We start from the raw sequence: 60,948 nt of genomic DNA, 5'->3' as shown, positions 1-60,948 counted from the left end.
GTAGTAAATTTACTACTACTGAATATAAAAAAAAAACTAAAACATACACTGAAAAAAAAAGTATCATTTTCTTAATTGTATTTCTTTATCTGATCGACAGATATCGCGATTATTAAGATTAAAATCAACAAACCACAGCACATTAAAAACTAAAACAGAATAAAAAAAATTTTAAGATCTTTGCCGGTGGTCCCTACATATATCTAATTCCCTCCTCTATTTAGTATTCCAAATTTTTCCTCTTTTTTGTACCAAAGACAACAACACTTTTGTGCTTAAAATTTAATTTTTATCTTCTTGTGACTGTTTTTAAATTTGGAGGTCTTGAATTTGTCACACAATTATCATTGTACAAAAAAATTATAATTTTCTTCCTTATTTTTAATTTATTATTATTTTTAAAATCAAGATCATCCTATAGTATAGAATTCATAATATATAGTTTTCAACTTGGTATTCTATATTGTGCTATCAAATTAAAAATCTCTATGATTTAATCTAGAATTAATAAAATAAAATTATATACAATATAAAAGAGATCGCAAATTGTATAATTATGAATTATTCATTAAAATAAATGAGTGTACCATTATTATAGATGGTGCCTATGTATAATTACTGTACTTGCATGGAATTATAACTTGTGGATTCTTACAAATTGTTAACCAAAAAAAATAAAATCTATTATGGTCTTAATTTTTGGACAAAGAATCTTTTATTTAAATCCCATAACTCATGAATTCAAAAAAAAAAAGCACAAATAAATTCGAATAAATTTTTTTTTTAATTTTTTTGACTTTTAATTTGCTCTTTTATAGGATCTAAAGCTGAGAAAAATTTATTGCATGAATGATTAAATACATTAACAACAAATACAAATATGTGAAAGAGTTTGTGTAAATTAAAACAATTACTATATAAAATACTAGTACGTTTCTCTATACTAGTATTTTCTGAGTAACAACGTTTGTGGTCTTCTATATTCCATTGTAATAATTTAAGATTCCAAATTATTACATACGGAACATAAATAAAAAACAAATCTACAAATTATCATATTAATATCATAGCTAAGAAGAGTCGATATAGAAAATTAAAGAAAAGTGTCTGACTCAATAGCGGACCCTTATCTATGTAAATATCGAAAAATCGATTTTATGTACACGATAGGCTTCTGTATACAATTTTGATTTAATGATTTGATATAAATTTTTTTTTCTTCTCTCTTATTTTTTTAACATTAAGATTAATATTAACAGATTAACTATAATAAAATTAAGATAAGATAAAAAGAAAATATTAAGATTAAAGAGCAGTGTCGGTGTCAGAGATTTTCTGCGAAATTGAGAAAATTATTTTTTTTTTCCTACAGACGGGGTCATCTAATATAAGACTTTAATCGGCTTTTTATTTTGTGTTTTCTATACCATTCTAACTTAAAGACCATAACAAATTTTATTATTCCATCTGCTTGCAGGAGAGCCTTTCATAAGCGCTTTCAAGATGTTCAAGAATTACAGCCCAACACCCACACAGCAAAGGATCAAGTTATACGAATACAGATTTTTATTTTCAGCATACGCCTGCTTTCTTCAGATGAATGCAGAAAGAGTAAACGTTCTGTAGTGAGTAAAAAGTTTAGATGGCTAAGTAAAACCAGCTCCCGTTTGCATGCTTCAAAGTCCGTTTTTGTGTTCCAAAATTCAGGATAACTAAGTAGAGAGTGTATATATTTGTTGTTTTTCGAACTCTACAGCACGGTTCGGATCAACTATTTGTTGGAAACTAAAAGAGAAAAACGTTACTTACAAATTAATCATAATTTTATTACCTGTCTCAAGGCCTTGTTCCCGTGTTATAAATTACAGAAAAGGCTTGTATGATTTTCTGAAAGCGTTAAATAGTTATCTGAAATCAATTTAAAATTTATTTGCAATATATAACCCTGTTTAATTCTAGTTTTGTAAAATTACCTAAAGTTTTGAATTCGATCCTGAATACTTATACATTGGCAATTAGCATATTTCTCTAATCTAAATGAATATATTGGAGCCTAATAAATCACAAAATTAGTATATGAAATATTTTTGTTCTCCGTACTCTAGTGTTCGTTTATATTTAAACCATTTTGTTGTTAATAACCTTCTTGATTGTTTGGCATATCATTACCATATGTTCGATTGAATTGCTTTTTTTTTCGGGTCTTACCCATATGATTTTTCTGATGAGAAAAATTAGTTGTTTTCATTTTTCTGTTCTATTTCTATTTCTTTTATAAAGGTTCGTCTATTCTACGAAAAAAAAACTTAATATTTTTCTTACAGAATCGAAAAGTTAATTTGACATTAAAATATATACATATGTACCTGCATACATATGTAAATATGGATATATGTAAATTTATACAAACCTGTGACTTATATAATTAAGGTAAACAACAAATGAATATTCTCGTATAGGCCTCATATTCATATTTACATTTTTTAGCTTCTTGTGTTATTTGTAGTTGTTTTTTTCCTTCATTTTTGCTGTTAATAAATTCAAATTAGTTAATAATTTGTCTTTAAATTAGTTTGAATTTTGGGTTTTTTAAAGGTAGTAGCAGTCAGCAAGCCTTCAAAATTTAAGAAGAAAAAAATAAACTGAAAAATTATGTGCGTAAATGTTATTGCCACACACACATTTGAATTAACTCGTGTGAGCCTTAAATGTGTACGCATAGAGAGGTTATTTGAGTTTATTGATTTGTTTATATTATAATTTTTTTCTTTTTGGAAGGTACCTATTGATGTTGCGACAAATATTATTAATAAGTGCGCGTATATTGATCCCATAATCTATCTTTTTATTTTTTGGGTTGTATTTTTTTTTCAATATATTTAAGCACCTATATGTTTTGAGTCTATAATACATATTAAGTATATTATGTAAATAATTGTGAATTCTGATATAAGATGTTGATGATCCATATAAAGTGATCTAATTCAAAACAATACCCCTGTAATTTATTAAGAAACAAAAAAAACGAAATTTGATGGTTTTGCAACTATATTGGTAATTTTTGAATTTTTAATTTTCGGATAAAATTTACAAATTTCCCATACTGTTTGATGTTCACATGAATTAGTTAAGAATATCTAAAATTTAATAAGAAATTTTTTGTCGGAAAATAAATAGATTTAAGGAAGCCAAATGAAATGGTTGTTGAAATTTGACAGTAAAATGGTGAAATTTTATTGTCTTTTTTTCGGCAATTATGGTAAAAAGTGGGAAATAATTAATGTGAAAGTTGAAAAAACGAATGTAAGCATATATGTGTCGACAAATTTCGTAATACACAGAGAAAAAAGAAAGAAAATAAAATTTTCAATTTCTTTCTTTTGTTTTGTTTTTCTTTTGATTTTATTAAATTGGGATGGGCCAATAAATTTTTATTCTTCTGTACATTTTTTTTGTTTTGGCTTTTAAAGTTTTTCTAGGCTGTTTTATTTTTTGTATTTACGAGGATCTTTTGTAATAAAAAGTTCAAAAGTAAGCGACAGTATTCATTATTATGAAAAAGGCCAAAAAGCATGCAACTGTGAATATTTTTTGCTTTTTATGTTATATAAGATTTGGGTGGTGGTGCGACAGCGGCAACCCTTTAATGTTTACTAATTCGAAATAATGATTTGTTTTCTATTGGAACAAATATTTTCATAATTTATTATTTATAAATTTATTAATAATTTTTTTTTTTTGTATGCGTTTAAAATAATAATTATTTTTATATACGTAGGGTAACAATATGAATATTAAAAAATTTTGACATGAGTTTTATGATAATATACAGGGTTTCGTTTAATATTTAGTACAAAATGCAAAAAATATCTGTTAATTTTAATTGCTTTCTAATGCCTTTTAATTTTATTTTCAAGTTTTTGATAACTGACAACATAAAGGAGACATTTATGCTAGGCCCGTTGTAATAGCCCTAAACCCCGAAAGAATTATATGTATGTGCTTGAAAAAATAGGTTCAGTCTATGTTTGACAATCTGCAAAATTAAGTACATATAATGATGTACAGCTCAGTTTATCTGTTGTACTGCAACTATACATTATGCAAATTTAATCTAAAAACGCTAATTCATTTTGAATATTGAAATATTGAAAATCAGGTGGAAGTTTTTTTTGGTTAAGCAAAACGATACTCAGTTTTCTAATTAACTATTAGTAATCCATTTTTCCCCATTACCTATTTCTAAAGAGGGTCAATTTGGTTTCTATTTTCAATTTTTTCCATGATTATGATACTTAAAGAAATATAAAAGTGCTTAAAAAATTAATAAATAATAAAGGAATAATATATGTATATGTACTTACAAAAATATTTTGCCAATTATAAATTCAACTAGATATATAAAAGAAAAATCATATGATAAATTGGCGGAACAAAATTCCCATCTGCAGAGCATGTTGTCAAAATTTCGCAGAGCTACAAATTTATTGACCTTAGAGCTTTGCACTCGAACAATAATTGCTCCTTCATTTCGTTTTTGTTGTTAATCAATTTTATGTATAAACCACCCTGTGAAATCTGTTCTAAAATGTGCTAGTTTCTTTTAGGCATAGTAACTTTATTGTGGGAAATTTTTATTTGGCCAATATTAAAAATTTTCTTCAATGAGAATTTTTTTTTCGTTATAATCTGCGACCTGCGTGTGGTTTAGCTGTCTGCATTTAGAAGATGAAACGCAAAAACCTAAAAAAATAGAACAAAAAAAAATTGATTACCTTTTTTCTATAGTGTTAGTAATCCGCTATTTTATTTATAAAAATTTTCGCTTTAAATAGTTCAGTTTTTAATTAAAAATTTATTGAATTTTTATTTTTTCGTCATTTTGGTGAAAAGGGTTGGGTCTGTACATTATGAATTTTGAATAAATTTTTGTTACTAACTACATGTTAAAATAAAATAATTAATTATAATTGTATAGGCTCTTTATAATAATTTTAGAAAAATCTAGTTAAAATTCTGATGGGAATATTATAAAAGTTGACTAGCTATAAATGCGGAATCGATTTTGAATAAATTAGATCGAATTAATTTGAATGATTTAGAGTAATTTGTTGATTACTCATTTTTAACTAATTGATTATATGAAATTTAGTATACAAAAGAATTTTTTGATTAACAAAATTTTTTGACCGATAAACTGTGGTAGGTAGGATGAATGAAAATTACAGCTAAATTTAAATAATATTTTAATTTTTACCTACCTATTATAACACAAAAGTTACCTTTTTTTAAGTTTCATTTTAATTATTTTTTTCCATTAAGATGATTTAAGAATTTTCTAAATTAAATCTAACATTATAAAATATCAAAATGTTTGAATGTAACCTAAAAGTAGGCAATTTTCTTCATTTTTCAAATACACCACGTAGATATTCAAATTTTAGTAATTTTCATAGTAAAATCCTTTCTTTTAATCCATGCAATTTACTTAAACGAAATGACTCGCGCGTTAAATTAAATCTTAATTTTCTTTTCTAATTTAATTGCAATTATTCAAGTCAATTTGAAGCCACCGAATGCAGATCATTTTCAAATTAAAATAAGTTATATACAATATATAATTCTACGTCACAATGATATTATCTAAGAAGAAAAATTCTTATTTTAAACAATCTCTATAATATTTTAGATGTTATTTATTATATTTATATTTTTAAAATTAAATGAGATAAAATTTGTGTCTTGTCTGGCTGTGCGATATTTTACAATTTCAAATCAGATTTTAAGAAAAAAATTTATACATATTTTGTATACATGTAGTGAAAATTGTGTCATTTCTTTAACATCAATTATAAAGAGAAAAATTTAAAAATAAAGTAAAAATACAAAAAATTGAACCATCAATCAAGATCATTTCAAATTCAGAGTCGGTTATCATACATTGTAATCAAGATGAATCATAATAAAAAAAAAAAATAAAATGAATCGAAAAAACTTTCTATTGTGACACTTTAAAGAAAAAATACGAAATGCATTGTTTATGAATTATTAAAATGTAGATGGCCAACTCTAGGATTATATCAAAAAATGTTTTATTCTATTTTATAAGTAAACACCGAAAATTAGCAAAGTGTCTATACAAAATAAAATCTTTAAATGTAGTTCTTATTATAGATTGTCACGTTAACCTAAAATGAAAATAGTAAAATACGACCTCAATTTTAATAATTTTTTTAAGTTACTTACGGCAAATGTTTAATGGTCCAGATATGGTTCCAATAAGATTTTGAAGTATGTATGTAAACTGAAAAAATCTTCAATTCTCCTTCTAATTCATTTAAGCTAGTAATTTGCTTTAAGTTTTTGGAAAATCATTATACATTTTGAGTCCTTTGTACATTATCATGTACTGGCCATTACTAATAAAAAATTAAGACAAAAGTTGTCATTGTTCCCCAGAATAAATTATTTTTTCATATAAATACTGCGGATACATTGTGTTCTTGATTTTGAAAACAACAATGAGTAGATTTATTTTAATTTTTTGTGCGACCGCTAAGCATTATAGTTGTTTCTAGCAAGAAGTTAATTGACGTACATATATCTTTTTGCCTATAATATAATCCGCATTGCTTTGCTCCGCACTCATCAATTGTTTTGTGACCACAAAAGGAACAAATGAATAGTATACAAAAGGTGAAAATTTAGGAAATATTTTGGTTTCTTCTGTATTTTTAACAAATCTTTGATGTTTTCTAAAAAAAACACTCTCTTTAACAAGAAATCCATAAAACAAAATTAAGATAATAAAGATTATCGCAATTCAATTATGGATTTTAAACTTTGTTTGAAGCGTGATTAAGTTAATGAGTAATATAAAAAATCGCATTTAGAAATAAGAATTGACAAAACTGTCATAAATAATGTCAAAATCGAAACTTCAGAATTGCCATACTCTTTTCAAAATTAAAATAATTATTTCAATATAAATTACCGAAAATACAAAAAATAAAAAAAGCACTAAACGCCAGGTTGCTGGAGGAGGATTACCTTTTCTTCCTTAAGAAAAGTATTTTTCTGTTTTTTATATTTTTCTTTTATTTTTAACGCTGTTATAAAAATTTTCAAAAGAAAATCACAGAAATTCATTTTTTTTATTATTTATTGTAATTTGTATGTACATATATTTGTGTCTACAATATATGTATGTATGTACCTATGTTTCTCGAATTTATATTCCATAAAATATTCCAACAATAAAAAATGTAAAAAAAGCACAAAAGAAATGAAGTTGTCATTATGAAATGACAGAAATAAAATTTTTTTGTTTTATTTACATATATTTAAACGTCTTGTGTGATTGTGACAATTACATGTTGTATGCATTATATATGTGAATGTACAAGCGTATGTTTGTTTATGTAACACATTTTATAAATAATATGTAATACAATGTCATGTCTTGTCACTTTAATTGCTTTCTCAATATTTATGATTCAATGTGAATGCGTCTTAAATAAAAAAAAACTAAATTCGCCGCATTTATGAAATTTTAAGCATTTACGAAAATATTTTTTGTTCCATAATTAAAAAAAATAAAATTAAAATACAAAAAAAAAATATTTATTAATTTTATTTTTCTTTTTATTAATTAAATTATGAAATTTTTCAAAAAAGAAAAACCATGTAATTTTTATTAAAAGAAATTTAAAAAAATTTATAAAAAATATTTTGTGCTTTTTATTAGTAAATATAAATTATAAATGAATAATATAAATAGCGCAGTTAAATTATATCAATTGTTTCGAATTTACAGAAAAGTTAAATATATATTACATAGTCATCCTGTTATGTTTTTACAGTACGCCGTTTCGCAGTTATTGCTTTGCAGTATTGCGTTTATGAAAATCTCTTGTTTTTTTACAAAATAAGCACAAATGGGACATTTAATTTAAATACATAGTTATTTATTAATGATAACACTATATACCTATTTTTGGTAATGAGCCCTCTATATTGGAAGACTGCCACTATTATCAGTTTGATTTAAAGCAAAAACAACAGTTTTTTCGCCCTTAAAGTTTAAACGGCAATTAGAACATTTGAACCAATAATTTGTTTTCATTTTTTCGAATCCTTAAATTTTTTTATTATAACTTAAATGTGTTGTTTGTTTGGTCTTCTTCAAAATAGTTTTAGAAGTTTAGTTTTTATTATAATTAACTAATTTATAATTATTTTATTATAAATAACATGATGAATTTTTAAAATTCTAAAACTTTATATTAACTTTTTTACAGTGTCACACTGACATTTAAACAATTTAAAACGACCCCATAAAAGCATCTACCAAACTTCTCCATCTAACTTTATTGTGTGCCAGCAACTTTATTTTGAGCCATGGTCTGAACTACTCTATTTTTTTCTTTCGACTTACATTACAAGGATTCCATTCTATGAATATTCTTGAAATGTTATTCCACGACCTTCTGGGAGTATGACGATCCATTTCCATTTATTTTTTTATTAGCCAGATCTCACTTTCGTGTAAGAATACCGGTTTTACGCAGCTTTTGAAAATTCGTGTTTGTGAATACTCTACGCCAAGTGGTGTTGTCTTCAGATCAGCCAGAGTCTCCCACACGCTATTCTGTTGAGTTTTCCACGGTTCTCCATATCTTTTTGCAGCACTTCCATCCGTAGTAATTACACTTCCATCACATAAAACTATATATGTATATACCATAGTATATACTATAAATTATCACTAAATCATTAAAAACATTATAAAATTAAGAACAATTTGGAGGACGAGTAGCGTTTTATCGCCATCTATATTAGAAGATACATATTATGTATATTATGTTTTTAAATTTTCTATTGTACATTTTTGGAATTGCTTTATTGGAATTTTTTTTTTGCGGTTTTTATTGTTTCAACGTTACTTAATATAAAGGGCCTTAAATTATAGCGTGATTAATAATAATAATAATTTAAAATTAAAATTTTTTTGTTCTTCCCTAATTTTTTTTGCTATTGTTGCTGTTTTCTCTTCTTTATATAATGTTTTCGTTAGTTTCTTTGTTAATTAAAAGTTTTAAATGAAAAAAAATAAAAACGGAGTTGAAAAACTCTGAAATTAAAATTTTAACACATGTAGTCGCCGCAAGCCATTTAATGTTGAATTTTTTTTTTCAGCTTTTGCTTTTCTTTATTATTTTTGTAATTTATTTGTTCTTATTATATATTTGTTACTTTTGTTATATGTTTTAAAGGAGTGTGTGTTGAAAATCTTGAATCATAAAAATGTTTTTGTGTGGCTATATGGATGTTGGAATTCATCTTAGTTTCTGCTATTTTTTTCATTTTCTATATTTTCTCTTTTTTATATTATCATTGTAATAATTTTATAATGTAGAGTTCATCTTTTGAGAAATTATAAAATTAAAATTTTTTTTTTCTGGTGTAACATTTTATGACTGCAATTTATGCACATGAGTCTTAAATATATGGTGTCGAATTTTGTATATTGTGATGTTTTTGTGTTGAAACCAGAGAAAACAAGCGTCAAAACGTATTTGAAATGACCCAAAAATTTTTTGAAACTTTTGTTTTTCATATTTTAGGTAGAGAGAAGCTGGTACTTCAAAAAAATTAATTTTATGACACAATTTAATTCTAATTTTTTTTACTTTTTTTTAAATTATGTATTTAAAATGTGAAGTATGGTATTTCCCTTTAATGTGTTAAGTGCGTAAAATACCTGCATAAATAAAGAAATGTAAAATATTTGAATAAAACTGAAATTTATTGTTTGCTATATATAAATTATAAATAACATACAATTTTTTTTAAATTTTATAAATTAATTTTTTTAAATTTTTATGTAAGCATCATTTAATGAGTATAGATTAATTTTTAGATTTTCCTTTCATTCAACAGAATTTAGTAGATCCAGGCACATATTGCTTAATAATTAAAACTTGTATTTACTACATTTGTAGGTTAGTAAATACAAGTTTTAATCGATAATGTCAAATGTCGACGTGTTACAACGCTTTTGTTAACGGCGAATCGATTAAGACGGAAATGAATTGGAAGCGCATTTTACATTATGAATTACACCTACAATTTTATTTGGTTTTGGTATATTTTGATTGATTTTTCTTTGTATGAACTTTTTTCCTTTTAGGCTATTTAATTAAATTTTCAAAAATTCAATAAATGTTATTTAAACTCGAAGTCTTATATGTGCGCATTTCAAATTATTTTATATTATAGTTGGCTTAATTCAATTGTATTAAAAAATACATAGAATTTATTTAAATTTCAAAATGACATCAAAAAATGAAATATTTATTAAAAATCACCATTTTAAATTTATTAACAATAATTAAATTATCAAATGAATATCGTTTTGAAGTCGATATCAATGTCATAGATAAATGTCAAAATAATACTTGTGGCAATGAAAATCAATTCCCCCATACAATGTGTATTAAGGTAAAATTTCAAATTTTTGAAAATAAAAAAACTTTTGTATTAAAAACATCTAGAAATTATAGGAAACTTTATTGAATTGTACAAATTTCCAAATGATACAAATGAAGCGTCAAACTGTTCGATCTTTGTTAATGGGCCATAATGGCATAAGAAACAAATTTGCATTCGAATGGACACTTTCTGCTGTCAACCTGTTGGTAAATAATGTTTGTACTTGTACTTAGCTTGAACATCAAAATTTTTTATATTTTGTAGCATTGGAGCAAGGAGTTAAGTGAAATGGCACATCATTTCTTATTTAAATGCTCTTTAAACCAAGATCAATGTGACTATTTAGGTAAGTGCAGATATCAGACTCACTGACCTTTCACGAGAATCGAAATAAAAGTAATTAAACATTTCATTGTCCTTTTTTCTTCAAGTCTTCAGAAATATAACAGTAGGACAGAATATTGTGTTTTTAAAAGGTAATCCTGGTGGTAAATGGCCTGAAAAAGTCATTCGGAATTGGTATAGTGTAATTGGTTCGGATATGAAAACTTTTACACAATTTAAAAAATCTAATCCACAAAAAATTCGACATTTCACACAAATTATTTATCCCCAAACAGAATTTATTGGTTGTGCTGCTGCAGTGTAATTTATTTTGTTTATACTTTTTATTTTTTAAAAAACAAATTTACTATATTTTTAATGGAATTAGTATGTTTGACGGAATTTTAGCTGTTTGCTATTATCATCCGGCCTTACAACATAAAGATTGGACAGCATTTAAAAGAGGTCCGCCATGTTCCGATTGTACGGAAATAAGATCAACGTGCTCATTTCTGTTTGATTCACTTTGCGGAGTTGGTAAGATTGAATATCTCACTTAGTTTCTCATTTGATTTCTAATTAACATATATTTGCAGATATTCCTCTACCAGTGGGTTTATCAACTGGTTTAAATTTGAAGAATAATCTAAAATTAAATTTTAAGTTTTTAATAATTTTTTTCTTAGCAGTAAAATTAGTGTTTAGTTTTTAGAATTTAAAGAATTATAAATAAGTTTATATGTGTACCAAAAGGTGTTCACAATTTGTATGTAATTAAAAGTCAATTAAAAACATTTATTTAAAAAAATTAGAGCTAGGAGTCGCGAGTTTTAAATTAGAAGCACGAACGTTAATATTAAATTTTTTTTAATTAAAAGTTGTCCATTAAGATTCATTCTCTTTTGAGTAGACAAGCTCCAGTTTAATTTATTTTGCAATTACGAATCAAGATTTTATTAATTTTTAAGCTCTTTGTTTAGCAATCAAAACATTTTGAGCAGAATGCAGAATATCCTTTTAATATTTTAAATTACAAATCAGGAGGTACTGTTGTGCGTTAATTTATCAAATACTTTGGAAGCTGCTTTATGAATTATTCAACAATATTAATTTTTTTTTTGTATTTTAATTGAAATTATTTTGATTTTTTGAATGCTAAAATTGCTTTTGCTCTTATAAAATAAAAACTAAAAAATATTAAAAATTTTTCTTGATCTTACACCGACGAACTCTTAAAAAGATTAAGTGAAAAAAAATATTTTATAGCTCTGTAAAATCATTTAAAATTTTTTTTGTTATTTTGACGGAATTAATAAGAAGAGCAAAATTGAATGAAGAGAAAAGATAACGAAGGTGCGCGCGCAGCAGGATGAAAGTGAAATGCATCAAAATGTCAAAAAATGAAACGCCCCCGTTTTTAGTGAATTTTATGAGAAAAAATAAATAAAAAACAAAAACAACTGCACATGCAAAAAACATACATACATACATATGTATATATTTTTAATGTTAATTTTTTTTAAGAAATTTTAACGTACGTTTTTATGCAGATTTTTCACTTTTTCATTAAAACTTGCCAAAAAAAAACTATTTGAGCAAAACTCTTTACATTGATGGAATTTTGAAAATTGCGGGCTTGTTAAAGATTTGGAAAAGTAATATGGAACTGATAGTCTTATGAAGATCATTAACAAATGGTTATTTGCAATTCAAATGAATAAATGTGAAAGATATGAATAAATGTAGTTGATAGCAGTGAGCTTATTGATCAATTTCTATAGTTTCTCTTTGGTTAATAGAATTTTATTGCTTTTGAGTATTATTTAAATTTTATTTCTGTTCCAAACTCTTCATCCAAAATTATCGTAATCATCAAATTTTTGGTTTGGCAGTATTTTGCAAGTGAATCGTGTAAATACATAAATTTGTCTGCCTAGTAGTAATTTAGTTCATCAAATATCAACGCTGTTTACATTGTTTTATGTATAAGGACATACATACATATATACAGCCATATTTCGTAGTGTTTCGTTGTTTATACATATGTACATATATACATACATATTTACATAAAAACATTCGTTCGAATGATATGAGAAAATGAAAACGTAAATCTTTATAAAAGAATTCTTAACCGTTTTAATATTCAATTTTGATTTTCAAATTATTTTTTCCATTTCTTTTTTCTTTTTTTTTTTAAGTTTTAATTTTAACAAAAATATTTTTTGACATTCCATGTCAAAATTTCATCTTTTTCATATAACAAAAACAAAGTTATAGTAAACGAACATAGCAACCAATGTAAACCGACTGTATGAAATTCTACATGTACATATGTATATATATATATATATATATATATATAATATGTGTAGATGAACGTAGAATTTTATCACAATCAGACAACAAGACGTAACAACCAACAATAATTCGTAAGAAAAAAAATTGTTGCATGCGATGTCATTATTATTATTTTATTATTTATTGTTGTTACTGTGAGATGAAATTTATATATGTACATAGGAAAAAACAAAAGATCATTTAAAAAATTTTCGATTTGGACTTGGTGAATTTATAAAATTTCAAATTTTGATAATAATTTTATACGCATGTATGTATGAACGGATGTATACTATAAACTTATATACTAGTAGTTTAATTTTGATTAGTTGATATTAAAGACATTTAACATGTAATTTTCAAAATTTCATAAATAAATTTCTATGTATATATAAGAGCTAGAGAGGGAGAGATAAGTTATTTTTAATAAGTTGGAACACACACAAAATTATCTCATGTTTAACTTGTAACAAAATATCTATTGAAAAATAATGATAATATAACAACAACAATAAAATAAATAAAAAATGACAAAAAATTAAAAAAAAAATTTTCTATTTTTTTTTTAATTATCTTTATTACTTACTTTACTTTTTCTTTAATTTTTTCCACTTAAATTATATAAAATTTTTTGGAAAGAATGGGCCAATGACACAATATCATTTTAATACTAAAAATGCTTCAGGAATTCAAGATGAAAGGACAGAGAAATTAATTGTTTTTACCATTGTTATTCTAAAATTAATTTAACGTTTGTTATTTTCACAATTTTCATATTTTTGAAAATTTTCAAAAATGACATATTTTCTAACTCTATATTGTCATTATAGAGTCATTTTCATAAACGCAATACTGCAAAACAATAACTGTAAAAACAACGTTTTAAACATGTAATATACATATGTAAATTTAACTACATACATATTATCACATAAACTAAAAACTATTACCCTTGAATGTGGCCGAAAGCACCCTCTTACTTATACTCGCATGAAAAACCGACGAATACAAGTTAATTTCGCGCAACGTACGCGTCATTGGCTCATGCATCCCATAGCCGTACTATGGCGTGGAACATTGAAAAGCTTGACCAACCTTAAGCTACTGATATATTTCCAGAATATTTTGATTCAAATATTTTGACTCTATATATTTTTTCATTTCTCTGAAAATCACATGTTAATTCTGCTATTTTATTCAATTTAAACATTTTCTTGTATTAACTTTTCCTAGGAATTAGCTATTGCGCAATGAAATATGCAAATAATTTTTCTGTAACTATAATTTGTCTTTAATTTATTATCTTATAGTTTTTAAACACATTTTATTTGAATTATTAAAATATGACGTCACTGTGAGTACTAAAAGAAATAAAAAAAAATTTAAAACAAAAACAACGCAAACAAAAAAAAAGAAAGAAATAAAATTAAAAAAAAATAACGAAAAACATTCATCAATAATCGAAAAAACAAAAAAACAAAATTAAATTTGGAAAAACATATTTGACAAATGGTTCAAAAACAATTTTTGTGTAATAAATATTTCTATTATTTTATAATAAAATACTTGAACTTTCAAAATAAAGATAAATAGAAGTAACAAAAAAAAATCAGTGAAGTTTAAAGACGCGACAATAAATCGTGATTGGAAATAATTTTTTTTTATTTTTGATGAAATCGAAACGTTTTCGATAAAAAACAATTTTTGTTATTGTTTTTTTTTTTATATATATTATAATAATACATTATAAATGTATGTACGTCTACGTGTACGTAAGGTGGGATCTCAATAAATAATGTATATATTTTGTGCTGGCTCTGAAATTTTAAAAGAGAGAAATGTTCGATGAAGTAAAATTACGCTGGGAGATTTTCTATTTTGACATTTGCGGAAATTATATCACACAAACAGACACGCAAATATGGTTAAGCATTTTCGTTTTGTACGTCTGAGCGAATATTCAGAACTATAAAAAATAGATTTTGTTCGTTTTTTACCTCAGTGCGTTCAGAGCTAAAAATTCATATTCCCTCTTACGGCCCGAACATATTTAAAACGCACAGTACGTGTTTTGATACTTTAAATTTGAAAATCATTAAATCACATAATTACAAAATTTTTTCATCTAATTATCAAATCTAACATCTGAGCTAGTTACGCTAAATCGAAATTGGTTTAATACTCGTATCGTTTGCGGTATTAATACACAATTTACAGTTTTTTAAATGTGAACTACTAAATTGTGTCTGTATAATTACACAATTCAAAAAATGAGTGCTAACTACTGAATTTCGTACCAATGCAGTGTTACTGCAATTACAGAGATAGAATGGAAAAGCTAAGGATTTCATATAACCTGCGTAAATACGGAGTATAGAAAGACGCGTTTCAAATATTTTACGTCCAACAAAATAATTGCTATTCAGTTGTTTAATTTTATATTTAATTTTAAATAAAAGACAAACTTTTTGGATTACCCTTGAAATAAAAAGAAAAAATTAATATAAAATAATTTTAAATTGATAGCAATGCAAGAGAAATCTAAAAATTAAAAAAGAAATAAATAAAGTTAGATAAAACGTGATATTAATAGCCAACAATAAATGCTAAAAATTTAACTACAAATAAAAAAAACGAAAATATAAGAAAAATGGGAGAAGTCATTTAAAATTTAAAATCTACAACTTACTAGCATTAGAAATATTGGTATTTGTAATTAAAGAAAAATAATAACAAAAATACAATATTATTTAGAAATAGTAGTGAAATTTTGACATATTTATGTGATTATGACGTTTACTTATATACTAAATTTCATGCAAGCGAACGTGCTTTTTGGCTTATTTTGACATTGTGTTTAAGTTTTTGCTTTTTAGCACTTTTCCAAAAACATTATTTATAAAAAAGTGCTTATTTGTTTCACTCTGTTCGTCTGTACGTCCATCTGCCCCAGTAGCCGTGTGTCTGCTTAAAAAAAGTTTACATCCTTTGAAATAGAAACTCAAAATTTAATTATCTTTAATAAAAACTTATATAAAAGAAAATGTTCATATATCCCTCTTCCCTTTTGCCGTTTAAAAAATATAACCCATACCAAATTATTAAAAATGCCGTTTTTTGACTATTTATTGTAGCGAAACAAACTCTTTTTAAATTCCGCAGACGCAGAAAGATAGCGACACGACACAACACAATTAAACATTGAAAAAACAGGAATAAAATTTACCGTTAAAATTTATATGTTACCTAAACATATTTTTCATTCAAATTTTTGATATTGTTTGTCTTCTAGACGGTATTTTGTAGAAGTCTAAAATTTTTAGCAGCTTTTATACACTAATGTATAATTTATTTTGTTAGAATTGTTTTCCACCCTATAAACCCGAGGAGAATACGGTAAATGTCATGTCCTACAAAAGTAATTGTAACTACTTATCTTAACTCACTTACATAATCGTCAAATCCATTTTTAATTTTTTTTCTCATCCTAAAGTTATGCAATATATCGACATATTTTCGTATATTAAATAAAATATTTTAATGATGTTACTAAATAATTTTTAAAAGAATTATTTTCTTTTATTGTTCAAGCGAAAAGTGCTTCTTTACACACCATTGCTTTTATTCAACTTTATTTGTTATTCTAATTGTACGTAGCATACTCAAATTTTTGAATTTTCGAATTAAACTGTTATTCTAAATTTTATTCGTAATTATTTTTTTTTATTTTAAAATTTAATTACCAAGGTCGATTATCATCATTAAAGCAGTATAAATACGATGTTTGTCTAAAATTATTAAAATGAAAAATGGTTATGTAAAATAAATAAAAATTAATAAATAATAATTATGCTTGAATGTCAAATTTTGACTTTTAATCGCAATAATTAATTCTTATTAATCATAGTGAAATAGCAGTGATAGGAAATCAAAAGTATAAATAAAATTTTGAATTTTAAATTGCAATAGAAATTTAAATAAAGTTAATGAAAATAATTTTTAGGAAATTATGTATAAGTATTAATAGAATTTTGGTTATAAATTCAAAGAATTAATTTATATATGTACATATGAAAGGTAAATCTGTGCACGTCAATTTCACAAACAAAAGAATTGTTAAACCCAGCAAATCGAATTACAATTGAAATCGAATGATGCTAGGCTAGAGTATCAATCAAAAACACAGCAAAGTATACCTAGGAATGACATATTAAGCAAACAAAAACTTTCCAGAACAAGTTGCTCAATAATATGATGGATGCTCTGGTATGTACGAAATAGTGACATTCATAAGGACTCACTTGGACTTGGACGTAAATGAAGAAATATGGAACTGTGCCATGAAACATCCCATCAACTTATAGAGGAGAGTGTTAGGCGACAGAAAACTGAAGCGAACGAGATCTAATAAAAACACGATGGAGAAAATTATGAAGCTAATGATTAGTCAGTTTGACTAGATCGGGTGCGTTTTCGGTAAGTTTAAAGTGGACTATTGATAGGTCTAACGACAATTTGAGTCCCGCTATCTTTGTCTGTCAGTGATTTTTAACACCTTTAAAGAAAATTCTGGACTGTACATGTACATATATATTTAGTATCTAACGATTTAGTAGCCCGTTGAAAGTTATCATTGCGGTTTCGAATGGAAAACATTATTAAAAAATGTAATGTTATTCTAACTATGAATCGTATTTACTCGTAAAACGAATTTAGTCGCAATTCCATTGCTAACAAAATTATACAAAAAGTATTCTTTTATATAATGAATATTTAATCAAATTAAATATTGTTGTTTTCCATTAATAATCTCAGATATTATTACAATTTCCACAATATCTTAATATAAATTTTGATAAAAAAAATTAATTAAAATAACTAAAGTAGGTACATTATTGTATTATTCATTTTATATCTGAGATCCCATATTCGTATAACATATTATTGTTATTCAAAATCAAAACTGTATTTCATTAATAATATGTAGAACCAGAAGCGTATTGAATAACTGAAATAATATAATTCCAAAAATTACATATAATTATTTTAATTTTCATCATATACAAGTTCATATTATTGAACTTAATAATTACTTTCAATACTATGTGCCCACTGTTATATGTACAACAATCTGCACATAATTTTTTCACTTGAACAAAAGAATGAATTTAAGGGGATATTACGTTATATGGAACAAAAATAAAGCAAAAAAAAACAGAAAACAATTCATTTTAATGTACAATATGTGACCACAACACAAATTTCATTAAATCTAAATTGGATCTTTCTCCATCTTCAACACAAAGAAACTTGAATTTTGTATTGAAAAGGATATAAGAACGAAACATTTTAATTAAATATATTTTTTTGTTTTGTTGTAAGAGATGGAGATTTGAAAGAGTACAAGTAGTAAATAACGCTCAAAGGTATGTTTTGAATGAATAGAGGGAAATTGTGTTAGCAGGGATAATATCAAAAATTTTACCTATAATTTTTGATAAAAATAATGACTCAGAGCTTGTAATATAAAACTTGAACGCACAAAATATGCAATGAGTTGAGTAAAATTTATTTGCAAATTTGAAAATTATTAAAAAAAAAAATGTTGCCATTTATATATATAAGAGCAGTAGCCCTTAGTTCACATTTTCTTTTTAATATTTTTGACCTAATTCTTATATCTGTGTAGTCATTCTGTACTATTTCATGCACTTAATGTACAAGTATTGGTTTTTGTTTTCCGATAAGTAGTGTATATCGTTTAATTTTCAAAAGAAAAAAATTTAGGGTGTAATTTTGGTTATATTAACCGGCTGCTGTTCATTTGATTTATTATTAATATTGATGTGGAACTGAATTATGAAATTAAATTAGGTTTTTGTATAAAATCTATGTAGGCACATAAAATTATATATACACATTCAATATATGTATTAACAATATTAAACGCAATATTATTTTAGACTCAATTTTGTCCCTTAAGTTTTTATTAGAAGAAAGTATGTTAGAGTAATGTACCATTAAGGTAAGGTACAGCAGTGTATTTTGAGGAAATTTGTTAATTTCTTGAACTAAACTTTCCATTCTTTATTTGTAAAATAGTCTTCCTGACTTTGATTTAGATATAAATTGCTGATTTGAAATTGAACAGCATTTATGCAGCTAAAGTTTAGCTCATTAATAAAAAAATATTTGAATTTTTTAAATATGGAAAATATTTTCAAAAAAATTTGTTCTATTCTGATCTTTTCTGAATTTTATTACTTGATTTTTTATAATTTTTCCAAAAGTAATCTACATTATACCGTTTACAATGCAAGAAAGAGATTGTACTCTGAGAAAACAACTTCTTCTAATATTCGTTAAGTAAGAAAGAAACGAAATAATTACCATGAAAATGAATATTAATTAATTTTTATTAATTGCATATTTTGTATGTAATATGAACATGTGAAAACGAGAATAATAATTATATGTATATTGAAAAACATTTTCATTTCTCCATTATTGTTATTTTCTCATTATTCTCCTTTCTTTCTCATATTCTATTGCACACTATGTGTAAGTCGTACACAAAATACTTATAAACAAAAATATTATAATTTAAGATATTCTAGTATTAATAAATCAGGAATTCATGAATATTAATTTTTGAAAATAATAAAATTATCGGCATTTTTCTCTTCATATTGCTTGTTTTGTTTCATTCATGATGCTTTTATTGTTAACGTTCCTTTAAAAGGAATATATAAAACTGCTCCGATTTAGTTAAGGAGAGTAATTAGAAAAATTAATGCTGTTGCTTTTTGTATGAGATTTTGAAGTTTCTGAGTAAAAACTAGATTCCGGTAATAAAATTAGGTAAAATTTAAATAAGTAACAATTCCTCTTAAGCACTTTTTTGTATAAACTGGTGTGACTGGCAGTACTGCAGGTTAAGAGAGCGTAATAGGCTATTATAGATGGTACATTATAATTGGGAGTTGGATGTTTATTTTGCAAATAAAAAGGCGAGGCTACATAAGCCGAAATATATATAAGTAACTACTCCCTTTATATACTCGTATATCAAGTGTACTGAGAATTTCATATACTCCTAAATAGAACCCAAATATTATAATTCTCTTTTCTTATTTTCTCATATAAATACATAGTTATATAATAAACAGGTTAATAATTTTTTTTATCCTTTTCAATTATTTCATTTCGTATAACAATTTCTTATGAATATTAATAAATTAAAAGTTCATTTTTATTATTTTGAATTCTTAACACTCTTTGTATTATCCTCTTTTTCTTCATCTTTTACTCTACAGGATTTTTTCTTTCTTTTTGTGTTATTTTGAAAAAGTCAAGAAGAAATTTAATTACATATACCTATAAAAAAAAAAAAGAGTTTAACATTGGGTTTTTGTCATAAAAATTTCGTTGTCGAAAAAGGAGCGACATAATAAAAGCGATAATAAATAAAAAAATCAATTGTAATCTTATAATAATATTAAACTATATAGAGTCTACAACTTTATTAATAACAAAATTTTAAAGAAATTGGTATGAAAGAACTGTTATACTGTAGGACACATCTAATTTTTGATTTATCTAATAATTGAAATATTCATATGTCGTTAAACAATAGTTGTTAATTAAAAATGTATTTCTCTCATAATTGTATAATCCTTATAGTGTTTCATTTGGGTCATATAGCAATTTATACGTATAGCACTTTAGTTGTATAACACTCGTAACTATGAAACGTATGACGTTATTCATAAAGGCTTTATAAGAGGGCTTATAAAAAAGTATTTACATAAAAATAAAGTAGTTTCTGGTATTTAGGAAAAGTAAATACATATATTTATTCCGGTAGATGTCTCCATATTTCTTTAAGGTCAATTATTCAAATTTAATCCGCATAAAGCGCTGAATCATAATTTTATTTATATACATTAATACTAAAGTTCTACACCTCAGGCTGGGGCAGGAAAATGAAGACGCTAGCAGATTCAGTATAGAAGATGTGATGATTTCAACGACAAGGGGAATCTGAATACTGAAGAGTTTTGCTCTCACGCTGAAGGAGTTGCTTTTCGTGTCTCACAAGTCGTTCGAGTTCATCATCGGCGGATAACGAACGGATGCTGTAGGAGCATGTCCCGCACTCAGATGCGGAGGAACGGCACAATGGATCAATGACTCACAATTTGGCCACAATGTGGTTGTGGTGAACTGTTAACCCAGACGTGCATATCAAATCTGTAAGTACTACAGTTGTATATAGAGTTATGATTTAAGAGCGTTTACCTTAAATTTACTATTGCTGTCGAAATGTAGAATTGAGATGCTCAGTTAAGCGTAACATAAAATTTATAACACTCTTTAGTTTCTTGAAAAAAATTGGTAAATTAATTTATTATTTGTATTTTTTTCGTAAATTCCTTTAATTACTTGGTTGTCTTTAATATTTACGGTTTTGGTTTTTGGATTTTGTTCTTTTATGCGTAATTTTTAGTGGAATTTCAATTTTAAAAATGAAATTATCTTCCAAATAACCAAAGAAAAGCAATATTAGAACATAATCATTATCTTATCTTTTATTTCTAAGCTAACAATACATATATGTACATACACTTATAAAATATAATTGTATAACACAAATGAACAAAATTTTTGTGTACACATAAATTTTCTATATAAGTTTGTTTATATTTTGTACAGGTAAAAAATACTTCATTATTATTTTTATCTCTTAAATATTTATATGGGTTTGTATATTGTACAGATATCTGTAAATCTATATTATACATACATACGTATTGCTCTAGAGCTATACAGACATTATTACATTATTGTCCTTAGAAGCACAGGTGGTGTTATTATTATTTTCAAAAAATTTTTATGTAAAAGAGAGATAGAACTAGAGAGAGTGAAAGAATGAGAAAAACGCGTTTTAATTTTATAAATATTCAAAACTTATTAAAAATTTTTTATAAGAACCTACATACCTTTGTATATCATCCAACATAGTATACTAAATTTATTGTATATCCTTTTTATATTTATGAACGCGTATAATACATCCCGTTTGTATATAAATTCACGTACGTGCATATTGTGTGCGTAGCATATATTTATGTAGATTTAATATAAAATTGAGAGAAAAGAAAATTGTGTATTTACTCAGATTTCAAGGTTTAAAATATTACAATAGAATAAATAAATAAACAAGTATACCGTTAGTTTTATTTTCTAACAAATAATTTTTATTTTCTTGTTTTTATTATACATAACGTATATGTCAGAGATAATGAAAGGTATATAAGGTACATTTTATTATATTAAATCACTTATAAGGGAGGTGGATGTACAGTGTGTGCCCCATCAAATGATACCAGATTAAGAAAATAATTACACATGAAAACAATAAGCCATGGCTGGCTGGGCATAAGGAATTGTTGCTTTCAGAATTCCAAAAAATACAACATTTATATGTTATGCAAATTTGCGATGTTTTGCAAATGTTTCGTAGGATAGTACTAAGAAAGGTATTGAAATTATATAATGGTGTACAAATTGTTAAAATTTTCAGATTAGACGAAGTTGTTTTGTTGGAGAAAATCACTTCCATTTGAGATTAGAGTTGGGTACTAAAATGATGATCATAGGCCCTCATTTTCGTTCTCTCTTTATAAATGCAGTTCACCCCAACTGGTTCACTCAGTATTCGTACACAAGTATGTTGTAGATACATTCGTTATGATGCATAGTTTATTTTCAAATGTACAATAACTGTGCAATAAAAAAACCCAGAGAATAATGGTGTTTTATTTTCATTTTTTTTTTTAGAAAATGAAGTTTGTTTCAGAGTTGTGTAGTTTTAAAACTATAAAAGTGTGTACGCATAGTTTTATTTTTTTTTCCTTTTATTTTATTATTCATTTTTAATTGTGGAAGTCCTTTTTTAAGGAATATAAAAAGTACTACATATATTCTGTATGGTGCACAAAATTTTCAACTCTACAATTTTTATGCTCTTTTTTTTTGTTGTTTTGCTTGTACAGTATTGCTATATCTGTATGTATGTATATATAAAAGTATAAAGGTAAGAACTAAACACAAAACACCTGAAAATCAGAAGAGAATACAAAAACAAGAACACAAAACGATAACAAAATAATAGAAAAAAAATTAAATTTACTTTAATTCCATTTTTATGAATGCTCCGAGTGTGGGAATTTTGGAATAAATTGAAATTCCTTGTAAGTATATACATACATATGTTTGTTTTGTATTGAAGTGTATGTATTCAAGTTTTAGTAGATATGCACATGTACATATGCAGGTATGTATGTATGTATATTAATTCGTTTTGCTATCAGAAAATTGTTTATTGTGGCAGAGATTTTTATTTTTTTTTATTTCATTTAAGTGTATATGAGCACTCTATATGCTGCTTTTATGGTTAATTTACAATAATAAAATAATATTTTTTTTGGGATTTTAGTTTCCTTTAAATTATAATATATTTATAGTATGGATAGTTTGTCTTGAATTGGGTTTAATTTGATCCTGTATGAAGTTAAAGAGTAATGATAAAAAATTTTATGAAAAATTTACGCGTAACATATACGAAAAAATCAAATGTTTATTCTGAGTGTGATGAAAGTCGTGAAACTTATTTGAAAACATTGTTTGACGTCAGATTTTGCCTGACGGCAAATTATACACATTACTGTAATCTCGCCAGATTGACTGTCATATTCTTTAAAAGTAAAATTGCGGCAATTAATTTTTTGTGGGAGTTTGGAGCAGTGATCAGCTGATTTTCATTTTGATAAAATATGTTTTCGTAGCAAATTCTTACATTTTGACGTTAAGTCTGAAATTGCATCAGATACTTTCAGTCTAATAAAAAGTAATCAAACTTTATTGTAAATTTAATTTCAGGTTTGATCGTATTCGTATAGTGAAGACTATATATTAGTTGTAACTTCAGAATTTAAAATGGTTTTCCGTTGACTTTACATTCGTTTCTACATCGGTACACAAAACTAGAGTTTTTCTTGTTTCTTTGACAGGAAAATTCAACGAACATTAAATTTTACCATTAAATTATTTTAAATTTTATCTTTTAAATTAAGAATTAAATATTTTTTTATTTTTTTATTATTTCTCTGGCTGATGGAACTAAAAAATCTTCACATTAAAAATATAATTCTAAAAATAAACATAAATCTAATTCTAACACATGTTTAAATAAAAACAAAAAAACAAAAAGTTGAAATTGTGAAGAATAAACCATGCTTTGGTAAAGAATAATATAACAAAAATGAAAAATGCAGCGCTTTAAACACAAAACAGGATATTACTAACCTGATTTCTAATGAAAGTAACGCCTCTTAAATGAATTTTTTGTGTTTTGGTGTTTTCTTTTCCATTAAAACAGAAAAAAAAATTGAATAACTAAGGCAAATGGAACCATGAAATAGTATCCCAGGATGTGGGTACGTGTAAAATTTTTTGAACTTATACAAGTAGTACAATTTTTAGTTTAAATTAAGAAATGTATGAAAATTTTGTCAAAAATTTGGAAAATGACAAATATACATACATATGTACATATTATGTTCCAGTTCATTTATTGACAAAATTTTGTGATATTGTCGAAAAATATTACTGTCAAAAATTGTTGAACTTAATTATGTACACATAGATTTTTAAAAAATTTGAAAAAAAAAAATCTTAAGTTTTCCTAAAATACTTAAATTGTCAGGCAAAAATTAAGCTTATTTCATGAGTGTTTTGACTTAAATTGAGTGACGACTTTTTTTTTTAAATTATATAGCACAAATTTACAATTGAAATTATATTGGTATTTGTTGCTCATTTTAAGGAGCTAAATGTATAATTGATTGCCTTTTACAGGTATTGACTATAGCACTGTTTATCAACATAGCTTAGTATGGATCTGTAGTAATGATTGGAATATGTTTGAAGATTTTTAATCAATCGGCTCCACCAGTTTTACCAGTGATCGCAGTTTTATTTCGGCAGATGGCTTTAAACGTATGTAAATCTTTTTATCTAAAATGACATTTCAATTTTAAGTGTTGACAATACTTAAATTGAAATTCAAGTTCAATAACTAACCAGAAAAATAAGAGATTAGAATATAATGTGAATGAAGGAAATCATTATCCTGAACGTAGGTTAAACAAAATGAACACAAGTGTTGCGCACCGGTATAATATTCTGGACATGGAAAAGATAAAATGCTTACAATAAAAGAGATGAAATGTTTGCATAATGAACAATTTTAAATCTTAAATCATTTTTGTATTTTCAGTCTTATTATTGTCATTATCATCAAAATCATTAAATTTTGACATTGATATAATTCCAATGGAGTATTTTCAGTAAAATATCATAAATTCATAAAAAGTATGTACACAAGTCAGATTCATATAGGACTCATTGAAATTAAAAAAAACATTACTAATAGTGGAGCAAAAAATTGAAAAAAAAGTCAAATTAATTCTTAAGTTAAGCAAAAAATGAATAGGGGGAGGGCTACTCATTTATAAAAAAGAAAAAAATCAAAGTTATTAAAAAAAATTAATAAAAGCATCAACTGATACGATGATTATGATGATTTGATGCTCTGGCCAACATTACACATGATTTAGAAACTTTTAGAGCTAAGTGAATATTTTGGTTTTGAGTTTATGGAAAAAAATTTTTATCATCTGTGGGATTTGCGTTTTTTCCTTTTTCTCCATTTTGTTTTTTTTCTTTTTTTTTTTTGATTGCTGATCATTTCAATCACAAATTTTTGATGTTTGAAATATTCAAGCGTTTTTTCTTCATTCTACATTATCATTTTCATTTTTTTTTATCTTGTAAATTTTTGACAGCTAACACGTTAATCATGCAATCGCATATGCTTGAAATCAAAAAGCAGGGGAAAAAATTTAAAACAAAAAATACTAAAATGAGAAATCGTGTCAGTTCATTAAAGAAGCATAAAAACAAGCGTCTTTTTTTAACTGAACTTCTTATGTTATTTTTTGATTCTATGGAATTTTAATTTTTTACGGTTTAATTAAATAATTCCAATTTATTAAATTCAGTTTTTTTTTGTAGTTTTCAATTGTTATTTTAAAAATTATATTTTATTTATTATTTTAATAATATTTTAAAATTGCAAAGTTAATTCAATTAATTATTGCAAATAAATAATTTCAAAATAAATTTTTAATTCAACGTTGACATTTTGTTGTTGAACAACTTTGTGAGAAGAAAATATTCTAGCATATTTTACAATTGCTTTGGTTCAGAACTTATCTGCTAGAGGTCCACTTTGCTTCAAATATAGTACAATTGTTAAAATTTGAAATAGTTTAGCCGCTAAAATCACGGCTGATATTATTGTTCTGTTAAGACTAAAACCAACTGAAAATATATTTGGCGTCCAAAAGGAAGTTATTCTAAAAAATGCTAATAAGAATTGCAAAAAATTTACAAAGATATTCAAAAAAGGAATTATAATAAGGACTATTATTTTAATGAAATGTAAAATCTGAATTTTAAACTGTTTGAAGTAAGAACATTGTTATAAAAGGTAAATTTTTACTTAAATTCGAAAGAATGTTAAAATATTTTCAGTCCAAGAAGAAAATGGAACCTATAAAATAACTGTTTAGATTTTATATTTTAATGCATTAATACGTGAACTGTTTTAATAAATAAGCTAAATCCAAAGTACCACCTAAAATTAACTAATTTTCCAGATTTGCCTGTATCATTCAGTATATTGTTCAATAAAAATGTTCTATGAAATGCATACTTATACACAAACGTTTGCACATTCCTACATAAACTTTTGAGCTAAAACTTTTAATACACAATTACTTTAAGTGCTTGCAATTTATAAAACCATTGATGCGACAAAGTATTATATGAATAAGCAGATCAATTTCAAACAGACATTGAACTTGTTATTAAAGTTTTCTATAGAAATACATGATATTGTTAAATCATTAACATTGAGTGATTCAGCAAAAATTTGGTAAATTATTAATACATACTTATGTATGCATGTATGTATATACATATGTATATTTTTTTTTAATAATAATAAAGGTCAGTAGTTTATTAAATCGACTTGAAAATTTGATGGGTCGTTACTTGATAAACGCTACGGCGGATTTAGATTTTTTTTTCCATTACTTTAAATTTTTTTAAAGTGGAAAGGTAAATTATATAGGTAATTTTTGTTTTTTTTTTGTTTTCAAATTTGTAAGCAAATTCAATTACTAGGAATATATATTTCAATATACATATGTACATATGTAAATTCAAGTAATTTTTACATGTATGTATTCCTTCATTTTCAAGGATAATCTTAAAATATAATCTTCAATAATATCAAAATCAAAATATAATCTTCAATAATATTTTTGTATTTTAGACAAATTTTTAATTTTAGCTTAATCGTGGTTTAATCTGAATTTACTAATAAAATTATTTAAAATAAAATACTTAATTCAATTTTTAGTGCTAGTGTGGTTGGAAGTGTCACTCTCCGGGATAATTGTATGTTCAGAGTTTTATACTCCTGCATTACACGGAACGTAGCAAATACGTGTAAACTCCATTGTATTAAGACTTTTTCAAAAGCTCTTGATTAAAACTTAAAATTAAAAAAATTCTCAGAACTTTCTAATTTGAACTTTTGTAATTTATATTACAATATTTTATTTTTATTGTATATTTTGTCAAAATTTAACTAGATATTCTTTCTAAAAATTCTTTAAATATAGAACAAAAAAAAAAAATAAAAAAAAACGACGTGTAACACTATTCTGTCATTGAGTATGGAATATATCAGATTATCTCTACTGACCTAAATATGCCATAATACATACTAATTTTTTCCTAGATTTGGGTATTGTCTTCGTCTATATACGCACATATCTACACATATTTTACATGTATATAAGTTATTACGAAAAAAGAAAAAATTCAGAAATTCAAAAACTTTATTAAAAATTTTAGAAAATATTAATTAAATCTGAAGGTATGCAGATGTTGAATAAAAGTTTCGAATTTTTGGAATATAATTTAAAATATTTTGGAATCTTAAGGTTAAAAGTCGAAAACGATAACACATTTATATGATATCCTAAGTTCTTTCGAGGGAATATAAAAGTTGGTATGCTTAAACAATTCAAAATAATATACAGGATTTATACTTCGTATATTTGTGTGTTTAATTGCAAATATACACCAGATTTACAGTTATTACAAATTGTATGTGCCAAGCTCTCTTCCAAGAAGTTTGGGTTCACATTGTTCCATTGTCGAAAGTAAAAACTCCATTTTCATTTCTTCAGTTGTTTATGTAGATGCAGGTTTTATGTAGGAAAAAAACATTTTATATTCTGAATTGACAACCGAATTTGGAAAAAGCACCTTATTTTGAATTGACAACCGAATTCGGGACCCTGGAGCCGTAATATGAAATTTTTGATAACTGAACGCTAAGTTCGATGTGTATTTGGGGATAACTCTTAGTTTATAATTTGAACTTTATTATATTTCTTAAATGCATCGTAGGTCTGTATTATACATGTTATTAAGATGAATCTTAGAATAAGGCAAATCAACGTTTTCTTTCTCATTTCATTTTTATTTTCATATTGGGTTTTAATAATTTAAAAAAAAAATAAATTTGATATTAGACATATCCAAATTATTTGGTCAAAAAAAAAACAAGAATAAGACAAATTTTTTTTATTGATATATTACACGCTCATTAAACTGTTTATTGTTTTTTAGAATGAATAAAAATTAATCATTAGACATGAAACAATAAAAACAAAGAACAAAGCGAAATACATATACACACGCTTAGAAATAATTTCACCTAAAAAAAATGTGGTTCATGATAAGAATACAAAATTACCAATATATTCAACATAACAATCAAATAATTTAAAAATTATAAAAAAAATAAATGAATTTTTTTCCATTCTATTTTTTTAGATGGGTGCGTTCCTCCCTCGTGCGAATAAGACAACTGCAACAATAGAAGAAGAAATATATGTATATCATTTATAATAAAAAAAATCTAACCTAAAAATATTAATAATGAGAAAACGTTCCTATATAAAAAATATATAATTAAAAAATTTGGAAAATTTATTGGTTGGTCTGGATATTTTTCGGATTCATCGTCACAAAAGGTCTTTACAATCATGAGCTCACGGAATATGATCCATTGAATATATTTTAATTAAGTAAAACTGTCATGCAAGTATAACAATTCTGAAGAAAACTTCTTTTTGAGAGCACAAACAACTTGAAATCAGCATTCTATTGGGTTTTTATTCAGATATGTTTTAATGGAGACATTTGATAACAAACAGAATGATAAAAAAACTAGTCTATTCACAACTTCGTTTACAACTCACGCAGAACAAAGAGTGATATCATACTAGTCTGATGCCTAATCTGTTTACCTGTTAATGCTGGTCTGGAAAAAGGTATAAATTTTAACTTATTAGGGTTCTCTGTTTATCTAATAACTTGCCGTTTTTTTTTAACGTTTGACGTCACAAACTAATTTCCAAATTTATTTTACTGTACATATAAATTCACACAAATATATAATAACCAAAACAAATGTCAGTTAAAAAGAAGACATAATAGTAATAATAACGTAATAATGGTAACAGTAACAACAATATTTTTTTTTTAATTTGGGATTAAAAACAGTAATTGTTTCAAATATTTTCTCAAAAATAAAAAATAATTGTTAAGTATACATTAACAATAAAAAGAGAGAACAAAAGACTTCAATGCTGATATTATGAATATAACATTTACTATGTGTGTATTATTTTTAATCGCTAATTCTATACATACATATAAACTTACAATTATGAATTATAAATAGCCAAAAATTTTTTGGGATAAGAATAGTGAAATGAGAATTAAAGAAGAAAACGAAAAAAAAAATGAAAATTATATACATTGGCGACAGGGCGGCAGTTCATCGCGCGTGTAATCATTTGGTGACTTTTGAAATAACTATAAAAGTAAAAAAAGACTAAAAATTAATAGAGATTTACTATAGGTACACATAAGATGTACTTAATAATAATGGTTTATGTGAAAATTTGTTGGTAAACATTGTGTACTATACTTGCTGTATAGTGTTAGGTACGGGGAATGAAATAATATTAGACGTGTTATATGTTAGGGTTAAACCATAAATATTAAGAATGGTAATAAAAATAGTAATAATTAGATCATAGAAAAATAAATTTTGGTTTTTAGCACAGGGTTAGCTTTAAATATTCCGCATAAAAAGAGGTACAGTTATTTAAACGACTTATGAGAGGTGGCAACTTCGAATTGTTGCATGACATTGTACACATCCATTGCCTTTTTTTCTAATATACGCAAGTTTAGTTTAATTTTATGTGTCGATAACTTTTAACTAACGGAAACTTGTGCAACTAAAAATGTCCTAAATTTTCGTCTCAAAGAGAGTAATTTCACATTAATGACATAAGAGTAGCATGCTGTTGTATGATTGCGGGTTAAAATCAAGTTGTTAAATAAATTTTTGCTCATTCTATTATTTGAAAAATAAAATCACTTATTCTAATTTTTTAAATTTGACTCTTGAGTTATTAAAATTTATTTCGTAAGGCTACAGTTTTAAATAAAAAATATATTTTTTGGATTTGTCATAAACCTTTTAAAATCCTTATAGAACGTTTTTCACGTATACCATAAAATATAAACCTAGTTATAGCGTTTAACTTCTTATAACTTTAGGTTTAAACAGTTTTTATTCAAAACAAAATAAAAAAAGAATGCCCTCACATATAGAAAAAAAAAAAAATCCTAAAAAAATTACAATTTTTAAACCGTGTTTCTTAAGAAAAGAAAGTTTGACAACAAAAATTATAATTGGAAAACCAAAAACAAAAGATATAGAGAAATTTATAAAAAAAAAAAACAAAAAAAAAAAGGAGAAATGAAACAAAAGATGATTATGAGATTAGAGTTATAATAATAGTTAAATTTACAAACATGTAACTGTCACATACATTTGTACAAATGAAAAATGAAGAAAAGAAAAATAAAAACGAAAAGAAACTAACCATATTTTGGACATTATGTCGCTTTTGACTTCTATTAACAGCAGTAACGAAAATTTTCAAAAAACAAATGTACTTAAATTGCTGAAAATGGCAGTTTAATTGTTTTTCGAGAGACAGTTGTTTCACTTAAACGGTAAAGTTCATAAAATTTTGATAGTTTTATTTCAGAAATAAATTCAAAAGCAAGAGAAAATATTATATGCTAGATATACTATTCCTAAATGGAATAGTATTCCTAAATGCGTGATGCCTTTTGGTGTATAAAGTATACCGTTATCAATAGTTTCCCGTTACCAGGTTACAACGAATGGAAATTGTGTCGAAGCAACAAGAAATTGTATTTGCAAACTATTGATGAACGAACTTTTACTTAAGAAAACCCTGAGTAAAATAATTAAACGCAATGAGATAACGTTTGACAGCCGCGTAATATGAACTTCGAGTGAAATTCTAATTTTTCCCCAAAAATTAAATTTTTCTAAAGGAAAAGTATCTTTTTCAAATCCGAAAATTTTTAATCCAATCCGTTTTATTCTATATATGTATGTACATACATACATATGTATACTTGTAGTTTCTTGGTAAAATATTATAATAATTGTCATCATACGCGCCATACACAAAATAGCAGATTTCGTGTTTTAATAGAAAATTTTCATTTCTTTCTTGCTTTTTTTTTTGTCTATAATTTCTAATGTTACTTGTTTTTTTTTCCTTTAAATTTGTAATTACATTTATATCATATGTAGCCATGTATATTTGTAAAATTTGTATTTAAAATTTATATAGAACTGTATGACAAACATAGAAATAGAAAAAATTAAAATCACATGAAGACTTTCCCATAAAAATTTTGTTAATATGACAATTAAAATGCACGTGAGCCAATTACCATTAATCATTTTGTTGTTCGTACGGTCAACAATTTTCATTTGAAATTTAAATTTTTTTTTCGTTTTCTTCTTTTCCAAAATTTCTTCGAATTTCTAAATTTCTTCTTTTATACAATTTAATTTTTATATGAACATTTTTTAATGTTTGTATAAGTAAGGGGTTATAAGGGTTTCATATTTGTATATATACGAGTATAGTTTTCATAATGCATTATTAAGGGCTTTACACTATTATGCGGCGGTATAATGGATTTGACCTTATGTTCAATTATTATTATTATTATAGGTAGCACTGTAGAAAGCAATGCGTGTTGCAATTATAAAATAAAAATTAAATTCAAGTTTTGTTCGTTTCTTCATTTTTGGTTTTAATTTTTTTTTGTAAAATTTCAAATTATATTTTTCGTTAAAGTCGGCAAGTAGGTGTTTTGAATAAATTTTGAAATTTAATTTTTTGTAATACAGTATAATTTCAATCATTTTGAAGGTTTTTATAATACATAGAAGTTAAGATATGCAATTTTTAGTTTTGCATGTGTATTCTTCAATGTTTTTCTTGATTTAAAATTGTTGCGCGCACATTTAGCCTACTAAACTATTGCGTTAATTCAAAACGATTACGTCAACTAAAAATTGCAATGATCAAATCATTGTAAAAAATTACAAACTGTTTATTTGCTTAATTGCATGAGATCATACAGTTGTAAGCGTGCGTGCTTGAATATAAACCTATAGAATAGTATTAAGCAATCAAACAGTTGTAAAACTAAAAATTAAAACTTTATTCAAGTGCTATTCGACCTGACTTTACTGTACATTACCTTATATTCAAAAATTCACAATGTAGAAATAAAATAGTAAATTTATATAAAAATTGAATAGAAAAGAAAGGTGTTGAAAATCACACGTATATAAAATTTTAAACAAAAATTACCAAAAAAAAAAATAATATTAAAATTTTTTTATTCCCAGAACTGAGGTGCGAAATGATGAAATCTTATATAAAATAAAACAAAACAAAAAAGAAAAAATCAAAATACAAAACACATATTTTAATTTTTGGTTTCAAAAATATTTAAATGCCATTTTAGGACATAAACCACGTCTTCATAGAATTTTAAAGATAAGAATTTTTTTTAACGATTTTTTTGAATAAAATTAAGTATTAGTGACAATATTCTGTCAAAAGTAAATTTGGAAATAGAATTATACACACTAATGTACCTTTATCAAACTAGAAATTGATCTAGGATTGGACTTATATGGATTATGAGAAATTTGCCATTGTTATTGTACTCGTATTAGTAAAATAATTGTGAATCATTCAATTTTATTTTGATTTGAAGAATTGAATTTAAATTGATTTACATTACATAGGTTTATTAGATTTTTTTGAACCGCTTGAAATGGAATATAAAATACTTTTAGTGTTACATAAGGAAAATAAGTATTCTTTAAGTAGATTTAAAAAATAAATACTAAAGGTACCTGTGCAGAGTTTGGCTACTGTTAATTAATCATTACGTATGCATAAATTCACACCCCCTGAGTGTGAATTCTTCAGTTTATGCAAAAAGAAGGAAGAGTCAACATTTAATAGTCTCAATAGTGAATTTCCATTGCTATTGTATGCAAAAGCTATTTTATGACCCACATATATTTGCATTCACATATGTATATTTGGGCCTTCGAAATAACAGTGTTTATCTTTAGTTACATGGGGTTACATGGCTTGCAAAGGTCGTAAAATCAATGTGATATCATCATAAAAGTTTTATTATATTACACTGACGGATTCGTTTTTAAATTTATTGATTTTAAATTAACATTTTGAATTCTTTCTTAATATTCATGCTGAATGATAATTAATTATAAATAACAGTATAAAAAATGCGCATTTTTGTAATAAATCTGCTACCCCAAACTTCGAATGTCTTAATTGCCTTCAAATTATTAAAAATATTCCAAATATTCGCTACATTATTCATTTAATTGAAATATTAAATTAAATAGCTAAATGTTTTCCCATATGAAAAATTTTTTAGAAAAACTTTTTTAAAAGAAAATATTCAAAATAAAATTGTTTTTAGAATTTTTATGAAAATTTATATAAATTTCTTAAAATAAACTAACTAACCCCAAGTTTTTAATACTACTGATATATTTTATATACACACATACAAATATTTTTTCAAAGATACACTAAAGAATTCACTATTAAATTTATTAACACGCAAAAATTTTGAAACAATAGAAAATTTTTTAACAAATCTTCAAGAATTTTTACATTAAAATTAATTCATTCAAAATAATATGTACGTGTATAATTTGTATAGTTTGTATATTTGCACTCCATTTCAAAAAATTTTTTGTCTGAAACCTCCTTTCTCCTTTGTAGAAAGTTGTTTTTAAGAATTTTTTTTCAAAAGAACATTTCTTAATTATAATAATTTAACAATAATATAAATTTCAAAGATATAGGTTCAAAAGAATGTACAGAGAACTTTACATTTTTTTGGTAATTTTCACTTTATATACAGTCATAAAATATTATCACTCCTTTATTTTCAAGAAAGTATTTTGAAATAAATAAAATTATCCATTATTTCAAATTTATATTTTTAATTTATTATATAAACAGTGATTCAATTAAAATTTTTGTTAAAATATCATCTTTTGACATAAAAAAAAAACTGAATTATACTTACATAAATGAATTGGAGGGTTATTAAAATTAAAAGTCTGCTCTGAATAAGTTCAACAGAAAATAAGCACATTTTACAACCTAATTCAGGTACTTGCAGCCAACGGCTTCCTTTTGTTTTATATATAAATAAATAATGCCGAAATTGCCGCACGAAAATTTTTGCGGCCGCATCGCAGTGGAATGGATTTTCTAATTTTATATCTGAATTGTTATTCCATATCTCCATTAATCCCATATCAGTATTAATTCGCATATCTGAGTTGTAAGAATTGAAAGCAATTGACAATATTTTGCTTTTTGACATTTTATACAAAAATTGTAATCTTTTTTTTTATGTTTCAGAATGCCGGAGCTGTAACACGAAATTTTTGGTAACCACATGCTGCATTTTTTTTCAGTTTATAATTAAATGATTACTTTCAAATGCCAAAATAAGTTTAGGAAAAAAAGCGTTCAATTTAAAAGTACACAGTACACTAGGAGTGTGAGAATCCAACTATACAAACGTATATGAAAGAGCCGTTGTGATGTCTACAGTAAGTACATAATATAATACACAAAACCAATATTTAATACTTGATTTTTTAATTTGTAGGCTGGTTTTTACCCCTCTTTAAAAGAGTGTTTCATTAACAAACTCCTGAATAGTATTGCCTACTATTCCGGACTACTTTGAAGCGTCATACTACCAAAAAAGCGACGTATTATTCCAGAGTAATTTAAAGTGTCATACTACCAGAAAAGAAAGGCATTTATTGTTCCAGTAAAAGTATCTTATTTTGATTACTTCCTAAAATTTGGATAATAATTAACTTTTATCAAAAATTTTAAAACTTTCTACATATTGAATAACCTTCTGCACTTTAATTATAAACTTAAACATGAATATATTATGCAAGGTAAATATACAGAAGAATATTATATATATACTCGTACTATAAAATTTATATAAATATAATGCTAATTACCGCATAAATAATAATAACATAAGATCATTAAAATATAAAGGTACATATTATATGCCTAATTAAGGATTAGAATCATTAGAATCATGCAGTGGAAAAAAAGGCGCAAAGAAAAAATTAACCAAACCAAAAAAACAAAGGAAAAAAAAAATTTTTCCTTTAAATACTCAAGAAATCATGCACACAACCATACACATGTCATGTGTTCTTATATAAAATATCTGTTCATTTTGATAAAGATGAAAGCAACAAGTAGAACGTCGCACCAATCTTTATACTTTAATAATACTTTAATAATAATCCAGCGGAGGGAATTGTTATACGTCTATATCCAGTCACTCGTTTACTTCTTCGCTATACAATAATAATAATTGTTCAAAAAACTCCTTATTTTAACAGTTATATTATTCGTTATATCAACATTTATGTGTATTTGTATGTTTGTTGTGTAAGCATTAAGTATTTCTTTTTTTTTTTTTGTTAAAATAAATATTGTTTTGTAATTCGCCCCATATTATTTAATGTTTCGGAAATTGGTTTCCATTTATATTCTTATACATACATATATGTGTGCACTTATAAGACGTATTATTTATCAAGTATATTATCGCACCAAAGAGAAAATATTGTTATGGAAGAAGCTAAAATGAAAACGTACTTTAAATTGCCTTTGTAAACGGTTTTAACTGCTGCGGATTAGATTTAGGAGGAAATTGATTAATTAAATTAAAAAATTATTTTTAGTGAAAATCATTTTGAAAATATATGAATTTATTTGCTGAGAAGCTCAGCATATTTGTGTTGTGCATTTAATTTTTAGTATTAAGGTCCTGGTTGACTCAATACGTTTTTATGGTTTGGTGTGTTGACAGACTTTCTTTCCTATACAGACAATTAAAAATACAAAAACAAGTTTATTTGATAAACCTGTGGAAATACTTTATAACTAAATTATTAAAATTTACAAATTATTTTTAAAAATTTTAGAATTTAAAATTCTTGAATTGAAACAATTTCCTTTAATTTTACAATTTTTATCGCAACTTTAAAAAAATATCTTGTTGCATCTAACATGTTTTAAATTACTTACAATTATTTACGAATATTTTATGAGTATATCTGTATGTATATATCGTATATATTTTTAGAATATAAAGATAAGTAAATAAATACCGCGAAAAGTAAGAAAAGTAAGAAATTTTTGAAAAAATTCATTTCCGGTATTTACCGAAGACAAGAATACAAAATAAAAATGATTTTTTTTTTGAAAATAATATTTTGACTATTAATGTTCCGATTGTACTCCAAATAGTATGGTGCCTTTTTACATCTTAAATATAATAAAAAAACAATTATAATTTGTGAAGTATATAAAAAATATGTGTATGTGCAATGGGTGCTTTTAATTTGCGTCATATTTAGTGTTATCATTACAGAGAGTTTTCCTAAATTTTTAATAGAACATCAACTTTGATTTTCTTGCTAAGGAAATCAGTCAGTTTTCACTTAAGTCCCATGTACCAAGGAAACCCATGAATTTGTGTGTTGTTTAAAAGAATGAAGAAAGTTAAGTTGCTTCAGTTGAATTTAATTTTGCAGTTAAGTTGTTTCAAGAACATGTAAAAAATTTTAATTTTTGGAACTCTGGACCAGTAATTTCTGGAAAACACCCAGTATATATTCATCAAAATTATCCTTACACCTATATTTGGATATATTTTGTTTGAAGAACGTAAGATAAAATAAAACAAGAATTCCCGTCGCTTGTTTTTTTTTTCTATTTAGAAAAGCAAAATAAAGAAGAAAAAAAAAGAGCAAACACAATTATGCATTTTCTATAAGAACAATTTTTATGAAATCAACAGAGAATATAAAAAAATTTTGTTAAAAGGGATTGATTACAAGGTCACGATATCATAATGTAATAGAAAATGTGCCGATTATACAAAGTGCATGCATGAAACCACATATATACGAGTACATATATGAAAACCTAAAATTTTCTTTTGTATTAACTTTAGTAAAACATTGAATAAATAGAAAGCATTTAGAGTAAAATGTCAATAATAAGAAAAATAATAAAATTTGAACGTTAAAGAAACGAATTCTTTACAAAAAGAAATTCAGAATAGTGATAGTAGTTAAATAACAAAACGAATGATATCTAGAGATGATATCACCCCAAAAATGAGCAAAAAATTAACAAAGACCATTAATAATTTCACCCCAATAAGAAATATTTTTTTTATTCAAGTACTTATCGTTATTCTTACAAACAAACTTGCGTTATGTTTAATGGAAATTTTTTTTAAAAGCGTTCCCTTGTAAAACTCAAATTTTAGACGTGAATTAAAAATATTCTCTTCCTTCAAATATTGTCCTATATTTGTTTGTGTGTATGTTATGTTAAAGTTTTTTTATAAGATTTACTCTAAATCGTATTTAATAAAAAGATTTTTGATAGTAATTTTGCGGAAAAAAAAAGCATTTGCGAAAAGGATATTAGATAAGTGCTTAAAGGATTATCTGATGATTATATTGACAAAGCGATTTCAAATAAATTTTTTATATTGGTTAATACTTTACAATAAAAATTCTTAAAAAACCGTTTATAGTTTGTAAGGTTTAAAATGATGAATTGAAATTTTCCAAATGCGGGTATCTTTAGATTCCAATAGCTTGCCTGTTTGCTTAATGATTAATTCGTTTAGTTCTTTACAAGTTTTCATTAAATTTAGTTGAATTCGTTAGAATATTTAATTTTTAATCAATTAATGCATATGTGTAAGACTTAAAGCAATGTATATAAGTTTTGAATTTAATCGAATAGGCTTGTAATTATGCTCACTGCAAGTTGCAAATGTATTATTTGTGTGATTAATTTTGGAGTATGCTTGTCAGGTTTAATCGCTCTATCGTGCGATGAATGTTTCGCATATTCAGTCTGTTAAAAAAAAGTTTTGCGATTTGCTGTCAGGGGTCTAGGCTGATTATATAGGTTGCCGTTTTATGAGGCTAGGTTGCTGTTGATTTGACTTGCGGTCATTGTAGATGTCGAATTGTCTCTGACATAGTGTTTATCTTAAGGTTGTGTCGGAGGTCATCGTGGTTTTTTTTGGGGATAATATAAGAAGTCTTAGGTTAATTGAGTTGTACATTGTTCGTTATCATTATACTGATTATGGTAGGAATGATCAATGGAGCTGTTGCGTTATGTTAATTCTAATTCTTTGATATTTCTTGGTATTATGGTCGGTATGTTGGTAGTCTACAATTTCCTTTTGTCTTTTGTATTGCTTTTCGACTCCTCCGTTCGTTTAACCTTTATCATCCAATTTTTTTTCCCTTCCCTCTTATGTCAATAAGCTTGAAAAATTAATGTTTGCATTTATTATATCAATTATAAATTAATTTAATTAATCTTACTTCAAATTTTTCTAAAAAAAATTCTTACAAATTTTTCTCAAATGTTTTAATACACTGTATACAAGTTAATTATAAAATTAAAATAGAATCATAAACAACAGCAAACAAAAAAACTATCAAAAAACGCGGAAATTATTTAACATAAAAATATAGCAAGTAAAAAATTACTGTTATATAAAAATAACAATAACAATAAAGAAGTTTTGGATCGCATATGTCTTTTCATAAATTCACCCATTATCAAAATACAAAAAAAAACCAAATTCGCGGTATATAATATCAATTTAATTATATAACAAGGTATATGATATTCTGCCGCATATGTACATTCACACACATCTCAACATTTCTTAAACAAACAATTATTATATCTATATGTATATGAACATATTATACTTGTTGTTACTTTAAAATAGGGAAAGAATTTAGCCCCCTTATTTATTATACAAAATATTTTATGAAAACATACAGGATTCCAGTAAATATAAATTTAAATTTCATTATATAAACTTACTCTTGAGTTTGTAGTCTAATAGATTTCTATAGATCTATATCAACTTACACCCCAGGTGCGATGAGGTGCTGAGATTTTTAACCAAGAAATAAAATTTTTTTCAAAAGATTTAAAATCTTTTTCTACATAAAAGAACTATATAGGAAAGCTACGTGTTATAAATAAGTTTTTTTGGTAGATATAAAAGTAAACCCCATTCTATTCAATTTCAATTTCCTATATCTAGAACTTCTCAACGTATAATATGTTAATATAAATGAGTAACGGTGGCTGCGTTCGATGTCCTTGAAAGTTAGTTATTTCTTTCTTTGTTATCTTCTTCCGCATTTTTCTAACGTTTTTATTGGAGAAAAATATTACTATATTATTTTTAAGTCGCGTTTTTTTTTTTACATCATAAAGTATTCATCGCACATCATTTTTTAAAAATCACAGCATTCGGAAATTACATAAAATATGTTTGCATATTTTAAATATGTACTCGCATTATGTAATATAATAATGATATTTGCGGAATGAATAAAAATTGTAGTAAATCTTTTTTTGTTGGTCCTGGGTTCTCTTCATACTCTTTTGTCTCGTTTACAGCTCTAAAACTCTTTTTAATTTCACTTAAAAAATACATACATATATTACAATATTGGCAATGAAAATATCGGTAAATTTTTAAGAGCTATAATAAGGAAATGAGTTCAATAATAATAAAAATAACGTTGCTTTTGAATTTGTTTTCAAATTTGTCTGAAATTTATTGCCGATTGTACTTACTTAATGTGCTCTAAGTGGAAACAATTTCTTCGTTTAGGTACAAAACATATTTTGAACATGATTATAAGAAGAAGTTACAAATTTAATAGTTTCCGCCAATTCATTGTTCTGTGCTTCTCTTAAATTACACAATAATTTCATTAGAGAAATTTATCAGAGTGTGTGTTGCCCAAGAGAAAAAATTGAATTGAGTGCGAATTGTGTTTCGATCGTTTACATGGAATAATTTAAAGACTCTCACTCTGACTCTGGTTTTGACTCTGTCTCAGACTCAGATTCTGTTTCTGATTCTAATTCTGATTCTGATTCTGACTCTGAATCTGACTCTGACTTTGACTTTGACTCTGACTCTGACGTTGATTCTGACCCTGATCCTGACTTTGACTCTGACTGGCCTCGGCTATGTGACTGAAACTGTGACTATAGCTCTGGCTTTGACTTCTAATTCTTACTTTGACTCCGACTGCAACTTTAAATATGATTACTACTCTGATTGTGACTTTGTCTCCCACACTGACTCTAACTTTAATTCTGCCGCTGTTCGGGCTTACGAATTTCAGGAAAACACAAGCCGCCTTAGGCATATAAATCTTTGATATCGCCTACCTCATTCACATCGTACCTACACATGTGACACAAATACATATTTTTTTAATAATATAAAACTATATAATAAAACTTCTATTAAAATAATAATATTATAAAAGGTAATAAAACTTCTATTGCAAATTGTATGCACTTCGACTAAAATAACATCTACCTTATAGCAGTCTTTTCCTTTTATGTTGGCATATTATTATTTCAATTATTAACATTAATATTATAGCTCAGCTGTTCGGTATGAATATAAAATATCAATAAATATAATATTATAAGTACAACAGGTCTCCTTCATCCTCGAAATATCTCAGACTAAATAACATATTGTATTCATATATTTAACGCGAAATTTCTTTATTGTTCAAAAATCATTTCAAAATCTTGTAACACAATCACTTATACCTATAAAAAGCAAAACAGGCTAAATACATTAGAAGAATCCTCTACATATTTTTTGGAGCGAAATTTTAGAAAATTTTAACGTGTTTGTACTTTGAAAAAGAAGTTATTGTGTACTTTTTATATTTCTTTTGCTTTTTTTTAAGGAAGTTTAGCAACATTAAAAGTTAAAAAGGAGAGATGAAAATGTTTAAGTAAAGTAGATGAAGTTTTTAAGAAAAAGTACATAAGATTTTTATCATTTAATATTCTGAAGGGAATTTCTTAAATAATAATACCAAGAAACAAGAAGGAAAAAAAAGTTTAACACAGTGCAGAAAGACGATTGAGGAGAGGGAAGCACAATATTCAGGAAAGAAAATATCTTAAAGGCACAATATCGCAAATACACCAGAAAACAAAAATAACAAGGAAAGAAAAAAAATATATTTTACCACCCTTTTATGTTACCGTTTACCGTTTTATTTCGCATTAAAGTTGTTTATTTTTTTATTAAGTACTTCCTTCTTTCTTTCTTTCAAGTTTTGCGTGAAATAAAAATATCTTTAAGATATTTTTTTATTCGACGCATATAAGATAGATGGTTTGAATTTGGTTTCTTTTAACTTGTTTTTTTGGTGCGTTGAGTGTTATACATTTGTAGTATTTACAATTTGAAGGTGATGAAGATGAAAGTAAGGAAAATTTGAAATTTTATATGTGTGTAAGTACTTCAAGTATAATAATTTAAAGGTGTTTAAGTTACAGATTTCGACTTCAATAAATAAATTAGATTCAAAAAATTTTTGTATAACAATTTTATTATATTTAATATATAGAAAATATTTATTGAATATAATTGATTGATGATTAATCTTCAAAATTTTGCTTTAGGTTATAATGTGAATTGTAAGCTCTGTAAAATAAGTAAAAATAATTAATTTAAGTGGAGTTAATTTAATTATTACAATGGGTACTTAATTATATATGAACATGAGGAATTTTATGAAATTATAGCAATTTGGTATTATAGACTTAAAGCGAAAAAAATAGTTCTCAGAACTCATTCAAATTACTCTTATATATTTGACTAAAATTACATTAAATTTAAAATTTAATATGTGAATTTTTTAAAAAATAAATGCATTGCAGTTCCTACAGGAATGCCTTCAGGACGAGTTACTGTCATAAGCAAATGCCTTTCATTTTGTAATTCAGGAAGTACAAAAACAATCAAAGAGATCAAAATAACCATTTTATCAATTGTTAAGAATTTAATTGGAATTTTAAAAAATTACTTTAATTTGGAGCCACTATTATTCTATGTGAACCACAGAGTTATTGTAAACAAATTGAAACCCTTCAAATTGCTTATCAACTGATTATACTTGTAAAGATGTGAGTAGTAAATATTCATACATTATTTTAAATTAATTCAAAACTTTCTATTTTATATTTTAGAAAATTGAAAAGAAACTCGAAGAAGCACAATATTTTCATTATTTAGCAAAAATTGAAGAAGTAGAATGGTAGGACAAAAAGACGGAAATGAAGAAGAGTTTCCAACATAGTCTGAAACTACTGAGGTATCACTTCAGTATCTTCCTTCACGACATGTAGACACAAAACTAATGGTTAGTGAGTTTGACTAGTTATAAAATATAACTACATAGGTGCGTTTCAAGTTTGAAGTTGCTCAACCGTTGATAGGTTTGGCGACAATTCAAGTTCGCCTATTTTTTTTTCTCGATGATTTTTAATACTCTATATTAAAAAAAATTAATAAGTATTTTTTAATTAAAATTTTTCGATAATTTACATTTTTCTAATCGGAACCTAAAAAAATTTTATAATTCCGTTATGAATTGAATATAATAGCAGTTTATCCTTAAATAATTTCAAAATATAAAAAGAAATCATAAAAAAATTTATGCTTCCGCGTTTTATTTTATTCTTGTCTAGCAGGATTTTTAATTTTTCTATATAAAAGTATTTTCTAGACAATTTGTTATTAAATAAGAGAAACTTCGTCGTCTTCTTAAATAACTCGTTCTATACATAATATTTGTGTTCCATCATCTAGTATAAATATGTATTAAAAGTATTTATATAAGTATAGAGTATGTGCTAATATAATTTTACATTACAAAATATTAACAAGGACATTATTTGTATCAGTCGGATTTTATGTTTACTTATTCACTTTTATACATATTTATATAATATGGCAGTTATTTCTTGTAACATTTGAAAAGTAACACAAGATAAACTGAAAAGTATAAGAAGCAAAAAAAACTAGACATCAGAACAATAAGCAGACAAGGATACTTTGATAATAGAATAATTTTTTTATTTTTCTGTTTTTATTCTTTTTTCTTATTATTGTATTTATATTTACTTACATTAGATTTTTATTGTTCAAATAATTCTCTAAGGAAGAATTTAAAAGTATGGTACACAGTCTAAATAAAAATCTAAGGAGCTTTTATAACAACACATATTTTATCCTTGAATTCAATTGTGTGTGTGCTTTTATTTCTTCTTCCTTAAAGAAAATTCCTTGTTATTACCGCTGTTACTGCTTCTATTCTCCTTTTATATGTTCTTATTATTCTTTACTTCCTATATTTTGTTTGTATGTACTTGTAATGATATTTTGAGTTGAATTTTTTTGGTTTCTGTTCTTTTTTGCTGTTTACTATTTGTTTTGAGTTTTTTCAGTATTTTCTGGCTTTGTTAATGATTAATAATAGATGTAATTTAGATATTAGATAAAATAGGATATATTGTGAGAAAAAAAAGTCAGCAACATCTATTAGACTTTTTACAAAAAAAATATATTTCAACTTATATAAAATTTGAAATCAAAAATAAATATTAAAGAAAAGCAAAAATTTTTACCCAAATAGTTGTGGGTATATGAGATTGATTGTGGGAAAATCCTTTAACAAAAAATATTGTTTAAAATAATATAAAAAATAAAGATTATAAGGCTTATTAGTCTTTATAATTTAAATAATTACAAATATTTAAATAATTACAAAATTTTTTCCTTGTTGTTGACAATTTTAATAATTATTTCCACCATGTGCTAAATAACATAAAAATTAATTAACATAAATTATCTTAAATATTGAACTATTAATAAAAAAAAGTTTGTGCAAAACTTAAAAAATATACAAAAACAATGTTTGAATTGAAATTACGTATTAATATGACTTTAGGATTGTTTTATTAAAATTTTTGCATTTATAAATTTTATTAAATAATTTAAATCTTATGTTAAACTAAATTTTCGCATTTAAAATTAAAAAGATTTTATTTATTTTCTCTTTGTAGCCTAAGCTCCCTAAAACTAAATCATCAATAAATTTTTATTGAATATCGTCCTTCGTATAAATATAAAGAATGCTGAAGTGGCCATGTTTAACAATTTATAGTCGCAACGTAAACCAATTTTAAATAAAAAACTCTGTTGGTGTAGCATTAACTACTGTAGATAGAAGAATGGAATTGTCATAAATTTAACTAAAGCCGTTGAAGACAAAATATGCCGCATGAATATCATCTTATTTTGAGCAAAAACACAATACTAAAAACATTTAACGCTTTCATAAATCAATACCTTCAAAATTTTGCTTTTGCTCAGAATGAGTTCTGAGTTGTATGGAAATGAAATACGGCATGCAAATCAAGCTAGCATAAAAATTTTGTCAGCGGTAATCAGAAAAAGGGCAGAATTTGCTGGCGAAGAAAAATTTCCAACATAAAATTGGGCGAACGAAGAACAAGTGAGGAACGTTTGTCAAAAGGCAAAGAAAAAAAAATAAGAACGTTGATTTGAGCAGAAATATAATATTTGGATTAATAAGGAACACAGGAGAAACTTGTGAAAGTTTCATGTTTTGGAAAGAGACAATAATTGTTATTTGTAAAATTTACACAAAAGGTGATTAGTCAGGTATGTTGTTGTTGCTTAGACCTCGTAGGTTTTCTTCTAAAAAACCAAAAAAATCTTCAACAAAATTAAAATTTTTTATAATTTAAGTGTATTTGATTTGTTTCTCTTTTAGACAGTTATAATTTAAAAATAAATATTAGTGAGGTACTTAATGGATATAGAAATTTTTGCACGTATCACCTAAAGATTTTGATTAAGTATTTTTACTTAGGGCTAAATAAGAATTATCTCTCATCTCACCCTTAGAAATCAACAAAAAAAAAAGAAAATATAAAAATTCACACAAAAAGAAATGATGACAGTGTTCGCATACAATGTTGTATATGTGTTATAAGGATCATCCTACCACATTGCAAAGAATTTTCATATATGTATAACATAAAAATTTATTTTTCTTTTATTCATAGTATATAAAATGATAAAAATCTAGACGACAAATTGAAATAGATTAATTGAACATAAACAAGAACAAAAATGAATATCCTTGAATTGGAGTATTTCCTCAAGAATTTTTCTATTATATCATTCAGATTTCCAGAATCATTGCTGTACATTGTCTCTATATTGAATGAATGAATGAATGCAGGAATAGAACAATAATAATAGTAAGAAATGATATTTTTCTTTTTTCTTTGATTCTTCAAAGTGATGAAAACATTAGAAAGAATGTCGGAATTCTTCTCAAAGCGTTCACAAGAAAAAAAGAATAATAATTTGTTGTTGTTTACTTCCTTTCTTCTTTTATATCGAGACATTATTCATTTCATTCGTTTATATTTTACAACATTTCTACAAAGATTCTATGGTGTTAAGATAATAATCCTCCCTTATTACATATTCTTTATATAGAATTGCAAACATTTAGTTTAGGATTGTATCGCATTCTTGTATTAACGTATAGATTATATATTTCAACATTTTTTTAATTGTTTGTTGATCGATCTTTTTACATTTGGATCACATTTTATGGAATAGTTGGATTTAGGATTTGCTAAATGGCAAGAAAGAATTTTTTTGTTAAATTCATATTTATATTTAACATAGATAATAGAAACTGGTAGTAGTATCTAAATTAAAACCACTTGTGTTGACTCATTCCTATGCGTACTCTTACTCCAAATGGTATGTTAATATTTTAATTCGTACTTAGTTATTTAACTATCCTAGACTTGACTAGACCAACCCTGTAGCACAATATTTCATTCAAAATATATACTTAAGTTTTGATATTGTAATATCATCTTTTTGAAGATGATTGTGATTATTTTGATGATGATTAAAATGATTACAGAAGAAAATTTAGTAAAAATCAGCGTGTAAAAATTTCTTTTCACTTTTTGTTTTTTTTTTATCATAAGGCGAGAAATAAGAATTCCTTCTTTCTATTTTCATTCTTATTTTCATTATTCTTATTATTCTTTTATTTTGTAATTTCTGATTTTGTTTGTTATTTCTTATAACTTAGATTTCATTTAACTTTAACTTAAGAAGAAATCCAGGGCTTTCACAATGTAGATATGTAGCAAAAATTCTAAATTGAGTTGAATAAGATGTTAAAGATGTAAAAGATGTGAAAGAATGTGTCCTTTGGCTGAATATATTTTATTTTCTTTTAACTTTTGATGATTAGATGTAGCTATGTATATTACAGAGATTTTCATTTATATTAAGACATGTTAGTGAAAGATTATACTTTAGTCCCCCTGGGTGTAATATGCGTGAGACGATTTCATTTGACTTTTTGTTTATTTGATTATTTTTTTTTTGCTTTTTGAATGATTCTTATGCTTTTTGATTTTTTAAATGTCTACTTATTTATGTGAGCAATAAGAAAATTAGAAATAATGTAGAGAAATACAAAGTTGATTTGCTGAACTTGTGGGTAGTTAACCAGCACATTAAATTTTTTATAATACCATTTGGATATTCGAAGATTAAAAGTAAATTTTCATATTAACGTTGGAGAGTTTTTATTTTAATGAAATATAATTTGATAAAACCTCCAATGCTCAGAGACAAAATTTTTGATTTAGTAGTTTTCATTATTTAATTATATTAAAGTGCATACTTGGCTTTGAAATTTTTTTAAAGCATTACGAACGAACCGATCAATTTATTAGAAATCCCTCACAGTTAAAGATTTCTACCCAGAATACCATAATTTTGTATAAAAGAAACTATAAGTAAATAATTCTTAATATTTATTGAAATTTCCTTGATTAATATAAACAAAATCGTTTTAACTCTTGGATATCTTGGATAATACTTATTTCAGAATTAAGCTTTAAGTATAACATATGTAATCACAAATTGACAAACAAAAATTATTTAAGTCTTACGAAATTGTAAGAAAATCCATGTATTTTAAATGATAGTTTAACATATTAAGTATGTGCGAATCACATTTCAAAGATTATGCCTGAATTTAAAAAAATATCCTGATTTAATACCAATAAAATGTTTATACTTAAATAAATTATTGTTTCAAATTAAAGGATTAAGACTATTGTTAATACATTGTTACTTTAGATTCAGAATTGGAATTTCAAAAATTGAATTAGATAGAAAAATTTACTCATTGAGAACCTTTAAATGTGTTTTCTGGTAGGCGTTAGAAGATGTCGAGAAGCCAATTTTTGAAATTTTAATAGTATTGATTTGGCTTGTTTCAGAAAAAAAATCTTGCAATAAATTTTCTTTTTTTTTTTTTCAAAAATCGATAGGCATATTTTGTCTAAAGCGGAAAAGGTTGCAACGCAGGATGTACTCGTAGGAAAGCATGAAAGGTATTTACTAACCTTTTATTCCCTCGCTTTTAGTCATTAGTAACTCGCTTTTAGTCATTGTTCTGTCAGCAAAATCTCCATCTAATCTAATACTGGTTCCCTTAGGCAAACCATTAAATTGTTTTAATGTAATTTCATAGAAAAATCGTTTTTCCTAGATCATTGTAATTGAATACTATATAACAAAGCTCAGTTTTGTTCTACATCGGCTGTTTAGACTTTAACCTAAGAGCAAGTATACTTTCACAAGGCAATGCATTGCTTTATTAAATTAGCTATTTTTATTTCCCCTAATTCAATAAATAAAATTGATACTTGACTATGAATATATAAAAAATGCCTTTAATATCAAAAATATTTATTAAATAAAATTAGATCTAATGTAAAAAATCATTTGAATAACTTGCATTTACATAATATACCTTAATTTTTTTTGTATACAAAACGTGCGTGTTATATCGTATCATCCTTCCAAGAAGGATTGAAATTAACATAAATTGATCTAGATTTTATTGTTGAAATTTCTTTTCTCTTCGTTTTTCTAAAGTCCTCTTATCTTACTCTCTTCAGCTAATTGTCAAATTAAATTTTGATAATTATTATAATTATCCTTAAAAAACTTGACATTCACTTTCATTTGCCCCTGAAAGGAATTCAAAACTTAATAATTTATTTTCTTTTAATTTTTTGAATAAATTTATTTATCCTTTCGTTTTTTTGCTTCTTCTCTATATCCTCACTAATTTCAATGTACAGATATTTATCTATGAGAATATTAGTGTATGCATTTTTCTACATAGTTATAATTTTTAATATTGAAGTAATATGCGCGGTATCCTTTTATATAAAAATAATTAGGAATTCATTTAACATTGTATAAATTGAACTTATGATGTTCATCATAGTAATAATAATAATGATAATGATGTACAATAATGTTCATTATTGCAATAAAAATGCTAATGATGGTGATGATAATAATGATAGTGGAGATAATGATGATTATTACAGCATAACATATACAATTTTGTAATAGGTTAGATTAGTTTAGATTGCCGCGGCTCAATCTAACGCAAAACCAGATAGGCTCGTTGTGATTGCGTTGAATTTAAAAAAAACCTCTGCCACCCTTCACAAGAACCAGCCCAAGCTTTTCAAAATTTGGCTAAAGTCTCCGGCGGAGAGACTTCAAATCGTTGACGCCAAGCATATCCAGCCTTACCCACAGCTTTCTGGTTGCGGATCATGTATTTCTGCAATTTTTTAGTAAATGAAATAATAATTAGAATTTATATGTTATTATACTAGAATATTCTTTTATTAAAGTAAATGAAAGAGTTATTGAAATATGTTGTGATTTTGTATTTGATTCTTAAAGTTCAATGTGCTATTTTATAAAACGTTTCTTAGTATTGTGTAAAATAAACAGGAAATTCTGCTTGAATCATCAATATTTTCTAGTTTTAATTTCCATTTTATGCTTTAAATATTCGTAATAAATATGTTAAAATTCTAGTAATGTAGATTTAAATAAAATATTACTTAGTACATAGGTAATATTTTTGAAACTAAGAGAAATACTTTAACAATTTACACAGAGATAAATATATATAATATTTTCCATTCCTAAAATATACAGTGACGATATACATTGATATTAATATTAGTATTAGACGAGTATTAGGCGAGTAATACTGCCTTCTAGTAGATTCCTAATAAGGAATAATATGAAAATTTGCCTGATAGTTATAAGTCAGAGTAATTTTTTGGTCACTACCTACGAGAAGAAAGTTAGAAGAATTATGATCTTAATTTTGGCTTAAAATCAAAAAATTTGCAAAGTTTCTGAAATCAATATGAAAAATAATGAACTTTACTGATAAAAAAAAAGTATTTTTTAAAAATTTCAAGTGGTTGGTTAAAAATAGGATCCATTAAAAGAAGAACTAAAAAGTAAATATTTGTATTAGTCCAAAACCCACGAATACAATCAACTATTAACTCCAGATATATTTTAAAATATTGATATAATTTATAATTTTCTCTATCCGATATTCTGAGTTATACAATTGTACATTCATATTTAAAAATTTAATATAAATTTGTCCAAAATTCCATATTTTCACGTCTATTTTCTTATTTTTTTTTCTTAAGATCTCCTAACCTTAAGCATTATTCCCCTTTATGCAGCATATTTATATATATGTATGCGAGTGCGTTGTCCTTTACACAAATTTCATTATATAAAAGAAAAAAACAGGGGGAATAAAACAATTTTTTTTTTTGCTCTTGTTTTCGTCATTGAAAATCATTTCCTCATTCCACTTAGATGCACTTGAGAGAAATGAAAAAACAAAAATAAAGAATAAAAAAAGTACTGAGCATTTAGAAATAAACTAAAAAAATAAGAATAAAGTGATAAAGAAATGGCAGAATTGAAAAGAAGTTTATTGCAACAATTAAAAGAGGAGTGAAAGGATTCTTGTCCTTTTTCATCTACACGTATGTATAAAGTTTGCGTTCTGTATTTTTTCCGATATGATCTACATATACAGATTGTATAAACACGTACACATATATTGTAAAATTAAAATTATAAAGGGGTTAAAATTATTTTATCTCTTTGGGAACAAAAATATAAAAACGTAAAAAAAATTGTATTAAAATATTTTTTTTTCTTATTTATTCAATTTTGAAGACATTTTCTTTAATTTTATCTGTCGGGTTATAAATGAATCTGATTTGATCCTTTCCACAAAAGAATGCCTACCTCTTCCAAATTGTTAAATATTTTTCCAATACTTAAATACTAAATTAGTTTATTTATATATACATACATATAACAAATACTTTTAACTGTGATTTTCTTTTTCTTTTAGTTTTAATTTTTAAGGAAGTAAAAATGGACCAGAAATTTTGTATTAAAAAGATGCAAGAAAAAACAAAAAAAGACAGAAATTAAAAAGAAAATAGAGCAAGGAAGGAATTGTGATTCACAAGGATATCTTCAAGTTATATACTTAAGGGTATGAAAGATAAAATTAAAGGAATAAATAAAAGAAAAAAAACTTGGTAAATTGGTCTACTCGTATGGATTAATTTGAGGTAATTTATTTTAAAAAAATTCTTGTATTCCATATAAGCGTTTCTAATGTTTTTTTTTGTTTTTAGAGAAAATTTCTAAACTGATGGTTTTAAAATATTATATAATATACAGTAGTTAACAAAATTGGCCAGTGAAATATGAATAATAAATGGTAAGAAGATCAAATAAAGCATGAAATTATTATAATTTTGGAGAGCTCTATTAAATTCTTATGGATAAATTATATATAATTTACAAATGAAAGTGCAGAAATTAGAAATTTTCATGCCCTGGATAAGAAGTTTATTAATAGAGGGAATTCTTATTAGTGAATAAGTAGTGAGTGAATAAATTCGGTAGAAACTTGATAAAACACAACTAAATTAAAAATAATTTGGAGAGTTCTGCAATATGGATGAAATACTGGCAATTTAGAATTAAAAGTACGTTTAGGGTTTATAGAGTAACATAAATTCGGTGGAAACTTTAATATTCGCAATTTCGTATTACAGTGATTTTCTCGCATACCCGTACGCTGAAAAATCACCATTTCGTTTTGTTTATATGAAATTTTTGAGTTAGCTTACTCAGTTGTGTACACAATGTAAATTTGATAGCTTTAAAATTGTACCATTGGGTTTTGGTAATTTCCATCGAATTTATGTTAGCTTGTTATTTAATTTACACTAAAATAAATTAGATATTTTTAATTCTATTATGTGTTAAATTAAAACTGAAACAAAATAATAATTTAAGGATATAGTTACCATCACATATTTAAAAATTTAATGAATTTTTACAAATATTTTCAATAATAGTTTTCAATTAATATTTGTTTTTAAATCTGGTAATTAAAAATTTTATGAGCTTGTGTACATTTTATGATTCTCTGATTTGCTACTGTATATACTTTATAAATTTTAAAATTTTTTTTCCAAACGATATTCAATGCTAATAATGCATCTTTAAAAATTTTTTTTTTTTTTGTAGAATCCTAAGGTGAATCCTTGATTTATTACGAAAACAACTGGTATATTTAACCCATCTTTATATACAAATATATTATATATACAAAATATATATATCTTGTGTATATATATATATATATATATATTTGTTAATATATATATATATTAACAAATTTCTAACTCTGTATAATTTAGGAATACACGGAACATATGATATTACGCCTTAGTTAAATGCATTGAAATTGTAAAACTTAAATAATAGATTCGGTCGAGTAGAAAATTGATTTATATCTATGCAATTCCTTCTTTTTATTTTCTTGTTGTTTTCTTTTTTTATTTTTTGCTTCCTTTCTCTTACATGTGATTTAAAATCTCTAAGGATGCGGAAAAATTATTTTCAAATATGAATTTGTTTTGCAATTTTTTGTTTTTCGTTTTTGCGTTGCTGTTTTTAAATTTATTGCAATTCATTTTTGGAGTGCACATAATTAAAAAGTTGACAAATTTTATTTATTGCTTTATTAATAAAGAAAAGAAGCCTTCGAATAAATAATTTATAGGCTAAAATAAAAAAAAATAAGAGCAATTATGAAAAATATATGAAAAAATTTTTGTTAACCAAGCCAAAATACTCAAACTCGTTATAAATACTTTAAGAGTTTAAAAACAAAAGTAATATTTTATTAAAATAATTTAAAAGAATAAAAAAATAAATCTTGAAATTAAAATTTATTATTACGGTTAAAAATTTTGCGATTTATAATTTTTTAATGTTACCACATAATAAACCGGGATCCATGAGGGTAATACTATTGAAAATATTGATTCCATAAAGTATACATATTTCGAAAATTTGTTCGAAATTATTGCTTAGAATTTAAAAAGGGATGTGTAATTTTATTTAATTACATCTACATCTACATTACTAAATTTAATATTACTTACATGAAATAATTGCTTAATTGTATAAAAGGTCCTTATCTTCAAATTAAAACTTGAGGTAGATTCAATTAAAGGATTGCACTGAAAAAATTGTACAGATAATTTGGATTTATGAAATTTTGCAAATACAAAAATTTTTTGTTCATTTAAGTTTAAATCAAATAGTGTTGGTAGTGACGCTTTTTAACTTTAATATTTTTGACAAATTAAACGTTAAAAGCGGAAAAATAGATGAAATATCAGTCATTAGCAATTAAAAAATTTAATTTGGATTAAGTACTTAGCCCTATCATAAATTCCATTTATAGAAATTTAAAACGACCGTTCTTTTGTGATTATTTCTTTCGTCGACTTTTGATATTATTATTTTTACAATTCGAACGTAATTTATGATTACTCTATTACGAATATTCGTAATAGAGAGTGTAGGAAACTTGTACAAGAAAATTCTAAAGGATTTTTTTTATTTTTTCTTGTTTTGGACAGTAAAAGAAATAAATAATTTTTTTTTATTTTTTTGTATTTTTCACATAATAATTTTTAATGTATTTTTATATTATTACACTTTTACTTAATTTTTTTTTTTATTTTTTTCTCTTTTTTGAATTTTTGTGTTCTACATAAGACAAGTTTTTAATGATTTTTGTTTATTTTTTTTTTCTTTTTTTTTTTTTGAGTGTGAGTTGAGGGTTTTTAATTTCTTAAAACAACTTTTAAATCAACTATTTCTTCTTTGGTTTTTTTTTTCTTAAGTTACAAATAAATTCTGATTGTTATTCTCTTACATAACTATTATTCTAAATGTTAATAATCGAAATTCTTTATTCATAACTGTCTTTTATTTTTTTTGTTTATTTCTAAATGCTTTTATTTATTCTTTTTATTTTTTGGGATTTTTTTTTTAAATTTACAATGATATGAAATGGTTTTTTTATTTGTCTTTTTTTTGTGAAGTTTTTTAAACAACTTTATTTTTTTTTTTTGAGTTTTGATATTAGTTTTAATTATTATTTAATTAATTTATTTACATTTAATGATAAAAATTATATCACTTTTATGCATTCATTTATTATTATGTATTGTGTATAATATGTGTAGAGAAGGAAACACAAAACAAAAAGAAAACTGTTGCAATTATATAAAAATTTAATAAGATTAAAATTAAATATTTTAATAAAAAGCAAAATTAATTTTGATTTTATAGCGAAATCCACCGAAATTTGTAGAACACTATTTATATGTTATCTAAATTATAATTGTCATTATTACTTTTTTAAATATAATATTTTTTTAATTTTGTTAAATGTATATTAAAAGACCAATTAAATATGTTGAAACAGGAATAACTTTATTGGAAAATTATATGATTAAATAATAAAAATTATTGCGATAAAAAGTAAAACTAAATGATTAAAATATTTGCAATAATTTTCTTTAAAATTTTATATTCCAATTTAATTATAACATATCCTAAAATACGTAGTAATTATAAAATTATAGATTGAATTATATAATAAAACTAATAATGAAAATGTGTAAAATAATAATAATAATTACTATTAAACACAATTGTTATAAAAATTACTGACTGATGATTAGATTCTAATTCTGATTATTAGATTTTCTTTATTTATATAACTCTTCGAGTAACTAAAATTATTAATAATTATATTTTCGTATTATACTTGAGTTTACATTTTAATTTTACTTTTTTTAATTTGATTAATATTTCTAAATTATATAATATAAATATATATGTATATGTATATATTTATGAACATAATATTCAATTAATATACATAATTAAGATATGAAGAATTAATAAAATTATTAAAATTAATTTTGTCTTATTTTCTTTCATTATCATAAATATAAATAGTTACATTACATACTTTGCTCTAATTATTGTTATAATCCAAGATATGTTTACAAATTTTTTAAGTGGTATAAAAGAGAGAAATCACAACAATTAAAATTGTAATTAATAAAATATTTTCAAAATAAATGTGTGAGAACACAATTAAAATCTAAAAATTTTAAGAAAATTCAAAGACTACAAATTTATGTTTTCAAAGCATTTAAGTTATTTTGAACGGTATAGTGACATCTATCGTTATATTTAATAAAACAATTCATAAATAAATTTATAATGAAAAAAAAGTATTTTTCGGCTTATCCGATGTTTGAATTAAACATTTTAATCTAAAATACGTAAAAATAAAATATAATGATTGCTTTTATTATAAAAAAAAATTAAAATGAATAAAATATTGCTTTTTAATTAATTATTACAATAATTCGTATCAACAAATAAAAGTTTAACAAAAAAAAACTGTGTAATTAATTGCAGTGAATAATAAATAAACTTATTGAAATTTCTTATTTTTCATTTTTATTGCACATTAAGAATTTTTAAAATCACTAAATATTTAGTAAGTAGCTCTAATTATATGGGCTTAATATTAAATTAAGTAATTAAATTAAATAATATGTATATATTTTATAAGAAACAACTTAGTAATATAAATACACGTCGAATTTACAAAAATTTAATACTTTATATTTTAATATTATGTATACGTACATATATTTAAAATCGAATAATCATTAAAACTTTTAGCCTTAATTACTAAATTAATAAGCAAGTGTATACGAGTATACTCATAAACAAAATTTGTATTTTATCTTGAAATATCCTTTTTAAGAAATTTAATATTTTTTGTCATATTTCTGTTCAAAAATAATACGTTTTTACATTTTTCATACATGTATGTATATAACTAAACAAAATTAAATATCAATGTTAACAATTTTGTATAATAATGAATATTCATTTTATATGATGTATTGTATTTGACAGCTTATCAAAGTCATTTTGTCCTTGAATCAATTTCAAATTTTAGTAAAAAAACAGAAAGTAACAAAAAATTATTTTAATAAATTTTTTGTTAAGATTTAATTTTTAATTAAGGAAATTTAACGTCGATTTCAACTTTAGCTTAGTTATATTATAAATGGGTAGATGATAATGATTTTTTTAATTATATATGGAAAACGTTAGAAAGAGGAATATGTTATAGACTTTATTGAAATTGATTATTTAAAATTGAATTTTAAACTCTGTTTTATTAAAAGAAGGTACTATCACTATATTTTGAAGAAACTAGTACAATTTTTTAATTTTATAAAGTTTTGGAGAAGTATATTGTTGTCGATCTTTTACGTCGCATTTCATATTTGACAAAAACAATTTTATATTTGTATAAAAGCATTATACAAATATGAAATCCTTTTTGTTTTTTCGTTAGTTTAAAAACTATTAACTAATTAATTAATTTCAAAGCTATATTTTTAATAAAACGAAATTTTATGCTGTCAAAAGGTTTTTCCACAATATCATATGAATGAATTAATTTTTGTTGCGGTACGCAGCTATGTTATCATATAAGGGTAGTTTAAAAGTTTTTTAAATTAAAATGAAAAAATATAAAATTTAATGTCACTGTATTGTAGCAGTAAAAATTTTATTATTAAATTATTTTGTAATATTTTTAAATAAGAAGTGTTGTGATTTAAATTTGTTTTAATGATTTCCCGTTTTCTTTTTTTTTCTTTTTTTAGAACACCAACATATAAATCCGGTATACTACTAATTAATTGTTATTAAGTATTCATTAATTGATATTTATTTCTGATTTTTTTCATTAATTTCATATTATGGTTATTTATATTTATATAATGTACATTTAAAATACAATTAATGTTATTTTCACTATTCATATTTGTATATATAAGTTATATGTTGTGTATATTGCATTAGTTGTAATATGTATACCAATATTATTTTTTGTTAATATATAAATGTATGTTATTAATAGTAAAACTTACAAGTTAATACAATTTTATTTTATATTTATTTTATTATTATTTTAAGAATAATTTACCTTTTCTTGTTTAATATTTTTATTATTAATGTATTTTATATTAATAATAATAATTATTCTTACATTTTATGAGTTCCCTCAATATATATAAATAATTAATAATTTTACAATTAAATATTTAAAATTTGTTTCCTTATTTACTGTCATTTATATATGTATATATATATATATATATATATGTATATATATATAATATATATATATGTATATATATATATGTACATATATATTATGTATATATATTTATAATATTTATATTATTATATATGTCATTTATATTAATATATATATATATATATATATATATATATATATATATATATATATATATATATATATATATATTAATTTTATATATGTATCTTTATTATATATATATAATAAAGATACATATATATATATATATATTTATATAAATGTATATGTATATATATATATTGTTTTTTGTTTTTATCATTTATGTATTTCTTATTTATTTTATTTCGCAGAGGTACATGTGTTCCTTTTCATTTTTATTCTTTTTATATTTATATTTTTGTTTTCAAGTACAATCATTTTATATTTTTTTTAATAATTTTTAAAAATATTTAATATAGATTTCTTAAATTTTATAAAATTCAATTTTATATTGCTTTAAATTTTATTAACAGGTATAATGAAAAAAGGAAAAATTATTTGTAATAAACAGTTATTTTTTTTTTTTATTTTTTTGCATAATTTTCTATTTTTTTTTAATTAAGAAACAAAAATAACAGTTTGTGGAATAATATTAAAATTTCAATAGCAATAAGATTTGTTAAACGCAGTTTTACTGTGATGCATTAAAATAATGGCATTTTTTAAATTCAGTTGTAGAATATGAAATAATAATTAATAATAGACATTAATTTGAAATTTTAAGTATATTCCACTTTTAATTTTAAAAGTAAAATTTATTTAATTAAAATAGAACAAAATTGTGAAAACAAAATTATTTTACGTATTTAATTTAATATTCTTTTTATTAATTTTGTTTTAAATATATATTAACTGTAAATTGAAAATTAAATATTTAAAATGATTGAAATAATAAAAGTAGGTAAGTTATTTAAGATTAAGAATATTATTTTTGTTTTGTTCTTGGTTATTTTTTTTATAAATACGGAAACAAACCTTATATTTCTTTACAAATATACTTTTTTATTTTAACATTATTCTTATTAAAAATTTTTAATTTTAATCCTAAACCTTAAATTTTAAATTTTATTTTTTTCTTTTTTTTTTTTTGAATTTTCACTTTCCAAATCTCTTATATACCAAACATTAAAATTTTGTTCCGAAAATTTTACAAATTTTTTTTAATACTTTTATGTTAAATTTTTTTGTTTCTTAAATTTCAATCAAATAATTTTAAAAATTTTTTTATAATTTTTCTTCGAAATTCTTTCCCTGCATTATTAAATTTTTAATATTAATTAAATTTTTTATTTTCTCATTATTTTCATTTTTTATTTCCAGTTAATTTTGTCCTAAACACGAATTTTTTCTTTCTTCAATTTTTTAATTTTCTTCCATATTTTTAATCCAAACAATTTTTTTGTTGTGCCAAACGTAATTTTTTCAATAAAAGTTTTAATTTTGTATTTTTAATATTTATGGTCTGTCTCCTTCATACAAAAATATTTCAAATTAATCGAAATAATAAATTAATATTTTTTTTTATTTGAATCAAATACAACAAAAGACATTTTTATTCATAGTTTAATAATTAAACATTTAAATCCGTTTTAAATGAAAGAATAGATTTTTGTTTCGCCATATCTATAACAACCTTGATCATATATAATATTTTAATATGAGGGATTATTTAGATATGATTTTAATTAAAAAAAATTAGTAACAAAATTGTTAAGACATTTTAAACTTAAAACAAATACGTCATATTAAAATATAACAAAACGGCAGATGAAAAAATTTAAATTAAAACAAACAGAAAATTTTTTGCTATATATTAATATTTATGTTTAAATATAAATGAAAATTATTTAATAATTTTATTTATGCAATTGTTAAAATACAATTACAAATCTCTAATTTAAATTTTTATTATTTTTCATAACGTTTTAAAATTAATTAACTATGAAATCAGTTTTCACATTTGAATTGAAATAGAATTTTGGATCTTGTGTTAATTATACAATATAAACTTGAATTAAGATGAAATTTTTGGCTATTTGATTTTAATTGTTTTCGTGGAGTTTAAGAATATTAAATTAAAAATTATTTGCCATTTGTGTTCTTATTAAACCAATTATTAACCAGTATATTTCTAAATTCAAATATGAAACCAATCTTAAAAAGGAGATTATTATTTTATTTTTATATATTTTTTTTTTCAATTTGTAAAAACAACTATAACAATTGATGCAATTTATTTAATTGTAATTTATTCTATTTTGTATTTTTTTTTCATTGATTTCATTTAAATGTTTTAATTTTTAGTAAAACTATGTATGTTTTTTTCTTCTGAAATTGAAATTTCAAAATTATGACAAGATTGTCAATTAATTTTGAAAGTTAGAATATTTTGGCAATTGAATGTAAAATTTATTTATGCTAAAAAATATTCGTTTTTCTTTCTGTTTTTCTATGGTTAGTGTATAAATTATCTAAATAAAATATTTTCTTTTATCAAATAAAAAGTCTTATGCATATTTTAATTCTATATATTTTATTTCTTTTGTCTTCTAAATATTTGAGGTAGTCTTTTATGAGATAGATTGTTCAATATTAAAAATGTCAATCTTATGATTTTCAATTTTTTGAATTTACTATTTTATTTTAATATTTTATTTAATTAAAAATTAAATTTTTATTTAAAATTTCTTTTGATTTAGCAAAGTTTTAATTTTATATTTTTATTACTAATATTATCAAAAAAAAACTAATAAAAATGAAGTGAATCGAAATAGGAACATAATTAATTATGTAGGAATATTTTTTTGGTTACATAAACACAAAAACTTGACATTTCAGAAATAATTATTATTATATGTTTATTTAGGAACCAGTTTGTATTATGGTAGCATACTAATAACTGTGAATTAAAAATTGTATTATTACAATAAATCAATAACTAATACAACGATATAATATGCAAATACGTATTAAAATTGAATTTAATTGAAATTTAAAGAAAAAAATTAAAAGAGAATGTTGTGGAATTGATTAATTGTCAAAATTTTCGCTTCATCGATACATCGAAATTAATCGATGATTAAATTTTGAGAATCGCTCTATAGCTATATGATGACATTGTCAATTAAAAACTTGAAATTTAAATTTAAGCTTTCATATTATTTTAAAAAAAATTGTCGTAGTGTAATACTGTTTTCAATTAAGGAAGTACACTAAGTCCTCGAGATACGACATCTTCTAATACGACATTTCGAGTTACGACATGATATAAATTTGGATCATTTTTATTCGGCTTACGATATTGTTCCTAATACGACATTGAAAATTAAAAAAAAAAATTGTTTTTTTGACAGATTTTACTGTTTTTTGAATAAAAATCTATACCGAATTTAGTTATAAGACGAGACTAAAGCACATACTTCAACAATGAACTCTTTCAAGTTAAAAATTCTAGTTAGTAGTTAGGAATACGAATTGAAGTGATAAAATATCAACTTATT

The 60,948-nt window shown here is 24.1% G+C and overlaps 1 protein-coding gene and 1 long non-coding RNA gene across 2 annotated transcripts; one reads left to right on the top strand and one right to left on the bottom strand.

Annotated features, from left to right (window-relative positions):
- Positions 1 to 1,498: 1,498 nt before the first annotated feature.
- Positions 1,499 to 2,595, bottom strand: LOC129607763 (uncharacterized). Its single transcript, XR_008696843.1, has 4 exons — positions 2,411 to 2,595; positions 1,974 to 2,286; positions 1,832 to 1,908; positions 1,499 to 1,785 (listed from the first exon to the last, which is right to left on the bottom strand). It is a non-coding gene; the product is annotated as an uncharacterized LOC129607763 (long non-coding RNA).
- An 8,187-nt stretch (positions 2,596 to 10,782) lies between these two features.
- On the top strand, positions 10,783 to 41,019 carry LOC129607778 (cysteine-rich venom protein TEL1-like). The gene is made up of 4 exons (XM_055518953.1): positions 10,783 to 10,840; positions 10,926 to 11,139; positions 11,207 to 11,355; positions 40,841 to 41,019. Exons 1-4 carry the CDS (start codon positions 10,783 to 10,785, stop codon positions 41,017 to 41,019), a joined length of 600 nt encoding a protein of 199 aa, XP_055374928.1.
- The last annotated feature ends 19,929 nt before the right edge of the window (positions 41,020 to 60,948 follow it).

This window comes from Condylostylus longicornis, unplaced genomic scaffold (assembly GCF_029603195.1).
Source record: "Condylostylus longicornis isolate FDR11 unplaced genomic scaffold, ASM2960319v2 ptg000028l, whole genome shotgun sequence".
Taxonomy (NCBI): Eukaryota; Metazoa; Arthropoda; class Insecta; order Diptera; family Dolichopodidae; genus Condylostylus; species Condylostylus longicornis.
Note: the sequence above shows the minus strand (reverse complement) of the source record. Positions and strands in the feature narration are given on the sequence as shown.

What these genes read in the sequence shown, in the direction of transcription:
- LOC129607778 (XM_055518953.1), top strand. Translation starts at nt 10,783, where the DNA reads ATGGCACATCATTTCTTATTTAAATGCTCTTTAAACCAAGATCAATGT. An exon ending in AGATCAATGTGACTATTTAG is followed by an intron (nt 10,841 to 10,925) that starts GTAAGTGCAGAT and finishes TTTTTCTTCAAG; the next exon opens with TCTTCAGAAATATAACAGTA. An exon ending in TGATTCACTTTGCGGAGTTG is followed by an intron (nt 11,356 to 40,840) that starts GTAAGATTGAAT and finishes AATAATTTAAAG; the next exon opens with ACTCTCACTCTGACTCTGGT.